Below are 72089 nucleotides of genomic sequence, written 5' to 3'. Positions count from 1 at the left end.
CAGATCTTTTCCATTTGGATCTGCCAAGCAGAAGCAGTACTATCAGATCTTCTCCATTTGGACCTGCCAAGCAGAACTGTAATTTCTTCTCAATATGGATCTGCCAGGTGGAAGCAATACTGTAATACCTTCTCCATTTGGATCTGCTGAGTGGAAGTGGTACTGTCCTTTCTTCTCCATTTGGATCTGCCAAGCAGAAGCAATACTGTCAGATCTTCTCCATTTGGATCTGTCAGGCAGAAGCAGTACTGTCAGATCCACTCCATTTGTATCTCCCTAGCGGAAACAATACTGTCAGATCTTCTCCATTTGGATCTGCCAAGCTGAAGCAATACTGTCAGATCTTCTCCATTTCGATCTGCCAAGTGGATGCAATGCTGTCATATCTTTTCCTTTTGGATCTGCCAAGCAGAAGCAATACTATCAGATCTTCTCTATTTGGAACCCCCTAGAAGAAGCAATACTCTCAGATCTTCTCCATTTGGATGGGCCAAGCAGAAGCAATGCTTTCAGAACTTCTCCATTTGGATCTGACAAGAGAAAGCAGTACTGTCAGATGCACTCCATTTAGATCTGCCAAGCGGAAGCAATACTGTCATATCTTCTCCATTTGGATCTGCCAAGTGGAAGAAGTACTGATAGATCTTCTCCATTTGGATCTGCAAAGTGGAAGCAATCCTGTCAGATCTTCTCCATTTGGATCTGCCAATTGGAAGCAATGCTGTCAGATCTTTTCCATTTGGCTCTGCCAAGCAGAAACAATACTATCAGATCTTCTCTATTTGGATCTCCCTACCAGAAGCAATACTGTCGGATCTTCTCCAATTGGATGGGCCAAGCAGAAGCAATACTTTCAGATCTTCTCCATTTGGATCTGCCAAGCAGTACTGTCATTTCTTCTCAATTTGGTTCTGCCAAGCGGAAGCAATACTTTTAGATCTACTCCATCTGGATCTGTCAAGCAGAAGTAATACTGTCATATCTTCTCCATTTGGATCTACCAGGCGGAAGCAATACTCTAAGATCTTCTCCATTTGGATTTTCTGAGTGGAAGCAGTACTGTTGTTTCTTCTCCATTTGGATCTGCCAAGCAGAAGAAGTACAGTCATATCTACTCCATCTGGGTCTGCCAAGCGGAAGCAATACTGTCAGATCTTCTCCATTTGGAACTCCCTAGCAGAAGCAATACTGTTAGATCTACTCCATTTGGCTCTGCCAAACACAAGCCAGACTGTCAGATCTTCTCCATTTGGGTCTGCCAAGTGGAAGCAATACTGTCAGATCTACTCCATTTGGATCTGCCAAGCGGAAGCAATACTGTCATATCTTCTCCATTTGGATCTGCCAGGCGGAAGCAGTACTGTCAGATCTTATCCAATTGGAACTCCCTATCAGAAGCAATACTGTCAGATCTACTCCATTTGGATCTGCCAAGCGGAACCAATACTGTTAGATTGTCACCATTTGGATCTGCCAAAAGAAAGCAGTACTGTCAGATGCACTCCATTTAGATCTGCCAAGCGGAAGCAATACAGTCATATCTTATCCATTTGGATCTGCCAAGTGGAAGAAGTACTGATAGATCTTCTCCACTTGGATCTGCAAAGTGGAAGCAATACTGTCAGATCTTCTCCATTTGGATCTGGAAAGCGGAAGCAATACTGTCATATCTTCTCCATTTGGATCTGCCAATTGGAAGCAATGCTGTCAGATCTTTTCCATTTGGATCTGCCAAGCAGAAGCAAAACAATCAGATCTTCTCTATCGGAACTCACTAGCAGAAGCAATACTGTTGGACCTTCTCCATTTGGATGGGCCAAGCAGAAGCAATACTTTCAGATCTTCTCCATTTGGATCTGCCAAGCAATACTGTCATCTCTTCTCAATTTGGTTCTGCCAAGCGGAAGCAATACTTTTAGATCTACACCATCTGGATCTGCCAAGCAGAAGCAATACTGTCATATCTTCTCCATTTGTATCTGCCAGGTGGAAGCAATACTGTAAGATCTTCTCCATTTGGATTTTCTGAGTGGAAGCAGTACTGTTGTTTCTTCTCCATTTGGATCTGCCAAGCAGAAGAAGTACAGTCATATCTACTCCATCTGAATCTGCCAAGCAGAAGCAATACTGTCAGATCTCCTCCATTTGGAATTCCCTAGCAGAAGCAATACTGTTAGATCTACTCTATTTGGCTCTGGCAAGCAGAAGCAAGACTGTCAGATCTTCTCCATTTGGGTCTGCCAAGCAGAAGCAATACTGTCAGATCTACTCCATTTGAATCTGCCAAGTGGAAGCAATACTGTCATATCTTCTCCATTTGGATCTTCCAGGCGGAAGCAATGGTTTCAGAACTTCTCCATTTGGATCTGCCAAGAGGAAGCAGTACTGTCAGATCTTATCCAATTGGAACATCCTAGCAGAAGCAATACTGTCAGATCTACTCCATTTGGAGCTGCCAAGCGGAAGCAATACTGTCATATCTTCTCCATTTGGATCTGCCAAGCAGAAGCAATACTGTCAGATCTTCTCCATTTGGATCTGTCAGGCAGAAGCAGTACTGTCAGATCCACTCCATTTGTATCTCCCTAGCAGAAACAATACTGTCAGATCTTCTCCATTTGGATCTGCCAAGCTGAAGCAATACTGTCAGATCTTCTCCATTTGGATCTGCCAAGTGGAAGCAATGCTGTCAGATCTTTTCCTTTTGGATCTGCCAAGGAGAAGCAATACTATCAGATCTTCTCTATTTGGAACTCCCTAGAAGAAGCAATACTTTCAGATCTTCTCCATTTGGATCTGCCAAGCAGAACTGTCATTTCTTCTCAATTTGGTTCTGCCAACTGGAAGCAATACTTTTAGATCTACTCCATCTGGATCTGCCAAGCAGAAGCAATACTGTCAGATCTTCTCCATTTGGATCTGCCAGGCGGAAGCAATACTGTCAGATCTACTCCATTTGGATCTGCAAGCGGAAGCAATACTGTCATATCTTCTACATTTGGATCTGCCAGGCGGAAGCAATGCTTTCAGAACTTCTCCATTTGGATCTGCCATTAGGAAGCAGTACTGTCAAATCTTATCCAATTAGAACTCCCTAGCAGAAGTAATACTGTCAGATCTACTCCATTTGGATCTGCCAAGCGGAAGCAAGACTGTCAGATTTTCTCCATTAGGATCTGTCAAGCGGAAGCAATACTGTCATATCTTCTCCATTTGGGTTTGTCCGACGGAAGCAATGCTTTCAGAACTTCTCCATTTGGATCTGCCAAGAGGAAGCAGTACTGTCAGATGCACTCCATTTAGATCTGCCAAGCGGAAGCAATACTGTCAGATCTTCTCCATTTGGATCTGCCAGGCGGAAGCAATGCTTTCAGAACTTCTCCACTTGGTTCTGCCAAAAGGAAGCAGTACTGTCAGATCTTATCCAATTGGAACTCCCTAGCAGAAGCAATACTGTCAAATCTACTCCATTTGGATCTGCCAAGCGGAAGCAATACTGTCAGATTGTCACCATTTGGATCTGCCAAGAGAAAGCCGTACTGTCAGATCCACTCCATTTAGATCTTCCAAGCTGAAGCAATACTGTCAGATCTTATCCATTTGGAACTCACTAGCAGAAGAATTACTGTCAGATCTTCTCCATTTGCATCTGCCAAGCGGAAGCAGTACTGTCAGATCTTCTCCATTTGGATCTGCCAAGCGGAAGCAATACTGTCAGTTCTTCTCCATTTGGATCTTCCAAGTGGAAGCAATGCTGTCAGATCTTTTCCATTTGGATCTGCCAAGCAGAAGCAGTACTATCAGATCTTCTCCATTTGGACCTGCCAAGCAGAACTGTAATTTCTTCTCAATATGGATCTGCCAGGTGGAAGCAATACTGTAATACCTTCTCCATTTGGATCTGCTGAGTGGAAGTGGTTCTGTCCTTTCTTCTCCATTTGGATCTGCCAGGCGGAAGCAATACTGTAAGATCTTCTCCATTTGGATTTTCTGAGTGGAAGCAGTACTGTTGTTTCTTCTCCATTTGGATCTGCCAAGCAGAAGAAGTACAGTCATATCTACTCCATCTGGATCTGCCAAGCGGAAGCAATACTGTCAGATCTTCTCCATTTGGAATTCCCTAGCAGAAGCAATACTGTTAGATCTACTCCATTTGGCTCCGCCAAACAGAAGCAAGACTGTCAGATCTTCTCCATTTGGGTCTGCCAAGTGGAAGCAATACTGTCAGATCTACTCCATTTGGATCTGCTAAGCGGAAGCAATACTGTCATATCTTCTCCATTTGGATCTGCCAGATGGGAGCAATGCTTTCAGAACTTCTCCATTTGGATCTGCCAAGCAGTACTGTCATTTCTTCTCAATTTGGTTCTGCCAACTGGAAGCAATACTTTTAGATCTACTCCATCTGGATCTGCCAGACGGAAGCAATGCTTTCAGAACTTCTCCATTTGGATCTGCCAAGAGGAAGCAGTACTGTCAGATCTTATCCAATTGGAACTCCCTATCAGAAGCAATACTGTCAGATCTACTCCATTTGGATCTGCCAAGCGGAGGTAATACTGTCAGATTGTCATTATTTGGATCTGCCAAGAGAAAGCCGTACTGTCAGATCCACTCGATTTAGATCTGCCAAGCAGAAACAATACTGTCAGATCTTATCCATTTGGAACTCCCTAGCAGAAGAATTACTGTCAGATCTTCTCCATTTGGATCTGCCAAGCGGAAGCAGTACTGTCAGATCTTATCCATTTGGATCTGCCAAGCGGAAGAAATACTGTCAGTTCTTCTCCATTTGGATCTGCCAAGTGGAAGCAATACTGTCAGATATTTTCCATTTGGATCTGCCAAGCAGAAGCAATACTATCAGATCTTCTCCATTTGGATCTGCCAAGCAGAACTGTCATTTCTTTTCAATTTGGATCTGCCACGTGGAAGCAATACTGTAAGATCTTCTCTATTTGGATCTGCTAAGCGGAAGCGGTACTATCGTTTCTTCTCCATTTGGATCTGCCAAGCACTAAAAGTACAGTCATATCTACTCCATTTGGAACTCCCTAGCAGAAACAATACTGTTAGATCTACTCCATTTTGATGTGCCTAGCGGAATTAATACTGTCATGTCTTCTCCATTTGGATCTTCCAAGCGGAAGCACTGCTGTCAGTTCCACTCCATTTAGATCTGCCAAGCAGAAGCAGTACTGTCAGATCCACTCCATTTGTATCTCCCTAACGGAAACAATACTGTCAGTTCTTCTCCATTTGAAACTCCCTGGCAGAAGCAATACTGTCAGACCTACTCCCTAGCGGAAACAATACTGTCAGATCTTCTCCATTTGAATCTGCCAAGCAGAAGCAATACTGTCAGATCTTCTCCATTTGGATCTGTCAAGCGGAATTAATACTGTCATATCTTCTCCATTTGGATCTGCCAAGCAGAAGCAATACTTTCACATCTTCGCCATTTGGATCAGCCAAGTAGTACTGTCATTTCTTCTCAATTTGGTTCTGCCAAGCGGAAGCAATACTTTTAGATCTACTCCATCTGGATCTGCCAAGCAGAAGCAATACTGTCATATCTTCTCCATTTGGATCTGCCAGGCGGAAGTAATACTGTAAGATCTTCTCCATTTGGATTCTCTGAGTGGAAGCAGTACTGTTGTTTCTTCTCCATTTGGATCTGCCAAGCAGAAGAAGTACAGTCATATCTACTCCATCTGGATCTGCCAAGCGGAAGCAATACTGTCAGATCTTCTCCATTTGGAACTCCCTAGCAGAAGCAATACTGTTAGATCTACTCCATTTGGCTCCGCCAACCAGAAGCAAGACTGTCAGATCTTCTCCATTTGGGTCTGCCAAGTGGAAGCAATACTGTCAGATCTACTCCATTTGGATCTGCCAAGCGGAAGCAATACTGTCATATCTTCTCCATTTGGATCTGCCAGGCGGAAGCAATGCTTTTAGAACTTCTCCATTTGGATCTGCCAAGAGGAAGCAGTACTGTCAGATCTTATCCAATTGGAACTCCCTATCAGAAGCAATACTATCAGATCTACTCCATTTGGATCTGCCAAACACAAGCAATACTGTCAGATTGTCACCATTTGGATCTGCCAAGAGAAAGCCGTACTCTCAGATCCACTCCATTTAGATCTGCCAAGCGGAAACAATACTGTCAGATCTTCTCCATTTGGATCTGCCAAGCGGAAGCAGTACTGTCAGATCTTTTCCATTTGGATCTGCCAAGCGGAAGCAATACTGTCAGATTGTCACCATTTGGATCTGCCAAGAGAAAGCCGTACTTTCAGATCCACTCCATTTAGATCTGCCAAGCTGAAGCAATACTGTCAGATCTTATCAATTTGGAACTCCCTAGCAGAAGAATTACTGTCAGATCTTCTCCATTTGGATCTGCCAAGCGGAAGCAGTACTGTCAGATCTTATCCATTTGGATCTGCCAAGCGGAAGCAATACTGTCAGTTCTTCTCCATTTGGATCTGCCAAGTGGAAGCAATGCTGTCAGATCTTTTCCATTTGGATCTGCCAAGCAGAAGCAATACTATCAGATCTTCTCCATTTGGATCTGCCAAGCAGAACTGTCATTTCTTCTCAATTTGGATCTGCCAGGTGGAAGCAATACTGTAAGATCTTCTCCATTTGGATCGGCTAAGCGGAAGCGGTACTATTGTTTCTTCTCCATTTGGATCTGCCAAGCAGTAAAAGTACAGCAGTATAAGTACAGAAGCAATACTGTTAGATCTACTCCATTTTGATGTGCCAAGCGGAATAAGTACTGTCATGTCTTCTCCATTTGGATCTGCCAAGCAGAAGCACTGCTGTCAGTTCCACTTCATTTAGATCTGCCAAGCGGAAGCAGTACTGTCAGATCCACTCCATTTGTATCTCCCTAACGGAAACAATACTGTCAGATCTTCTCCATTTGGAGCTCCCTAGCAGAAGCAATACTGTCAGACCTACTCCCTAGCAGAAACAATACTGTCAGATCTTCTCCATTTGAATCTGCCAAGCAGAAGCAATACTGTCAGATCTTCTCCATTTGGATCTGTCAAGCGGAATTAATACTGTCATATCTTCTCCATTTGGATCTGCCAAGCAGAAGCAATACTGTCAGATCTTCTCCATTTGGATCTGTCGGGCGGAAGCAGTACTGTCAGATCCACTCCATTTGTATCTCCCTTGCGGAAACAATACTGTCAGATCTTCTCCATTTGGATCTGCCAAGCGGAAGCTGTACTGTCAGATCTTCTCCATTTGCAACTCCCTAGCAGAAGCAATACTGTCAGATCAACTCCATTCGGATCTCCCTAGCGGAAAAAAATACTGTCAGATCTTCTTCATTTGTATCTGCCAAGCAGAAGCAGTTCTGTCAGATCTTCTCCATTTGGATCACCCTAGCAGAAGCAGTACTGTCAGATCATCTACATTTGGATCACCCTAGCAGAAGCAGTACTGTCAGATCTTCTCTATTTGGATCACCCTAGCAGAAGCAATACTGTCAGATCTTCTCCATTTGGATCTGCCAGGCGGAAACAATACTGTCAGATATTTTCCATTTGGCTTAAACTGGGTGCAGTTTTCATGGAGAAAAGTACATCTTCCTTGTATAAAATTTGCTTCATAGTCCATTGAAATTCACTCTTATTCTCTGTGCTTTCCTTTTGAACCAATACATTTAGCTTCCTTGCAGAATATAATTTGTAAAGCAGCTTTCCTTGTAGCAGTTACTTCTGCCCACAAGAATAGTGAGATTCAGGCAATATGCTGTAATCAATCAATCAGTTGATTTCTAAAGCGCTGCTTTTCATCTGGGAGGGTATGCAGGCCCTGACAGTCCAGTGGTCCACTCGAAGAGCCAGGTCTTCAATGATTTGCATATTTTCGGTTGGGTTCCTTTTTTGTGTAGTTGTTCATGTTTGCAGGGCTTCAGGTTTTCTGAAGATATTCAGGGTATTTAATAATCGTGTCAGATATGTTGACCAAGACGTTTCTTTATTGTATGTCAGGACCCGAGGCTCCGATTATTCTTCTCTTTTCTATACTACTTTTTAACAGCAGCCAATCACAATAAACTTTTGTAAAATACTACATTTCCCATGATACTATATTATCACATGACCAACCATAGACCCACTGCCCTATATAACCTCTCAACCACGTCATAGTATCCTCTTTCTTTGCTGCTTCGCAGCCAGTTAAGTGCATTTCTGATTTCTCTCTGTGGATACATCTGTATTACTGCTTATACTGCGTGTACCGTTGACGATAATTTTGCTATTGTTTGTGCCTACTGTTGCACGAGCTTTCCGCGATTATCAGTGTTGGTGCCGCGCGGCCTCACTGCGTTACTGGGTGCGGGAGCGTTTAGCCTCCCAGCAGGGTGCTTGCAGCCCTTGCCTGATTGTGCTTGTGGAGCGGGAGTTTTGGCAGCAAGGCCTCGCGTCTGCCTTGCACACGGTCCTCTTTCATTGTTTCTCACGCTTGGCAGCCCTGCGCATGCACAGCGGCCATCTTGACTGCTTCTGGTACTGAGAGGCTTGAACTGAACGCACGGAGATGCATATAAAGATTCTCCTGGTCCCTGCCCTCCTGTTGCTCCCTACGGATGCCCTGTGGCTGGATCTGGCTCAGGGTTGGAAAATTGTGCTGAGGTTTTGCCTAGAGTGGTGTAGGCAGGCACTCCCTCCACCTTCTAACAGTGATTTATGATCTTGTCTGCTTTGGGGTAGATTGCAGCTCCCCCTTATTGCTTTTATGTGGGGCTTGATTGATTCTCCTTAAATTGCTTAGTCTGTCCTCCCATCCTCCTGGGACCTTATTTCTCTGCTCTGCAGAACCTAACACAATGGCAGAATATTATGAGGAGGAATGTTACTACAATGACCCTGCTGGAAAGACCCGGGTGAGGCATTAGTTGTGGGGGTACACCACTTGGTTAACAAGGCTCTTGACAGAGCTATTGAGCCTCTAAAACACCATGTTTGTGGCTATGCAGAGCAACAAGTTTGGTTGCTGGCCCACAGGTGCGAGCTAAGTGCTGACTTTGCGAGACTGGCCGACTCGTTCAACTTGGATCATGCTTATATTGCTTCTGATGAGCTACCTTTATCAGATCCCTATCAGGAGGATGATGCAACCTCCTCATCTCGCCAAAGCTCTGACCAGGAGGATGCCCCTGGACTCAGCAAGTGAAGAGACAAAGCGTGCAACGCGGATCCCCGTCTTCAACCAAAACTGCTCACATTCGAGCCCACCAACATTGTCCACCCTAAGTTCACGGCTTGGCTCCCGCCACAGGAAGTCTACGTGCAGTCCCATTTACGCCAGGCCTTTGACAAAGAGGTGCATGCGAGACTCCGATTCGAATGTCCCAGGCCTGATTTACAGGGGAAAGTCGCAGAGCCCCCTGAAGTGGATCCTACCCTTGTCACATAACTTAAAAAGTTTTAGAAGAATCCCAAAAAGGGGATTGACAGGGCCTGGTGATCCTGCCAGGACAAATTATTGGATAGGTCAGGGCCTGTAACAAAAATTCTGGAGCCAGGATTCTGAGCTAACGAATCGGCCATGGCCATTCACCCTGACGGGCTGATAGGGTGGTCACAACGTGCTGTCTGCCAATTTGGTAATGTTAATTTTTCTATGTCCAGTGAGAGGCAGAGGTCTATTCTCTTGAAGCTGGACCCCAGACTTACTGAACTGGCATCTTCAGAGTCAGGCCCGATTGCGCAGGAGTTGCAGTTTGGCTAGCCATTCTTAAAAGAGCTCTCTAGATTTGTTGCTACCTTCAGCAACCTGGACAAAGCTCAGGGATCCATTCGCAAGTTCTTCAGACTGTTTTTTTTGGCAGGGCCGGACGATTTTGAGGGCGTCCATTTGGCTGTGGTTGCCAGCAAGGCCCTCGGAGGAGTTTCTACCAGCCACAGCTTGGGGGATATCAAGACCCTATTAACCCAACCTTCTACCCCTCATGACATTCCAATTTAAATAATTTCCGGAAGGGCTGCTATGGAGGACCCCAAGGAGCCGCTCAGGATTCAGGGACCTCAGGTGACACTTATTCTGTTTTCAGATGTGATTCTGGGGGCAGGATTCATTCTTTCCTGCACGTTTGGCAATCGATCATGCAAGATGCTTGGGTTCTAGAGATGGTGCTGGGCTGCAAACTAGAACTTTACAGCTCCCCAGGCAGTTCTCCCCTCCCCCCCATAATGTATTTTTCCCATCAAGAGCAAGATTCTATCTCCTCCGAGGTTCACACTCTTCTGCAGAAAGGGGCCTTGGTGATCACGGATCCTCACACTCCCGGGTTTCTCAGCAGTGTCTTCTCGGAGAAGAGAGGTGGCAGCTCCCGACTCGTACTAAATCTCAAAGACTTCAATGGCTGGGTTCTATACCTGACTGGGTTCAAGATGGAAGGCACCCATCTGTTGCGAGATCTTTTCCAAGAGAGAGATCAGATGGTCCGACTGGATCTGAAGGACGTATCTTTCCTTCCCGATTTTCCCACCCCACCCACACTTTCTGCAATTCCTTGTGGCAAGATGTCTCTTACGAGTACAAGGTTCTCCCCTTCAGCCTTTCCTTCGCTCCAGTGGTAGAGTCCTTGAGGGCTCGGGTGTTTGTCTGATTGTTTATCTGGATAACATCTTTCAATCAATCAATCAAGACATTTGTAAAGCGCGCTACTCACCCGTGAGGGTCTCAAGGCGCCGGGGGAGGGAGCGGGGGGGACGGTGCTGCTACTGCTTGAACAGCCAGGTCTTCCGTAGCCTCCTGAAGGTTAGTAGTTCTTCGGTCTGCTGTAGGAGGAGGAGGGTGTTCCAGGACTTGGCGGCGAGGTAGGAGAATGATCTGCCGCCGGTGGTCGTTCTCCTGATGCGGGGGACGGTGGCGAGGGCAAGGTCGGCGGAGCGAAGCTGGCGGTTCGGGGTGTAGAAGGTGAGCCGTTTGTTGAGGTATGCTGGACCGGTGTTGTGGAGGGCTTTGTGTGCGTGGGTGAGGAGCTTGAAGGTGATCCTCTTGTTGACGGGAAGCCAGTGCAGGTCTCTCAGGTGGGGTTTGATGTGGCTGTGGCGAGGGATGTCGAGGATCAGGCGGGCAGAGGCGTTCTGTGTGTGTTGCAGTCGTTTCAGCAGTTTGGCCGGGGCTCCCGCATAGAGGGCGTTTCCATAGTCCAGTCTGCTGCTGACAAGGGCCTGGGTGACCGTTCTTCTAGTGTCGGTGGGGATCCATTTGTAGATCTTTCGGAGCATGCGGAGGGTGTTGAAACAGGAGGATGAGATGGCGTTGACTTGCTTGGTTATGGAGAGTGTAGAGTCGAGGATGAATCCCAGGTTGCGTGCGTGGTTGGTGGGTGTTGGAGCTGCTCCCAGGGCGGTCGGCCACCAGGAGTCGTCCCAGGCCAAAGGCATAGGGCCGAGGATGAGGCCCTCCGTCTTGTCCGAGTTCAGCTTCAGACGGCTATTTTCCATCCATTCGGCGACGGCTTTCATACCTTCGTGGAGGTTGGTTTTGGCGGTGGTAGGGTCCTTAGTCAGTGAGAGGATCAGTTGTGTGTAGTCGGCATAGGAGATGATGTTGAGGTCGTGCAGTCTGGCGACGTGGGCGAGTGGGGCCATGTATATGTTGAACAGCGTCATGCTGAGGGAGGATCCTTGGTGTACGCCGCAGATGATCTTGGTGGCTTCAGATCGGAATGGAAGGAGGCGGACGCTCTTTGTTCTGCCGGAGAGAAAGGAGGTGGTCCAGTCCAGTGCTTTGCCTCAGATTCCTGCGTCATGGAGGCGGGTGCTTAGGGTGCGGTGGCAGACGGTGTCGAAGGCGGCTGACAGGTCCAGGAGGATGAGGGCCACGGTCTCGCCGTTGTCCAGCAGGGCCCTGATGTTATCGGTGGCAGCGATGAGGGCAGTTTCGGTGCTGTAGTTGCTGCGGAACCCGGACTGGGACGGGTCCAGGATGTTGTTCTCCTTGAGGTAGCGGGTCAGCTGTTTGTTGACAGTTTTCTCGATGACCTTCGCCGGGAAAGGGGGCAAGGAGATGGGCTGGAAGTTCTTGAGGTCCTTGGGGTCTGCTTTGGGCTTCTTGAGCAGGGCGTTGATCTCGGCGTGCTTTCAGATCTCCGGGAAGGTCGCGGTCTCGAAGTAGATGTTGATGGCTTTGCGGAGGTGGGGTGCGATGGTGGTGCTGGCTTTGTTGAAGATGTGGTTGGGGCACGGGTCTGACGGGGAGCCGTAGTTGATGGTGCTCATGATTTTGATGGTGTCGTCGTCATTGATAGTGGTCCAGGTGAGGAGTTCATCCAGGTCTCAGTCAGGAAAGCGATGTCTGGGGAGGATGTGTCGAGCAGGTCCCAGAGTTCGATGGCGTGTTTGCGTGCGGAGCGGGTGTTCAGGAGTATGCATCTGAGGTGGTTGCGTCCTGTCCTGGTGGGTGGATTGGCGGGTCTGTTGCTGGTGAAGCTGCAGTTCCGGCAGGAGAAAGGTCCTTGGGTGCGCTTCGGGGTCAGCCTGGAAGCAGGAGTGTGTTCGACCGATGTTGAGTGCGTGGAGGGTGCTGGCATCGTAGCGGAGTCGGGCAACGTGGTGTTCGTGGGGGCCAGGGGTTGAGGCGCTGGGAGCGGTCCAAGCACGGACGGGCGCAGACGGGCTTGCCTTAGCTGTGCCTTCGGTGTGCCAGTGGCGCTGCCGCACAGCGGCCGCCATAAGAAGTGGAAGTGGGTGGGAGGAGCAGCTGGGGTGCGGGCGAATCCGAGCGGGGGGCAGCGGTGGGACCGGTGAGGAACAGAAGGCAAAACAGGCACAACAATCAGGGGGAATGCAAGGAGGAGGAAAACAGGCACAAAAATTAAGAGTACAGAGCAGGCAACAACAGTAAAAACAACAGTGAAAACAGTCAAAAAGCAAACCTAAGGCCTACCTCTGGCCACCAGGGATGAGGCGCAGGTGGTAGCCTGCGGGTGGAGGTGGGCCTCGAACTTGCAGCAGCAGCTGGGCTCAAGGCACGGGCGCAGTCAGGTGGAGCTGTGCGGCGTGGGGAGCGACCTGCCTGGAAGCAGGGTCAAGGGTCGCTCATTATCATCGCTGGTCTCAGAAGGAACTCTCCCTGCACATCACTTGCTTGAGTTCCTGGCAGGTTCCTTTGTGATTCGCAGTCTCTCGCCGGTGAAGACAGATTGCTGCATATTGCTTCGCATGGACAATGTCTCAGTGGTTCGCTATGTGAACAAATTGGGTGGGAGGAAATATTGCATTCTGGCAGATTGCCAAGGATTTTTGCCACTTTTGCCTACAGCACTGAATCGCAGTGGTGGCAGAATATCTTCCGGGCCGGAGCAACATGGTAGCGTATTAGCAGTCCCGACATCTTTGGGATTTCAGCAACTGGAGGCTCCATCCCAGAGTTTTCCATGTGTTGAATCGTCTCTGGGGCCCTTGCATGATAGACCTGTTTGCATAGCGTCCCAGTCGTCAGATTCCAACCTTCTTCAGTTGGTGCCCGGATCCAGAAGCCCTGGCCACAGATGCTTTTCTTCAGGACTGGACTCCCAGTCTGTGTTATGCGTTTCCTCCATTCTTGATGAGTCCTAGGGTGCCGGCGCAATTGCGCTGTGAATGAGCGGAATTGTTGTTGGTGATGCCTTTTTTGTGAGCGCAGGCCTGGTTCCCTATTCTCCTGGAGTTGACTTGTGTTTGTCCGATCCTGCTTCCATTTAATTGGAATCTCCTTCTTGATACAGGGAGCTCCCCTCATCCGTTGAACTTGTCACGGCACCTCTCTCTAGTGGCTTGGAGGGTTACTTGGACAGATGGAGTGTTCCAGGGCTTTTCGCGAGAGGCTAACCATTTCATCAGTCAAGCTTGGTCTACCAGCACCCCCACAAGCGGTATTCTTCCACTTGGAAACGTTGGTGTTACTGGTGCTGTGAATGGGATGATGATCCTGTTAGAGCAGATTACTCTTTGGTGATTCATTTTCTGTCTTCCCTGGTGTCTGCAGGTATGGTATACAAGACAGTTAATAACTTTAGATTTGCCATTTCGGCAGGTCATGCTCCGGTTGATGGTAAACCGGTAGCGGAGCATCACATAATGTGCAAGCTTTTGTGGGGCATCAGTATGGTCCGTCTGCCTCTTCCTAAGTACTCGATGTTGTGGGATGTGTCAAGTTTTCAAAGGTTTTTAGATTTGTGTCCGTACAATAAGTATCTGTCGCGGAAGCAGCTGTCAGCCAAGCTTACTATACTGCTCTGCCTCGTTTCATGTAAAAGAGTGTCTGACATCCGTGCTTTTGATTTGGTGGGCTACACTTTCTCCCCTGAAGGGGTTACCTTCTCCATTGCTAGACGCACCAAATGCAATACGTCTTTAGTTTCTTAACCTGCCTTTCCGGATAATCCCAAACTGTGTGTGGTGCAGTGTTTGAAGGCGTTCAAGGTTAGTACTGCAGAGTTTTGTACTCACATGAGGGGGCAACTGTTGAGTGCCTTCCAGAAACAATTTCGCCCAGTGACCCCGGCCACACTTGCAAGATGGGTGTGTTGGCTTATGTGTGAAGCAGGCATTGGTGTGTCCATGTTTGGGGCCCATTCAGTGTGCGGCGCGATGGCTTCTAAATCATTTGCCTTAGGCGCTAGCCTCTCTGACATTCTGAAAGCTGTCAACTGGTCAGCAGAGTCTGTATTAAAGGCAATCTATTGTAAACCTATTGTTGATGTTGCTTCTGTTGTGGTGGCTAAGCTTTAAACAGGCATGATCGGAGCCTTTGGTCCTAACATAGAATTCAAAATTTGCAAACATTTGTGACAAGAATTTCCAATTCTATTAAGGACACGGAGGCGGGGATTATCCCACCCATGCTATATATATTGTACAGTTTATTTATGTAATGGATCTATTTCCTACTATTCCTTCCCAATTTTGAATGTCCCCACATTGTGACATGTGTGGTGGGGTCAGTTTTACGGCTTCCGTTTTGTTTTATATCAGGTTCTGATGGCAAATGATCTCTGGAGTGGCGGAAGTTCCTGGGCTCTTGGATCCCTGGTTTGGTGAGGAGTTGGTTCCCCATGGGGACGTTCAGATTACTCTCAGGATGTTTGTTGATTCCCACTGGACGGAGTTACGAGGCTGACCCAGGTTGAGTCTCAAGTTTGTTGTTCTTGAGAAGGGATTCCCGGTCGTTGCAGGATCCTGATTTTGAAAGTTTTTTAGCATTGTCTGGTTTTGAACTGCATTAACTGTTTCTTCTGAGATCTGTACAAAAAAAGAGGATACTATGACGTGGTTGAGAGGTTATATAGTGCAGGGGCTCTATGGTTGGTCATGTGATAATATAGTATCATTGGAAATTTATTTTACAAACTTTTATTGTGATTGGCTGCTGTTAAAAAGTAGTAAAGAAAAGAGAATCATAATCCTCGCCTCTGTGTCCTTAATAGAATTGAAAATTATTGTCAAGAATGTTTGCAAATTTTGAATTCATAACTAAGACCTTGCCAATTGTAGCACAGAATGCTTCCCTGTCCTTCACTTGGAAGCGTTTCATGACTAAGGTGAAGTTTTAATGTTAGTTCAAATTAGATACAGTTTATTGGGTGTTCAATGGATTCCAGGCTCATCTTAAACCCATAGAGGCGGTCTTTTACTTCGGGTACTTTCTTTATTGTGTTGGGTCTGTTCAAGCACTAGAGGTCGCCATAGTTTTGTAATATTGTAGTAGTGTTTGTTCTGTTGTGGGTGGAATATCCGATCATCTGCACCAAGCAGAAAGCTAATCTTTGTAGTTTTCAATAGTAATCGCAGCGTTGATGATTTATTAGAGCGAGTGGAAGGTTGTTCATTTATAGTTAAACTAAGTTGAGCAAAGGTAGCATCACCCCATCTCATCCTTTCTCACTCCGTCTCGCCCCTTCTCACCCCATCTCACACCATCTCACACCGTCTCATCCCTTCTTACCCGTCTCATCCCTTCTCACCCCTTCCACCCCGTTTCACCACTTTCCACTCCATCTCACCCGTCTCGCCCATCTCGCCCCTTCTCACTCTGTCTCACCTTCTACCCCGTCTCACCCCTTCTTACCTGTCTCACGCCATCTCACCCCGTCTCACCCCTTCTCACCCTGTCTCCCCATCTCACTCCTTCCCCCCTGTCCTCGCTCTGACTCACCCTATCTCACCACGTCTCACCCCATCTCACTCATTGTTGCTGTTAGGAGTCAAACTTTGAATTATTTCATTTGAAAGTAGATTGCTTGAATTATTAATCCTTACCCTGTACTGACCTTGAGTAATTTTAGTAACAGTACAGTACTCCAAACTCTGCCAAGTGCATCTTCCAAATGTTCAGTGCATGTACACATTTCCCTTTCTCTTCTCTGTAGGCGTATTTGTTCATGAGGCGTGTGATGTGTATTTGTGGTTTATTTATTCTTTGGTTGGCCAAGAAACCTAGTTGGCTCCTTTGATGTATGCTCGGAGGCCTCTGTTTAGGATTGCACAGAACGTTTTCCCGGACTGCTGCTGCCATAGATACGTCTGTAAACAGAAGAGTCGATGGGCCCCGCTTTTGTACAGGGTGTGAGATTGAGAAGCCATGCTTTGGGGAGCTGAAGGCCATGTGGAAGGTGTTGCAAGGGTGCCTGCTCCAGATGGATTCTTTGGTTCATCTGTTCAGTTGTTAATGTAGTTCTGATAATGTCCCCGGGGTACCTCAAGAGGCTAGTCTGGTGTGAGTTATTTTTAGACATGTTTGAGCAGTGATGTTTCAATATATTTCTATTGTTATAGCTGCCGCTTTTTCCAAGTAACGTGATCGCATTTTAGGGAACTCCAGGGATGTTACAATGTTTGGAGAGACACGCCATCACACCCCATCCCTTCTTTCCCCAACTTCCTATGACAGATTTGAGTTATCACACAGGTTACGTTCGTTGTCCCACGGGCTACACTCAGGTGGAGCACAAGTTCGTAGTTCAGACCCTTCTTCGGTCACACTGGGTTTTCTTTTTCTCGTCTGCCTTATAAAACATTGTGACTCACTTCGAGTGTCCTATGTATGATGTATGTTTCTTCAAGCCCTGCGCCAGTCTAGTGAAAGCATGAATACATGGGACAGTCCCTCAGAGTCCAACTCCGTGGACATGCGTGAGCTCTTTGGGTCACATCATGCACACACAAGGTACACAATACGCCCCAGATCTACCCTGGCATGCATGGCTGGCACATATGTTGGGTTCCTAAAATCTTCACTGAAACCCCCCTGTACCTTTGTTTCCCAGTTCCTAAATGCAAACGCGTTTTTAGGTCTTGGCTAGCGATGGCTGCGCCTGCGCAGTCTCGCTCGCGAGATTTAATGACATTGAGAAGAGGGGCTTGCACCCGCCCCTCTTCTCTCCTGTTCTCCATTGGCTGGCCTCTTAAATGCTGGCCAGCCACTGGAGAAGAGGTCCAGTCACTCCGATTATGCCCCGTCCTTTTCGGATCGGGGGGCGTGTTTTTTACAGAAAGTCTCATTGTCTCCTCCAGCCGATGGCTGGAGGAGAGAAAAGACAAACACGCCCCCGAATCCGAAAATGGCGCTGCCTTTCTCCGAGGCATTTCTTCTTGGCCTCGGAGAAAGGCGGTGGTGTCTTCCAGTGCCCTCTTTACTTGTTTTAAACAGGATGATAGATTTCTAATAAAACCTTCCTGGCTAGAAGCACACATTAAAATGAGTTGGTAAAAAAACATCGATTGCAGGATTTCACTTGTTCCCAGGCACTCACACTTAAACTAACTCCAGTTTACCACACGAATACCACTCCGGAAAACTCGGGAAAGAGGTCTTCTCACCAGGTGAAGAAAATTCGCTCTTTTCAAGAACAAACAAGGAAAGATATTGTGGAACTCTGTGTTCACTCTCTCGCCATGCTGAGACTTGGAACGCAGAGTTAAACCACTGTTAGAATCACACCAGCCTTCAAATACGGCTGTGATGTTTGGTAGACGACAAATAGAGCGTCCATCTTTAAAGTTCCGAAGTCTCGTGCTTAAATGCAATATCTATATCGTATATTAGAAAATAAAATTACATTATGCTTCAAAATTTAAAAAAAAACAAGTGTTTCTCGGAACCCATTTTATTGTATAAGTAAACAAATTAAGGGAATGAGGTAATGAAACCTACATTTCATCCCGTGTATGTAAATTATTAGTTGTTACTGTCGTTTAAATAACTAATAGTTCGGATCCGTTTTCGAGTAGCAAGAGTCTATAAAATCCATTGTTGACAAGGCTGTTTGTCATGCTTATTGTGCAGAAAGATAGTGGAAAATGAAAGCTGTTATCATGGAGTACATCATTGAGGCGTGATCTTTAGCCTGATCTTAATATGGCCAGCGCTGGGACAGTGCTCTGCCCATGCGCATTGTAGACTAGGAAATATTTCTGTGTGGCGCTTCCTCGAATACGACCATAGAGAACTGAGACAGTTCTGTTCCATCCCATCCCTTCCCTTCCCTCTATCGTTTCGAAGTTCTGACGTCACACAGTCAGGCAGAGCCGCGGTCTGTCCCAGCCCGGTAAGGTTTTCTTCCGAGTTGTGACGTCACGCAGGGACACCAATCTTAGGTGGTCAGCTCGCAGGAGGGAGAACATGGCGGAGGCGGCTGCAGCGGCTGGGGTGACGGTGTCTCAGCACCGCTTTTTCTGCCATTGTTGCAAGGGAGAGGTCAGCCCAAAGCTGCCGGTAAGATTGCATGGAAATGGGATACTTGTATGATATTCTTAGAATGCTCTACGTTTTGGGATACACACTCATCGGATTTAGAACCCTTCACCCTCAATCTATTCAGAGCATACGGTTTACCACATTAAGAGTTTCTAATACAGAACTCCATACTCTCATGGTCCTTCACCCCTATTTAGCAATTTACATGGTAAATCGTTAGGTGACAAAGCCTGCGTTGCACTATGATCTTATCCAAGAGGTATTTTGGCCACCTATCTACCTACTTCTGTCGATGGCATTCGTCCATTGTACTCCTTAATTGTTCTCCTTACTCTTTGCACAGTAGGTTGACCAACTGGCGTTGGTGCAAATTCAGGACGGTGAGTGTTAAAATTCAGGACAAAGGGTCAAAATTCAGGACACAAATTCAGGACAAGAGGTCAAAATTCAGGACAAAACTTCAGGACAATAGGTACGTTTTACAGACACATCAGAGGAGGTCACGCAATAGTATATAAGTAAGCCCAGCCATATCCAAACATATTCAAACATTTGCAAACCTATCCATCATGTATCCTTCCATCTATCATTTCACTCACCCATCCCTTTATCCATCCTTTCACTCATCCATCATCCATCCTTCCTTTCATCCTATCCATCTGTACACTCATCCATCCACTCTTCTACCCATCCATTCACTCATCCATCCAGCCATTTACCCTTTCACCCATCCTTTCACTTACTCATCCATCCACCCAGTCACTCATCCTTCCACCCATCCACCCTTTCAGTCATCCATCCTCCCTTTCTCTCTCCATCGACCCTTTCACTTAGCCATCCTTCCTTCCACCCACCCACCCATCCATCTACGTTTCTTTAAATGTTTTAAAAACAAAAACATAAACAAAAATAATGTCATGAGCAATGCCAATAGCTCTAACTTTACCAATGCCGAGACCATTGCATTGTAAATGCTTGTTGCTCTTGGAACTCTGCCAAATGAACCGTATTTTCATTTCACAGCTGCAGTACAACGCTCGTTGCTGAAGGTGGCGCCACAAGGAAGCTGCCTACCTTGCTTGTTGCAAGCGAACATGACTACTTTCCTCGCCATTTCCCTCCTCACACTGCCAGTGGTCGCTGATGATCTTTTAAAGCGCTTGTGGTGAAGGAGTGACGTGAGCAAGACTCACTGCGTCAGACGTGCCTGCGTGCGTGCGTGAGGGGGTTCTCCATGACAAGTTCGGAGACATTTGTCATTTATTGGCACTATTCGCATTGCTAACAACAGGGCACAAGTCCTAAAACAAGCATTAGAAATGCAATAGGTTTCGCGTTTGGTTGTTAGAGCTACTGGCTTTGTAATTGACTATGTCTTTTAACTATGTGTTATTGAGCGTATTTGAGAATTATGTGTCATGAAGTGTAAATATTTGGAGTAGTATTTTTTGTTGTGGAGTGGGCTTTTATTATGCGGTGTTCTGTTGCATGTTGTGGTATGAAGCTGAATTATGTGTTTTGAATTGGATATATGTAACGTGCAATGGAATTGTGTTGTGGAGTGGAATTATGTGGTCTGGTATTGAATTATGTGGTGTGGAATGGATTGGTGTGGGGTTGAACAGTGTGGCATGGAACAGTGTGGTGTTGAGTGAAACTATGTTGAGTGGAATTATATGGCATGGTGTGGAGTGTATTTATCTGGACTGTTATGAAGTTTATGTGGTATTGAGTAGCGTGTAATTAGGTGGAGTTGAATTATGTGGTTCTGAGTAGTATTATGTTGAGTGTAATTTTGTTGAGTGTTGTGGAATTGTGTGGCATTGTGTTGAATTATGTGGAGTTGAATGCTTGTTTTCCATGTACAGCAGTGCTGAGAGAGGAGACTTTATGGGAGGTGAACCAATGTTTTCTCTGTCCTCGTACCACCCTGAACTGTCATGAGTGGCATGGAGTGGAATGATGTGTTGTGGTATGGAATTTTGTGGCATGAGGTGGATGTTTGTGGTGTAGATTGGATGTATGTGGCGTGTAGTGGAATTATGAGTCGTGGAATTGTGTTTTGGTGTGGAATTATGTAGTGTGGAATGGAATTGTGTGGCTTTTGAATTGTGTGGCATGAATCTGTGTGATGTTGAGCGAAATTATGTTGAGTGGTGTTATGTGGCTTGGTGTGGTGTGTATTTATGTGGAGTGTTGATTCGTGACATGGAGTGGATTTATATGGAGTGTATTTATTTGGTATGGAGTAGAGTGTAATTATGTGGCCAAAAACTTTGATAATTGTTCCACCGAAGCACAAAATCCTAAACTAAATCCAGAGTACGCACTGCAAATAACGCCTTCTTAATACTTTTACAGCATGTTTAAAATCTGCAAATGACACAATATAAGCATGTTTTATTTTCATTTCGTCAATAAATGTTTACTTCTTAAAGAGGATCTGATTGGAAAACCCCAAAAACTGCAACTTTTCCCACACACTCTGGGGTACTGAAAGTAAAAAAATATTAGTATATAACGAATGTAAAATGTATGAGCATGTGTTTAAAGCTACTTTATTTTTTGTTTGGGGGTGCCTAGTTCAGTTTTCCAAAGATAGGAATGTAGATAATGAACAACGGGCTTCGGGCGTGGTAGCTTTTTTTTGCTTACGTAAATGATTTCCACAACCCCAACTCGATAGCATCTCTATGCATGTTGCAAGTCAGCCTTCATGAAGTAGCACCACAAATTAAATGATTGTGTTTCAAATTTTAATGATGATTGGCCCAAAGTTTAAAAGTCAGTATGCATGAAGTAAATAACGCATATCTAGAATGTAGAAAGCCACAGCCTTGATGCATAGGGACCTGGAGATATAGGGTTATAGTAAGAAAGGGGCATAGTGCTGAGGGCCAGCAGCCATAGAGAAGTATAGTTTACGATAATGGATACCAAAAAAATGCATAGAGGTCACTGAGAAACAGGCTAAACACAAACAGACTAGTGAACAGAAATATAAAGTGAATGGAGGGATGTGTAGTATAGATAGAGGATACATAGAGCGAGATGGGATAAAGAGTGCAAAAAAAAAATGGAAATATTATTGCTATTGGAAAGGTAAAGTGAAGAGAAAGAAACAAAGTATAAAGATAAGGAAAGAGAGAGAGAGCAGAGTAAGCAAGACAGTTAGAGATATTTGAAGATAGAATTGAGAGGCATAGAGAGAGAAAAAGGAAGAAAACAGTGAGGCTTTGAGACAAAGAGTGATAATGTGCACGAAAGAGATAAAGAAAGTGATGAGATAGAAAGATACTTGGAAAGATAAGGGAAAGGCAGAGTGAACATAGAGACATAAGTCACTGAGAGAAAAGAGAGCGATATAGAGCGAGAGTGAGATAGAGGTTGAGAGAGAGCGAGGCAAGAAGGAAGTGAAAGAACCTGTCCAGATCCCCTAACTGCTAGAAGTATTCAGTGTGTGTCCTTTATAGAAAAATATGCGTTGTAACACTGGGGACTGAAACCAGGAGGTTTAAGCCAGTAAAGCGGCATAGTGAACAGGGAGAGAGAAGGCATTCTAGTTGCTAATTACAGAAATAAGCAAGCTGTTTATATAAAGACGTAAGAAATACCAGCAGTGGGGAAACTCGATGCCTGAGGTGAAAGGTGTCTTGTGAAACGTAAATAAAGTATACCGGAGAACAGGTACAAAAAGCAACGACACATTCTGTGCCTTTCTAAACACTGTGGTGCCGATTACGATCCGGTAAAAACCGGGTACGAACCGTCGGTCGGAGCGTTTTCTCCGTCCGACTCGTACCCGGTCGTAAAACTTTACAAACATGGAATTACGATTCGCACGGAAACACCATTTCCGTACGAATCGTAAAAAACACCGACCGACGAAAATATACATACGAATGTGATCCGGGAATGCTGCGACGTGACGTCGGGACGCTTTCAGGCAGCGTTTCACGACCCAGGAAGTACGATTCAAACCGACAGCAGTCCGGACGGCAATATTTTCACAGCACCCAAAAAGTGCCGGAAAAGCGAAGTATGCCGCGAAACGACCAGAGTAGGTGGCCCGGTACGTGCCGTACCCCCACAGCCCCCGTATGTACACGCCGACACCCCCCAGCCCCCGTATGTACGCGCCGACCCCCCCAGCCCCCGTATGTACGCGCCGACCCCCCCAGCCCCCGTATGTACGCGCCGACCCCCCCCAGCCCCCGTATGTACGTGCCGACCCCCCCAGCCCCCGTATGTCCGCGCTGACCCCCCCAGCCCCCGTACGAACGTGTCGAACCCCCCGTGTATGTACACCCGTGTACGTTCGAGTCGTACCCCCCGTGTATGTACACCCGTGTACGTGTCGAACCCCCCGTGTATGTACACCCATGTACGTTCGAGTCGTACCCCCACCCGTGTATGTACGCACCGTACATACACAGGGGGGTTCGACACGTACACGGGTGTACATACACGGGGGTACGACTCGAACGTACACGGGTGTACATACACGGGGGTACGACACGTACACGGGTGTACATACACGGGGGTTACGACTCGAACGTACACGGGTGTACATACACGGGGGTACGACACGTACACGGGTGTACATACACGGGGGGTACGACTCGAACGTACACGGGTGTACATACACGGGGGGGTACGACATGTACACGGGTGTACATACACGGGGGGGTTACGACTCGAACGTACACGGGTGTACATACACAGGGGTACGACACGTACACGGGTGTACATACACGGGGGGTACGACTCGAACGTACACGGGTGTACATACACGGGGGTACGACTCGAATGTACACGGGTGTACATACACGGGGGGTACGACACTTACACAGGTGTACATACACGGGGGGTACGACTCGAACGTACATGGGTGTACATACATGGGGGGTACGACACGAACGTACACGGGTGTACATACACGGGGGGTACGACACGTACACGGGTGTACATACACGGGGGGGTATGACTCGAACGTACACGGGTGTACATACACGGGGGGTTCGACACGTACACAGGTGTACATACACGGGGGTACGACACGTACACGGGTGTACATACACGGGGGTACGACTCGAACGTACACGGGTGTACATACACGGGGGTACGACACGTACGTACATGGGTGTACATACACGGGGGGTACGACACGTACACGGGTGTACATACACGGGGGGTACGACTCGAACGTACACGGGTGTACATACACGGGGGTACGACACGTACACGGGTGTACATACACGGGGGGTACGACTCGAACGTACACGGGTGTACATACACGGGGGGTACGACACGTACACGGGTATACATACACGGGGGGTACGACTCGAACGTACACGGGTGTACATACACGGGGGGTTCGACACGTACACGGGTGTACATACACGGGGGGTACGACACGTACACGGGTGTACATACACGGGGGTACGACTCGAACGTACACGGGTGTACATACACGGGGGGTGCGACTCGAACGTACACGGGTGTACATACACGGGGGTACGACACGTACACGGGTGTACATACACGGGGGTATGACTCGAACGTACACGGGTGTACATACACGGGGGTACGACTCGAACGTACACGGGTGTACATACACGGGTGGTACGACTCGAACGTACACGGGTGTACATACACGGGGGGTACGACACGTACACGGGTGTACATACACGGGGGGGTACGACTCGAACGTACACGGGTGTACATACATGGGGGGTTCGACACGTACACGGGTGTACATACACGGGGGGTACGACACGTACACGGGTGTACATACACGGGGGTACGACTCGAACGTACATGGGTGTACATACACGGAGGGTACGACACGTACGTACGGGGGCTGGGGGGGGTCGGCGCGTACATACGGGGGCAGGGGGGGGTCGGCGCATATGCGGGCACATGTCTCCATGGTTGCTATGGGAGTTCGGTGCGGACGGTGTTTTTTCCATACGGTTGTAACATCGGACGCATGGGATGGATCGTAATTCCGCGGTTGGACTTCACTTTTCACATTTCTACGGAAAATCGTCCGTGGACGTGTCGGACACATTTTCCGACCCGAGGATGTGTGGGGAATAATTCCCAATGCGATTCGTATGGACTTTTTCCCATGCGAATCGTAATTGGCAGTTTGTACGGCACTTGTACGATTCGTACGGTAAAAAGACCGGATACGAGTCGTACGGGAAATTTTTTTACCGGATCGTAATCGGCACCTGTGTCCTTAGAGGCATGTTTCTGTAACCCGTAAACAGGGCACAAGTCCTAAAAAAAGAAGTGGAGGGACGTTGACGTCACGACAGGAAGTGACATCACGAAAGGTGGCTTGCACCATCAGACTCATTGCCTCCCCTCGCTCACCCCTTAGATGCGATTGCATCAGAGATGCCAGCGCATGAGCAGCGTTCTGAATGAGCTCTGATCTCGCCCCAGAGAGGCCAAAGTGTGAATGTGTGGCTCCATTTGCTCCAGTTATCGAGCTCCCGATAAAATAAGTGGGGAGACGCCGTCCACCCGCGTGGTACCCCGACTCGAGCCCTGCCCATAAACCTCACAAGATAAGTGTCCTGGTGCTGTCAATAGATAGGAGTTGGCCGAACGACTAGAGCGGGTGACCTCGGAGCTGGGGAACCAGGTTAGATTCTCAGCAGGGACACTGAACATCCTGTACTTCTGGGCAAATCACTTGATTTTTCAGTGCCTCACAAAATAAATGTGTCAATCTGTAGCTCAACTGGTGCCCATCGTGTAAAGCCTCTGATACCTTGAGGTCGAGTTTGCCCAATAAGAAAAAGGTTAAACTCCTACACCACGACCCATCAAACTAAATCTAAGCCAATAAATGTATGTTTCGTTATTCACTAATATAAAAGCGTGAATTCCCCTTTCTAATGTAATGTGCCCGACCCCTAAAACATCAACATTAGAAATATATTTTGTTTTCCAACGAACATAACCTGCAAGATAAGCACGTTCTTGTTGTAATTCACACACATAAGTGTGCCTTTTTTTAAAAACCGTAACTACTAATAGGAGCAGTGCTTTTTTTGTGTTGGAAAACTAACGAATTACAGCAGCGGTGAAACACGATCTATGGAGTCAAAGGTCGCTTACAAAACATCAATTTAGTATACCCGAGCAGAGACACACAAACAAACAGTGCCTTTCTCTCTCTGAACACTGTTTTGACTGATGCTGCAGACGCCCAGACGGGAGGAGAGGCATCACGCCCTCTAATGGGAGGAAAGGTAAACACAGTGTGATGGGAAACAAAAAGATTCACTAAGTGAAATCGCCTTCGAGGAAACCAAGCCCCAAAGGAGGCACAATAACAGGGAATGCCCCGATAGAATGGCAGTATTTCTGAATGGCACAACACATAACGAATGGCAAGGATGGGCTTGGCAAAAGCCTACAGAGGAAAGATACAAAAGTCTTGCAGACAGCGTATGCGCTGTCTAGGCTCGACCTAAAAAAGTGGGAGTACTAACCAAGTTAAGGCAGCATGCAAGTGACATCATCGAGAGTGGCCTCTCAGCGTGTGACATCACGCATCACAGGAAGTGACCACACAGGACATCACAACCCATCACCTCACAGGAAGTGACATCCGACCTTAACACCTCAAAGGTATGTTTAACGACTATCAGGAGTACGTTTGATCGCATTACAGGATTTAACAAATGAGATTTTGCGTTTGGGTTGTGCATAAATGTGACTAAAACCCAACGCAGAATCTGGGCCTCAATTTATACAGTTATGTTTTTAAAGCCCTGCAACAAAGAAATTTGCAACAAGGAGAAATGTGGCAGTAAATCTGTGCTGCTTAATTGGTTGCAAAGTCTGCATTTTAAAACTCGTCTATGGTTAAGGCAGCTGCTGCAGAGATCATTGTGTGCACAGTAAATCTCATGGGTTAATAATAATGGTAAAATGAATCTGGAGGCACACATTTGTGGGAGTGGTCACTGTTTTGTCTAGTCTCAGTTTTGAATCTAAGTAGTATAGAGGGTTAATGTGTCTCCTGCAAAGTACATCATGTGATATGCAGATGACAGATTTCTATTGTATGGAACTAAGTAAGTGGGTTACTGCTTTTAATACTGAGATCCGTTTGTTACTTGCAGTTTATAAACTGTAATCCTTCTAATATAGCACAATGAACTACAAAGGACGGTAAACAGTCAAAATATCGAAAAAAAAATATTGCGTTTTTAATATAGAATGGACAGAATATCGAATTGCCAAAATATAGTGGTGAAGAATATCGAAAATCAGGTAAGAAATATCGATTTACATAATATCGAAGTAAGTAATATCGACAGTCATAATATAGTTGTTAAAAATAGCGAATTTTTTTATAGTGTTTTAAGTGTTAGTATATGTGTTAAAAGTATATATTAATTTTGGAATGTATGTTTGAATATTTTTAAAGTAATGAATTTTATGTTATTTAATTTTTTTGTAATTTAATTCCGTAGCGGGTTGTGGGTTTATAGGGGATTAGGGTGGGAAGTAATTTAATTATAATACATTAAATAATAATTTTTAGGAATTAGTAATTATTTGTAATTTAATTTTGCGTTTTACTTCTGTAGCGGTTCTGTGGGTTTATAGGGGAAGAAGGTGGGAAGTAATTTAATTGTTATTACGTCATTATTAATTGGTATTGATAATTAATTTATTGTAATTAATTATTCATTGGTAATTAATTTGTAATAATTGGTAATTATTTTGTATTTATTGGTAATTAATTTGTATTAATTGGTTAATTGATAATTATATTAATTGTACTAATTAATTATTCGGAGCGGGTTGTGGGTTTATAGGGTAATAGGGTGGGAAGTAATTTAATTATAATTAAGTAATTATTGAAAATATTTTTGTGTATTGATAATTAATTTACTGTTAATTATTAATTGGTATTTTTTATTATTTATCAATTTTTGATATTGAAAATTAATTGGTTGTTGATTAATTATTAATTGGTAATTAATGTGTATTAATTGATAATTAATTTGTTTTAATTGTTTAATTGATAATTATGTTAATTGTATTAATTTATTATTTGTAGCGGGTTGTGGGTTTATAGGGGAATATGGTGGGAAGTAATTTAATTGTAAATATTTAATTTTTGAAAGTATTTTTGTATATTGATAATTAATTTATTATTAATTAATTATTAATTGGTATTATTTGTACTTAGTAATTTTTTGTATTGGAAATTAATTGGTTGTTAATTAATTATTAATAGGTAATTAATTAAAAAAATATTTATTGGTATTTATAAATAATTAATTATTAAAGATTGTGTGATTGCTAAATAATTTTAATACTTTTTTTTATTAGTATTACTAAATAATGTATTTTTAATAAAATATTAAATTATTATTTTTCCTACTATTGCACTCACTGGAGTGGGAATAGTAATTGTTACCCCTACGCTTCCCAACGCTTTCCCTACTATTGCACTCACTGGAGTGGGAATAGTAATTGTTACCCCTACGCTTCCCAACGCTTTCCCTACTATTGCACTCACTGGAGTGGGAATAGTAATTTTTACCCCTACGCTATCCAACGCTTTCCCTACTGTTGCACTCTTTGGAGTGGCAAGAGTAATTTTTACCCCTATGCTATCCAATGCTTTCCCTACTGTTGCACTCACTGGAGTGGGAATAGTAAATTTTACCCTCCCGCTATCCAATGCTTTCCCTACTGTTGCACTCTCTGGAGTGGGAATAGTAATTTTTACCCCTACGCAATCCAACGCTTTCCCTACTGTGGCACTCTTTGGGGTGGGAATAGTAATTTTTACCCCTACGCCATCTGATGTTTTCCCTACTGTTGCACTCACTGGAGTGGGAATAGTAAATGTTGCCCTCCCGCTATCCAACGCTTTCCCTACTGTTGCACTCTCTGGAGTGGGAATAGTAATTTTTACCCCTACGCTATCCAACGCTTTCCCTACTGTTTCACTCTTTGGAGTGGGAATAGTAATTTTTACCCCTTCGCTATCCAACACTTTCCCTACTGTTGCACTCTCTGGAGTGGGAGTAGTAATTTTTACCCCTACTCTATGCAACGCTTTCCCTACTGTTGCATTCTTTGGAGTGTGAATAGTAATTTTTACCCCTACGCTATCCAACGCTTTCCCTACTTTTGCACTCACTGGAGTGGGAATAGTAAATTTTACCCTCACGCTATCCAACGCTTTCCCTACTGTTGCACTCTGTGGAGTGGGAATAGTAATTTTTACCCCTACGCTATCCAATGTTTTCCCTACTGTTGCACTCTCTGGAGTGGGACTAGAAATTTTTACCCTCCCGCTATCCAGCGCTTTCCCTACTGTTGAACTCTCTGGAGTGGGAATAGTAATTTTTACCATCCGCTATCCAATGCTTTCCTACTGTTGGACTTACTGGAGTGGTAATAGTAAATTTTACCCGCCCGCTATCCTACGCTAAAAATATTGAATATTTTTTATTAATATTACGTTAATATATATAGGTATTACAATTGTTTTTTTTTTTTACTTACATTAATTATTTATTAATTGTAAAGTTATTTAAGTATGTTTTAGTTAATTATATTTATTATTTCATTAATTTTACATTACTTTTAAGACATTTAAAAAATTCGATATTTTGACCAACTTTTTTTTATACATCGATATTTTGGGTTCTATATTTTTGTACTTACCTGTTTGTAGATAGGGATTCGATATTTTGGCATTCTATATTTTTTCCTCGATATTTTGGCAAGTCGATATTCTCCTTCTCGATATTATGTCAGTGATCCACAAAGGACATGTGACTCCTACTCTTTGTAACCCTCTCTTTCTTATGTAAAACATCCTGTGCATTGATTTTCAGACATATATATGATGCATTGTCAATGTAGAATGTGTACATGTGAGTTAAAGTGCTTTGACACCCTGAATTGGGATGAGTAACGCTATAAAAGAGATAAAACAAGATGGGTGGTTTTAAATGTGATTTGTGTAAATACTGGAACAGACCAACCTGACATTCATACAGTGCAGACACATCTCGTATATATAGGGACCGAACTAATTCAAACCATGCCTCTCTTAAGTACTAGTGGTATAAGCTGTGTGTCTTTGTTTCGCTCCACTTCATTTCAATCCAGGTGCACAATGGCTCCCTGCAGCATTCTCGAACAAAAGCAGGCCTGATGGCACCTTAACTACATGCTCCTGTTTTTGATTTAGCTCGAATTTAAATAGCAAAGTCTCCTCCCTGCCTGCAGGCCGCTGCTCTGAAGGAAAGCAGACAACTTGCAGACTCTGCTGAATGTGTCCCGGTGTTGGAAAATTAAACCACAACGAGTTCGGCATATTTCAGTGGGGCCCAACTTCTTGGTAGGGTGGACGTCTGTCTACCCGCCTGTACCCTCGGGACTTGTGCCATGGCTTAAAGGTGTCGTTCATAAAGGCGGCCCGAGAAACATTCCAAATTTAAGTGGCTGAGAATCCCCGTAGAAACGGCATGGTGCAAAACAAGTGTCCCAGTGTCAGCCCACATAGGGTATGGAAACGTACAGATTCGGAGAGCAGTCAGGTTAAACCGATCCTGCTGGATAGGGCCTCAGACAGCAATTCAGTTTAACAGTTAAATATTAGATTTATAAATGTATATATATGTCAACCAACTTAAACCTTTATTGGAAATACCAACGTTTTGCTGTCATATACACGTTTTTCATATTGGGAACAAAAGCTCAGTATTCAGGACCCGCGTTGTAGCTGAGATGGGCACAGTCACTCCATAGATTTCCATTATCAGCCACGAGTTACTACTATTAGGCCAAGTCCAGCACAATTCCACATGTGGACACCATCATAGCATAGATGGTCAAATGCTGCCAAACATTGCCACCACTATCACAGAGCAGCACAGAAACTGAGATGGCACAGGTTTGCCATGGACGTCCACACTATGCCAAGAATGAAAATTATCATGCCAGGACTAGCAAAACACCAGGAGTGAGCACCATCATTCCATGCAACTTACAATATATAACTTTCCCCTTTCATAACAGGGCCATCATTACGACGGTGGGCACCATTGTGCCATGCATGCCCCAGAGTGCCAAATACTGCCCCACCCCCGATTTGTGCTTGGTTCACTCTGGTCCATTCCTTTGAGGCAGCGTCCACTCTAGAGCAGGACAAACCATGCTGGATCAGGGGCTGATTGAAGGCACTGCAAGGATGAAATGAAATAGATTTGTCAGAGCGTATGGTTACCGAAAGGCGGCAAGGCGCTAAAGACTTGTTCTCTCATAGGGGATTTCCATGTATAGTCATAAGCACTTGAATAGTCCTGCGCAAGTACGGGGACCCCGGAGTACTTCTTCAGATATATCTTCTTAAGTGGATTTCGCCTTTCTTCAGAAAGGCCTGCAGAGACACTTAAGAGATAGAAAGACAGTAATGCTGCCTAAATACATAGGCTACACTGGCCAAATCCTCATCAAGATTTGAAAAAAGGTAGCCAGTATTCTAAATTTGTGTAGTTTTTGTAGTATTAAACACACAGAATAATATCCTACACAAAATCCCTTTTAAGGAAAGGACAGATTAGCCCCATTGACTGCCATTATATGTCTTTGAAAATAAAAGCTGTGCCTTTAAGATCCTAGAGACCCCCAGTATCCCATCATGCACAGCTAGTGGCAGTTACTTCAGTTCATTTTTCTGGCTCCTGCTTTAAGGACCCTGGAACATTGAGCTCTACCAATTTGGTGCTTCTCTTCAAAAGTCACTTCTGAATTTAGAAAATAACTACTTCACTCGAGGTCTTTGGTCTTCCTCTTTGTGTTTCTGTCTTTTTCTTACAGAAATGTTGCAGTTTTTTACTCAAAAATGCCATTTCGTTTTGATAAGTGCCCAGACTGGGCAGAAGGCCAAGACAGATCCTCACAGAGTGTGCATAATTTGTCTTCCTACTTGCTTGTTCCGTCTGTAAAACCTTCTCTAAGCGTACTCTGTGTGACAGAGAGAAAATCTGGCTTCAGGGAGCAGGCGAGAGAAGAAAATAGCAGGGCAAGTCTTCAGGGCTCTATCTTCAGCCTCTGAAGGGCTCCCCAGCAGAAGAAGGGCTGAAATATGGCACCAGTCCCGGTTGCTGACGATGACATCGAGAGGAGGTACAGCGCCAACCTGTTCGCTATCAACCCAGGGCTCTGGGTTTCAAATGACGTTGACGTTCCACGTCGAGAAAAAGGTCATTGACGTCAATTTTGAAGCCGACGACGATACCACCTCGGTCGGCGTCAAGAAGTCCACTGCCGACGTTGACACCTCGTAGGTCACCGTCGAGAACCTTATCTCATCAGCAAAGTCGCTCGACGTCGAAGCGGCCCCGTCGATCGACTTCGAGTCATCACTGTTGATCATCGACACTCTCCCATCGTCTGTCGATGCCGAGAAGCCGGCACTTGACGTTGAAGCGAGATCCTCCTTCCAGGCGACGTCGAAAGTCGCCGTTGACGAGTAGATCGACATCGAGAGGGAGTCATAGAACCTCCTCAGGAACTTGGTCACCATCTTCAAGAGTTCAGGAGGCTTGTAAGAAGAGAAGACATATTTACACATCTGATTTGGAATAATCCTGAAACTATTTTCAATCTAGGCTTGTTCTTTTCCAGCATCTCATCAGCAGTCTCCACCACCTCTTCCAAATGTGGAACCCAGATCTCTGACTCCTCCTTCACTGCCTCCTCCTCCATCCCCTCCTCCACCTCTTACACCTCCTCCACCATCTTCGCCAAGATCTAGATCCCAAACGAGGCATCGTTCTCGTAATCATAGATCCTCCACTCATTCACATCATCGCCATCATAGACGGAGGTCTCATTCAAGACATACCAGAGACACTTCCTCATCAAGCACTGGCAGACATTCACCTACACTGACGGATTTGCCTCCCCCATGGATCTCATCAGTTGGTGACATTTCAACGTTTCAAGAGGTTTTAGTGAGGGCTGCTTCCCAACTGAACATTCCAGTCTCCACTCCTACACCTACACCTTCCATCATATTTGAGACTCTTCAACAAAAACAGGTGTCACGTCCTTTGGTTCCTCTGGTGCCAGGACTGTTAGAACCAGCAATGGAGCTTTTCTTGACATCCTCTACTGTTACCTCAGCTCCTTCCAGGCTGCAGAAAAAATACTGGCCTCCGGAACAGGATCCTACTTTCCTTAGGATGGACCCAACTCCGGATTCTGTTATTGTGGTGGCTGCGAAGAAGCAACATGCCACGGCTCCAACTTCGACAGTGCCACCAGATAAAGAGAGCCGCAAAATTGATTCGGTGTGGTGTAATGTTTGCAACACAGCAGTGACTGTCATGAAAGCTGCTAGTGCCACAGCCTTGTTAGAGAGATATGACAGGGCACTGTGGAAATCACTCCAGCAATTTGCGGACTACCCCCCTAGAGACAAGAGAGATGATTTAAAAAAAAATAATAATAATCAAAGTTTTATTGCTATGTAAATAGGTATCTCAAAAAATGCATCATTACATTTCTTTGTATAGTTTAACAACTACAACTTACAAAAACAACAATTGGGAGCCATAGTCACAGTGTTCCACATTACACTTCATCAGTTTTCCTCTTGCCTTTTCATGAACAGATACAAGCCACATTACTTTGCACATTTCGCAGCCGGCCTGGTGTTTAGCAGTGTCTCAAGTCACAGCCAATGAAGTAACCACCCACACAAACAGTTACGTGATCAAAGACTTTCTGTATGTGGCTGGGTATTTGTGTCTGCGTTGAGACTGTGGGCCTCATTAGTACTTGTCTCTTTGAGTCTCAGCCACACCTTGAATGGAGCCCAAATATCTTTAGGTCTGGAGGCCACAGGCATTAACTTCCAATATGTGGAGAACTGCTCCTGGCAGTGTGTAATACCCTTAATCCAGGAGCCCGTGCTTGGACTAATAGGTCTACCCCAGTGTATGGATATTTCTCGTTTAGCTAATAAAAGCAGCATCGCCGTTAGCCGTCGTGCACTCGGGGGTGGGGGGGGGGTGTCTCCTTGACGTACCCTAATAGGCCTAACAGAGGTGTGCGGCATATGTCCGTCTCTGTGATGGATTGTCTTCTGTTGAATACTTTGTCCCAGTACTCTGCTAACTTTGGGCAGCTCCAGGCTAGGTGGATAAACGTGGTGTGCCTTACATTTCCAGTATTGTCTATCTGGTCTAAGGCCCATTTTTGGAGTTGATAGGGGGGTCCTAAACAGCTGATGCAAGAACTTAAAATGCAGCAGCCGTAATCTGTAGTTGGGAGAAAGGCATACCAATTGACTGCAACAGAACTGCCATTGCGCCTCTATGAGTGGGTGCTCCATCTCTATCGCGCGTGGCTTTGCCACTGGGTGTTCCCGCTGCATAGATGTGTATAGTCAGATGATTAGTTTTCTCGGTGTTGCATTAGTTAATATGTGTTCTAGTGGAGCAAAGTGTAGGTGGGGAAGCCGGGAATGTACTGTGTTTCTCCTGGCAGACAACGCTCACGTGATGATATAGTATGGTGTCTAATAAGTTGAGAGGCTCGCCATCAGCTGTCTGAGGAGGGGCCACAAATTCGCCTCCCGGGTATAGTTCTGCTATCGTGTTGAGTCCAAGTTTACCTGCTCTTCTGGAAGTGCCCCTCCCCTGCATCATGGGAAAGTTAGGGTTCCCGGGCACTGGTATAGCAGGTGCGAACAGGTCCAGAATAGCTGCTCGTTTCCTCAGGCCATTACAGGCCCATCTTAAAGTCTCCATTACAAATTAATGGGGTAACCCAATAAACGTCACAAGACCTGGATACAATGCAGTAATGAAACAAGTGGTCCGTGACTGCTTTGGAGAAGAATAAAATATAATTTATCGTGTGTGTAGTTTAAATAAGTCAAACACTGGTAAAAAATACCAAAAATAAATGCAACAACATACCCTTCTGTCTAAGATAGCATTGTTCCAAACGTACAGTCAATGCAAAACACAAAAGCGCCAAAGAATTGTTTAAGTTCAGTACATTTAATTTCATATACTTGAAACAGATCAAAATTAATTTGACAAAAGGAAGGTTCAAAGGTTGCTCAAAGGAAGAGAGAAGAATGGGTGTGCTTGTGATGGGTAGGGAAAAGTGAATAGTCACAAATATTCAGAGTTTATACATTTTTACGGCTTTGGCAATGGACTGGTAAAGAGACCAGTACAGACAGGCCTGTCCCAAACAAATCATTTATAACATTTTTTATATACTTTTTGTAAATGCATAAATGCAACATCAAGCGAAGGGGATGGGATGTGATACAGGTCGTTAGTGGGTGGGGGGTCTCAGCTGTGTCTATTTCTTTGCTTGGGGGTATGGGGGTATATATTTCTGATAAATAAGTGTGTGGAGTGGAAGGGGGGAAGCCTTATCTGTCTCAATAGCTGCATGTGGCTCAAATGGGACTGGATTGAGCCAGTAGGGCAGGAACTGGGCCTGTGCGCAGGATGCGTAGTGTTTAAAATCCGGAGCTCCCAGCCCTCCCTGCTTCAGCGGCAGTGTCAAGATCTCCCAAGTTATTCTGGGCTGTTTACCCGCCCAGACTAGAGTGATCATGTTGGACCTAAGTCTCTTAAAAAAGGCTTTGTTTAGGGGTATTGGCACGTTTGCAAATAGGTAAAGCAGTCTGGACAGTATTATCATTTTTTTATTGCTATACGCCCTGCTAGTGATATGGGTAATTTCGTCCATACTGGTATCCTCTCCTCAAACCATGATATGGCTTGGCCATAGTTCATTTCCCATAGTTCTTTTATGTCCCTGCTTATCCACACCCCAAGTTATTTAACCGGTCGGTCCGCCCATTGCAGTGGGAAGTCAGGTATACATTTTTTGTGTACCCTCGGTTAGAGGCAGTATTACGGATTTTGACCAGTTCACGCGGACCCCGGAGTGGTGCCCAAAGCCTAGCAGCTCGTGCATCATGGGATTAGGGTTGCCTGGTGGGTCACACGCTTAGAGTGTGATGTCATCCGCGTATAGAGATACCACTGTTCCTCTTGTCTCGAACCCAGTTCCCTGGTGCGCGTGGTTCTGTCTTAGCCAAACGACAAGTGGTTCAGTTGCAATGGAGAATAATAAGGGCGACAGCGGGCACCCTTAACTGGTGCCTCGGGAGATCGCTTTTGGTCTAGTTTCCGCCCCATTTACTCTATTTGGGGGTTTGTGTAGAGCAGCTGAATGTGTTGTATGAATTGTGCACTTAGGTCAATTCAGGCTAAAAGGGCGAAAATGTAAGGCCATTCCAGGGTGTCAAACGCCTTAGTGGTGTCCAGTAGAGCCGCCACTGCAGGCACCTGTGGGTGTAAATAATGCAGGAGTGCGCAGATAGTGCGGAGATTCTGGGATGTGGAACCGCCTGGTATGAAACGGGATTGGTCTGGTGCACAATTTCTGGCATGAGTTGCTGTAGGTGTGAAGCCAGCATTTTGGCGTATATTTTATTGTCCACATTTATCAGTGACAGTGGGCGGTATGAATCACACTCATTCACTGGTTTGCCTGGCTTAGGGACTGTGATGATTAATGCCTCTTGCATGTATGGGGTAGGACACCAGTTTCCAGTTCCTCCTTGTACACTTCAAGCAGATGTGGTGCTATTATTGATTCATATGTTTTGTAGAATGTGGTTGTAAGGCCATCTGAGCCAGGGGCGTTAACCCCAGGCATGCTCTGAATTGTTTGTACAATGTCTTCCACTGTAAATGGGACATCAAAGTACTCTTTCCGTGCCTCATTGAGCCATACTAACTATATTGTGTCGCAGTACTCTTTTAGCGAGCTGGACTCCTGTGTGGGTTGAGCAGTGTACAATCCCTTGCATGACTGGGTGATGATCTCTGGAATAGCAATGTTAAATTGGAGTCTTTGTCTAGGAGTTCCGCTATGTAAGCAAATGAGTGAGGTGTCTTCAGTATGGTCGCTAGTGTTTTCCCAGGCCTGACTCCCTCTCCATATCTTGCTCCAGAGTGTACTGCCCCAGGAACTTAGCCTCCCCCTCTGCCTCTTTGTTGTAGACTGTGATCTTCTCTCTAATTGTGGCTAGCAGGGCAGGGTCCCTGGATTGGTAGTATGTGGTTTCAGCATCTCTAATTTCCGCCTTTAATGGATTTGAGGACTCCTGCTTGTTTAGCTATACATGCCCCCTTATTACTGCTTTGAAAGCTTCCCATATGAGTGCTGGGGATTTTACTGAGTTCTCATTTAGCTCCATGTATGTCACTATCTCTTGTCTGATTTCCTCACAAAACACTGCATCCAGTAACGCCTCAGATGGGAGCTTCCATGTAAATGCTTGTGGGATTGTGTGGAGGGGCAGTAGATTTAGAAGCACTGGAGCATGGTCAGAGAGGGAATGCAGCCTATGTTGAATGTCTGTCACCCAGGAGGCAGTATCCCTAGTCAGGAGCCAGAAGTCCAGTCTGGACCATGCCTTGTGGTGCGTTGTTAGGCATGTGCCCTCAAGTCTGTTGGGGTGCTTTCGTCTTCAGATATCAATTACATAGTCGTCCCTTATGATGGATTGTAGTTGGGTCGTTACCTTGGGATGTAAGCTGCGGGCTGCCCCCATGCAATATTTTGTGTCGTCTAGGCCTAAATTATAGTGCCCTCCTCGTATAACCGTGTTGTCCCCTGCTTTAAGTACTTCCAACCACACCTTGCAGTAGAATTCTGGGTTGTCAGTGTTCGGGCCATACACTGTCACCAGTGTGATTGTCTGTCCTCTAAGGTGGCCGGTTATTATGATGTATCTACCTTTGGGATCTGTTTGTGTGGCCGTGGTTATCCAACTAAGCTCTCTGCGGATGAGGATCGCCACTCCCCTAGAGTAATTGGAGTAGGTTGCTGAACATATGTGTTCCCATCTCTTTGAACTGAGTTTTGCTAGTGTTGCAGGTGTAAGGTGCATCTCTTTTAGGAAACACACGTCTATATTATTCCTGATTGTGTTAGTCGTGTTTTCCTTTGGTTGTTTAACCCATGAATTTTCAAGGTGAGAAATGATATGGGGGTCATGTCTCTTGTTTTAGTGCTGCTATATTTGCGGTTGTGTTCAGAGGCTGTTTTGGGGCTGGCTCAATTTTGGCTATCTCCCGGTCTACGGAAGTTCTGTCTGAGACCTATGTTGTACATGTGCTATGGCTGGGTTCTATTTCGGTGTAATTTCTATTTGACAGTTTCTGGTTCCTCTCGATTGTAACAGTGTCAACTATTCCCCCACTCCCCCTGCCCACAACAACCCCCCAAATAAGTTGTGATCTTTCTCCCTCCCCCCCAGCTTACCAATATTTTGGTACATTACATACGGGAATTCACCCATGAGGAGCTGGGTCTCGCCCACGAACACCCTCACCAGCAACAATGAGGTGGCCATTCGGTTTGGTGCTCTGTGGGTTCTCCCACTGCCATCTTTCCACAATAGAAATAGCTTGAAATGCTGAAATTCTGAACAGTTTTTAAAGAGTATAACAGGGCCAGAGTGGGCTGCACCAGTATCTCCACGTAGGCAGGTCTAGGGACTAAGGCCTGTGCAGCAGTAAATTTCCTTACACTGTGATCAGTCATTGTCACTCGCAGTGCTTCCTTCACTCCCTGTAGGTGGAGATGCGTTTGCTTGTTTCAGATGTGCATGGTGCTTGACAAACTGCAGCGCCGACTTCGCGTCTGTGAAGAAATTTGGTTTCCGTCTGTGTGTTACACACAGTTTCGCCGGGTAGAGCAATGCATAAGGAATTTCTTCCTTTTGCAACAGTCGCTTCACCGGATGAAACACTCGCCGTGCCACTTGGACCTGCCGGGTGAAGTCAGGGTAGAAAGCAAGTGCATTTTCTTGATGTTGGATAGCCCCCTGCTCTCTTGCCAGCCAAAGAATCTTGTCGCAATCTCTGCAATAAAGGCTCTGGGCTATTATAGGCCTGGGAATGGACCCAACCGGAGGTCTCGCCCCAGTGATCGGTGGGCTTGCTCCACTATGAACATAGGAGAGAGGTCTTCACCAAACAGGTCTTTCAGTAGGGTTTCCACATATGTTTCCAGTGCTGCCTTGGCCGTTGTTTCGGGCACCCCCACGATATGCAGATTGTTACGGTGGGAGCACACCTTAAGGTCTTCCTTTTTGGCCTGTATAATCAAGAGAACTTTCTGTCTGTTTCTTACTGTCCACCTGAAATTCGTGGGCGTCCACCGCTCTATTTTTCAGCACATCTATGCGAGTCTCATGTTTGTCAACTCTCTGTTTTACTTGGTGTAGGCGGGCCGTCGACACATCGAGCTTCGCCTCGATAGTTCTGAGAATAGATTGCACGTCTAGAAGTATAGTGCGGATGTCCATGTCAGCTGGGCCTGCGTCTTCATTAGGTGTGTTATCTGGATCCTGTTGCGTTAGACTACAAGAGAGGGGGTTTTAGTGTACCTGATATGTATTTATATTACCTATGTGCTAAAGCGCAGTACACACATTATTGGCATAACACTCACGACTTCCTCCCACATGTAGCGGTTGAAGACGGTGATGCCCACCCTGTTCCACTACGATCAATAACGGATGCACATCAAAAGGGGCACGTCCAAAAATTAAATAAATTCAATAGACACAACGATAGCAGCATGGCAGCCGCTAGGCAATATGACTGCGAAACTACCACTATATGCACCCCTGTTACCAACTGCGCATCACATGGATCTGTTAGTGACACAGAAAACGGGAGTCATGCGTACACTGACATTGGCTGGGATTGACAAAATGCAAGATTTATACCTCAATGTTTGTTTTGTTACGGAAGATGACTTAAGTTATGTACAGAACAGAACATTGCTATTTATTTTGATCTTCCATAGACTAAAAAAGGCAATACAGCCACACTGCAACACTTTCCCCGACGAACCACCGGTGTCACAGACTCTTCAGACCCTACTGGTCATCCCAACAAGACATAAACTAGTCACTAAATTATATCGCTCAGCTAGAGAGGAGAAAAACACAATCCGAAATAAGAGTTTAGACCAGTGGAACCCGAGACTGAATCCACAGATCACACAGAAAGAGTGGGAACATTGCTGTCAGCTCACAAGCGCCCTCACGTCAAATGGAAGTCTGCAAATAATCCACTTCAAATACCTTCACCAGGTTTATCACACACCACATAAACTGTTCAAGTATGGTCTCCGAGATAATGATGCATGTAAAAGGTGAGGGATGGTGGGTGCAGATTTCTGGCATCTGGCCTGGGAGTGCAGACGGGTGGCGGAATTCCGAATTGAGGTGACACGCAGGCTAAACGCTATGACCAACATCACAATAGAGTGTACGCCACATACATGTCTGCTGTATCTCACACCGATCTTGAAGGGAGGAATGGGTAAATTTGTAAGAATCGCCTTGCTGCTAGCCAAGAGGAGGGTAGCGATAAACTGGGAATGCACAGCTGCCCCGACCCCTGAACATTGGTTGAAGGATTTAATATATTGCAGGGAAAACCTTGTATTATATGCCGAAGAGTTACCTGCCCTAGCAAGGCCCAAAGATATCTGGGAACCGCTATTACAATACTTACGATCCACCGCACAAGACACGTCACCCGACGATGAGGAACAGTAATGCTGTAAATGTAAACTAGATGTGCGACGTCTGCACCATTGAAACAGTGACTTCTGATGACAACTAAACTCATGCAAAATGTAGCCTCGTGTTGTTTTTGTTTCTGTTTATTTTACTGTCATACTGTTTATTGCAATATATGCAACTATTATATCTGTAACATTAATATGCCTAAAACTTAATAAAAAAAATAAAAATAAAAAAAAACTGTGATGTTATGACAATTGCCTAGTTGGCAAATGATTTTTGTGATTGTGGTCTATGTTTTATATACAATATGGTGTGCGTGTGTTGCGCAAATGCTTTACACATAGGCAACGCCTGACTGCTCTGCCAAACTGCCAAGGGTTAAGCAGGGGTTATCTTTGGTGTGTAACTCCCTTACCCTGACTAGAGTGGTGGGTTGTGCCTGGCTTAGGTACATACCCTAGCCAACCAGAAACCCCATTTCTAACATTTATCATATGGTTTTATAATTGTACGCTGTATATTTTTTTCCTTTTGCACTTTATAAAGGTTTTAATTAACCTTACAGTAACATTTACTATGACAAATGGCTTCGCTACAGTGGTCAATGGCCTCATGCATATTCCTGGTCCCCAATGCTAGACTGCACTTGAGGCTACTCCAACAGTGTCTGGAGAATCAATGGAACCAATACACAGACCATTGGAACAACAGACTCACCTTGTCACAAGCAGCAAAGAGTCCGTTACCCAGGTGGTCTCAACGGAAAGATCTACTCATCGGTGTCCCTTTTTAGCAGGAAACTCTGAAGCAAATGCGCATAACAGATACGTTTCTCCAGGGCTGGGGGGCTTTCATGTGTACCCCACAGACACAGGGCCTGTGGCCTACAAAGGGGCAATTGTACTATATCAACATGCTGGGGCTGTGGGCTGTTCATCTGTCTCTCAAGTCCTTTTATGCCTCCATCTAAACCAATGCACTCCTGGTCCAAACAGACAACACGACCACCAAGCACTATCTAAACAAGCAAGGGGGCACTCACTCTCACCTCCTATCCCTGGGAGCACAGGCCTTCTGAAACTGGCTCATAGCGAGGAAGCTGATGATCTCGGTTATTCACTTGCCAGGAGTCTACAACACACAAGCGGACTCTCTCAGCCGAAACGCATGACTTGATTCTGCACGAAGACGTTGTGCAGACATTTTTCGAGAATGGGGTCATCCTCAGATCGACCTGTTTGCAGATGAAAGCAACAAAAAATGCCCAGAATTCACATCCAGGTTCTACTGACCAGGAACAAAGTGGAGTGCCCTTTTGATTGACTGGTCCGGTACATTTCTGTACGCGTTTCCTCCGATGCCCCTTATACTGACAGTAATTAATAAGCTGTACTGAGTCAGGACCAGAATGATCCAAATAGCTCCAGAATTCCCTCGCCATTGGTGGTACCTGGATCTCCTCCACCTGTCAGAAAGACCAAATAGGGAGCTGCCATGCAGACCACATCTCCTCTACAAGCTCGGAGGGGAGATTTTCCACCCAACCATCCCTCGCTGAGCTCGACAGCATGGTTCCTGAATTCCTGCAGTATGGACACTTGGACCTTTTGCAGGAGTGTATGGACATCCTTCGGGAGTCCCGGCGGTCCTCAACCAGATGCTCTTACACTTTCAAGGCGAAGATATTTTACATGAGGTGTGTTCAAAATGATTTCCATCCAATTCCAGGGATGGGGGATATAATATTATCTTACCTTCTCCATGTAGCTACATTTGACCTGTAATTCTCATCCATTAAGGTACTTCTTGCAGCCATAACTTTTTAGAGAAAGTCCCCTACACAAAGCTCATTCTTCCAGATTCCTGTAGTGAAAGATTTCTTAGAGGGATTGAAAAAGGTGTTCCCATCAGTATGCTCTCCTTCTCCCCCTTGGGAACTGAATGTGGTTCTTTCAAAGCTCATGAGGCCCCCGTTCCAACCCATTCAGAAGGCAACCTTACAACATCTTACCTGGAAAGCTGTTTTTCTGGTAGCTATCTCAGGGTCAGCAAGATTCTGTCTCTGTGCACCAAATAGCCTTATACAGTGTACCCTGTTAACAGGGTGATGATGAGGACCCATCCGAGTTTCCTCCCCAAAGTAGTGTCTGATTTCCACATTAACCAAACGATTTCTCTCCCTACGTTCTTTCCAAACTCTTCCACTGCAGCGGAAAGAGCGTTACACTCTTTAGATCTCAAAAGAGTTTTGAAATTCTATTTGGACAAGACCCAAACCATCAGACAGTCTGACCATCTGTTTGTTTATTATGGTGCTATGAGGACAGGCCTTGCATCCTCTAAACAGTCCAAATTTAGATGGATGGTTTCTTGTATCCTGCTAACTTATCAGTTAGCCAACAAAAATATACCTGTCAGACCCAAAGCCCACTCTACAAGGGGCAAAGCGGCAACAACAGCCCTACTAAGGAATGTCCCCATCTTCGAAATATTCAAAGCTGCTACTTGGAGATAGGTGCATACTATCACAAGGCATTACTGTCTACATTCCGACACTAAGGCAGACACCCAACTAAGGCAGGCGTGTAGGAAAGTTGGATCTTTCTGGCACTGTTATCACCACTGTTTTCCTGGTGTCAGTGTGTTTTTGACTGTAGTGCACTGGGATCCTGCTAATCAGGACCCCAATGTCAGTGCTCTCTCTTCTCAATTCATTGGTAAGTACTCTGTACACCCCACAATTGGTATACTGGTGTACCCCTGTAAGTCCATAGTATATGGTGCTAAGGTACCTAGGGCATTGACAAACCATGGGCTGCAATATGTATTGTGCCAAACTCTGTCTGCAGGTCTGCCATTGCATCCAGCATGAAATGGTGCGATCACCTCTCACTTCAGATATAAGGTTTCCCCTATATCCAGGTCACTGCACTTAAAACCTATAGTTCACCCCTACGGTAGGCCTTGCATCCCACAGGCAGGGTGCATGGTTCTATGTGTGAGAGTGCCCCTGCACGAGCAGAGACACCCCTACATACCCTGGAATCCATTCTCTGGCTTTGTAAGTGCAGGGAAGCCACTTTAAGGTATATAGCGGACACTGGCCAATTTGAGATGTCCAGCTAAATAATGGTTAAACCAAACCTGGTCATGATTGGTATTAAACATGTTGGAATCGAATCATGCAACGACACCGATTCCAGTGTTAGTTGCATGATATGATGTACTGGGGGGCTCCTGAGTTGACCCCCCCATGTTTACCTATGCAGCCTTGCAGGGTCTGCGTGCAAGCCAATACTGCTGCCAAACCCGGACACTGTTCTGCCCTCCTGCTGCTGAGCTTAACTCGGGCAGGGGAAGGCAGAACAAAGAATTTCCTGAAGACGAGAGGTGTAGCCACTTTTCCTTTAGAAAAAGGTGTCTTAGTCTAGGTTGGGGGTGCTTCCAAGCACCTCCAGACTTCTTTGAAGGGCACATTTGGCGCCCTCCTTGCATAAACCAGTTTGCCCAAGTCCAGGAGCCTTTGACTCCAGCTCTGGCGCGAAACTACTCAAAGGACAGGGGAGTTACCACCCCCATGTCCAGCTCCTCCCCTGGAAAGTGCCCAGAGCTCTACCAGGTAGCCACTTGATTCTTAAATGGGCATAGGCTCCTGGGAGTTTCTAACTAGTTAGTCCACCAGAGAAGGATCCCTGGCCCCTCTGATAGGTGGGTCACCGCAGATGTGGTCCTATCCCATTTCTTGGGTACGTAAGTGCTCCCCTGCGAGTGAATCCTTAGATTCATTCAGATTTCGTCTTCATAAACTAACTGGCTTTGGCTAAAGATTTGTCTGAATACTCTTCTGCTGTTGGACACTGAACTCTGCTGCTGGACCGAGTCAGGAACGAAGACAAAGACTGCTTCTGGTAGGAAGGCTCCTACTGCAACTTCGTCTCTGTGCTCTTCCAAGTTCTGCAACGTCCTTGACTGTGCATCCTGATGAGTCCCCTACAACTCTGCAAGCATGAAGCTATCAAGAAGGACTCTCCCTTAGAGTGAAGGAGTCACTCCCCTGCATACACTGGCACCTCGAAGACGATGACCGACTTGTGGATCCTGCTGACCCATGGACACCTCCCGGCTCTACAACACAGGTGGTAGTTTGTTGGCATTCCGCAGACCTGACCAGTCTTCCCTGCAACTTGAGTCTGTAATCCCTCATCAGCAGACAGGAACCGCATCCCTGTGCACCGCATCTGTTTGCCGTTGCCAAGGCTTGTTGTTTCTCCTGACCGAAGCTCTGTGAGCTACAAGAAGCCACAGCCTCCAGCATCACACAGCTCAAAGAATGACGTCCTCCCTGCTTCTCCAGGGACGTGGGCATCCATCTTCTGTGTGCTGTTAAGGCCTCCCTGAGACTCCCTATGCCTGCTGTCTGAGGGTTCTTCTGGGGACCCCACCGATTCCTGCGGGCTCTCCTGCTTGCTGACTTACCCTTGCTGGGTGAGTACCACACACCTTGCTGATCTGCAACTAAGCATTTCCTGTGCAACACGTCTGTTACGTTTGCCAAGGCTTGTTGGTGGTCCTGCCGGTCACTGACCTTCCTGCATCTCCTCAGTCGACATGGGACAGCTCATGGAAATCTCATGTGCCTCTGCATTGTCGCCTAAGCCCCACAGCTACATCTTCAAGATCTCCGTGCTACAGCAAAGTAGCTCTGACAAGGGCTGGCATTGTGTTTCTGCTCCTCCTGGACACCTCCAGGTGGTTTGGACTCTGTCCCCACTTTTTGCAGGTACCCCTCATCCGGAATCCATGTCTGCATTCCACTGACCGGGCCCACGAGACTCTGTAGAAGCTGGACATCCGAGGTTCCCCATTGACTTTAACAAGCAGTTCTGACACCACTTCTCATCTATGCACCTGGGCTCCCTGGTGTAAGTATCCTGGTTATGTATCCACAGCTGGGGGTGTCCCCTAATGTCCCTGGTTCCAAAGGGTTTCCTCTGGGTTCTCTGGGAAGGGTCCTGAAACAGTAAAACTCCAACCGCGACTTCCCCAATTTATTCTATGTACACTGACTTTGGGTATCACCTCTGCACATGGGCGCCTAGCAACAGTTAGTTATTTACCTGTGGTGGTTCAGTTCTCCAACTAGTTCCTAGTTCCTTGGGTGTTAGTCTTGGTTAGGTACTCACCTATATTCCATTTTCGTACTGTATGGTTTGGCCTCTCCATAGATGTCCATGTGTTTTATGTGCTTTAGTTACCTGTATGGCAGTATATTTTATTGTGTATTGATATCTCTGGATAGGAGATATACCACAGTAGTTTTTGTGTTGGTGTATAATAAGTACAAGGTATTTTTCTAGCACTGATATGGTTCTTTCTTGTGTGTAAGCTTCACTGACTGAATGTCTGGTAATGTACCCACTGTACACCCTCCTGCTCTCCTCAGCTACCCCTTGCAGGGGTCTGGTGGCTCAGTGGACTAATGCATCCACTGCAGGGACCTGTGTTTGACCTCCTGGTCACAGGTTCAAATCCCGGCGGGTCCACTCAGCCTTTCATCTATCTGAGGTTGATAAAATGAGTACCATTGAGTTGGGTAACAATAAACATCTGTTATTCAGTGCCAAGAGACCTTTGGGTGAACATGTGCTTTACAAATACACATGTTATGTTAAGAGTGTTGGTTATCAGGGACCACTTCCACTAACACTAAGGGTTGCCTGAACTCAGTGCTGTGTGCCTCATCCATTGGTGTACACCATAAAAATGAGCCAGCCTCCTACAAGGCCCCCTTAAAAAAGTATGTTTCAGTGACTATTCTAACTTGTCCGCAGGTGTGTGGGATGGGCTTGCTACTCCATTCTAATGCTTCTGACTATTGAAGAGAATCCATGGAAGAGGAGGATAAGTTACTAACCTGTAATCCTAGTTCTCTTCCAGGGGAATCCTCATCACAGTCATAAGCGGCCCAACTACCTTTGCGGGCGAGTCTTCAATACAGCAGTTCATACATGCCTGTGTTCTGTTTATTCATGTCACTGTAAAAAATAGAACTGACCTAACTGTCACCTTTAGAGCATGATGGGATACAGGAGGCCCTGGAGGTCTTAAATTATAATAATACTTTGATTTGCATAGTGCTGCCAATCACCCGTGAGAGTATATAGGCACTGTCCATAGGCACGGGGAGATTAGGTGATTTTCCCAGAATTACAGGATGTTGTGCTGACGCCGAGACTTGAACGTGGATCCCCAGCTCCAAAGTCAGCAGCTCTGGTCGTTACGCCACACCCTCTCCCACCCAATGGCACACGGTGCCAGTAGTTTGCTTTTACTGCAGCCTATTGACTAATAATGCCTTTGCATCCCTTTGCAATGTTCTCTTCAGTAAGGGCTGTGGTTTTGAACCTTATGCTCTCTGTTTTTTTATTTACGGAAATGCTTGAATCTGGTATGAGGTTCATTAAAGTAAGATTCAATGTATATGGGTCATTTTTAGTCCTTAACATAGGCTGCATAGTTATATGAAAATGATTTAATATATGTCTGTTAAAGTACATGTTTCATGCTATATATACATATATGTGTCCAGGGTCCCCGCATGTAGGTGGGAATATTCTAATGCTTATGACTTTGATGAGGATTCCCTTGGAAGAGAACTAGGATTGCAGGTATGAAACTTATCCTTACAGGTGTTAACTCTTTGGTAGATCGAGGGAAGTTGTAGCTGGCAAGCATTGGCCTCCATGCATTTTAAGGACCGGCCATGGATTCCAGCCCATATTCTTTATACACTCCTCCCCTCTAGTCTCGCTGCAAGTGCAAAGGGTCCCCACTGCACCTAACCCTATACTACGATGAGGATGAACCTGCCTCTGACAGGTTCACATACTGCGCAGCAGCTGATGCAGAGGTTTGGGGGGGGGAATGCTTACTAACCTCTCTGCTGTGACATACTCCTGGGGGCACTACCCTCCTCGGCAGCTGGTGACTCATTGGCTCTTTTAACAAAGATATGCAGAAATGTGGCTCCACCAGCTGTAGCATCTGAGAATGGCTGCCATCTTTGTAACCGTTGGACCACCGCATCCACTTCAGTTCTTACCAGGGCATGCTCGTCCAGTGGTGGTATCACTGACTTTTGAGGGATAACTCGAATATTAAAGATTGGTTAACAAGTATTCCTCCTGTAACTGATTTCCAAAATACATTATATATATATATATATATATATATAGAATGGTATCGAGCTACACATTACTCACTTTTCAATAGAAAATACTTGGTCAGTTTACTATGCACGTTCTGAGAATTCTCTCTAATTAGATAAACGGGCCTTTGTTGTCCACCCACCAAACACATACTCCACCCCTTTTCTGTACACACTGTTTTCACTATAACTTTGCACTCATGCTCAAACTATGCATCCCACTCGGCGAGCCGCAGGTGCACTTACGTACGTTTGCCATTCACATTTGTTGAGTCGCTCTACTCTACTGCACTGGAAAGCTAAAAATATATATACATGCAACGGGGCATATTTACAATAACTCGCGCATCCCTACAATGCGGTGCACCATGGGGCAAAAACGGCACAGATGCGTGACGCATCTGTGCCGTAAAAGTGGAGCGTTGCTGGAGTTGCGTCGCAAGCGCGACGCAGCTCCAGCAATGCTCTGGGGTGCCATATCTTGTTAATGCTGCGTCAATCCTTACGCCTGCTTAAGGCAGGCGCAGGGTTTTGACGCAGCATGGGCCTAAAAGTGACTGAGTGAAATCTTGTAGATTTCACTCAGCCACTTTTAGGAGGCGTTCCTGTGCCGCAACACCCCCCCAGCGCAGGAACGCCTACATGTGGCGCAGGGCTTTACAACGTGACGCATCTCCAAGATGCGTCACGTTGTAAGTACCCCGCACCATGGCGCAGGATTTGCGCCGCCACTGCGTCACAAAAGTGACGCAGCGGCAGCATTCTCGTGGTGTTTGAGAGGGCTGTGGTTGGATTATGATCGTTGATGTAACACATTCGGTGTACAGTAGTTCACCTCCTGTGCACTGGCCGAAGCCTCTCAGTCTGCCACGGAGCATCCCCCTTCTTGTAGTTAAAGCGCTCTTGACGTGAATACGAATATGTGTTCATTCTATGGGGCAGATTTACAAGCCCCTTGCGCCTCACTTACGCTGCCGCTGCGTCACTATTGTGACGCAGCGGCGGCGCAAATCCTGTGCCATGGTGCGGGGTACTTACAACGTGACGCATCTGGGAGATGCGTCACGTTGTAAAGCCCTGCGCCACATGTAGGCGTTCCTGCGCAGGGGGGGTGTTCCGGCACAGGAACGCCTCCTAAAAGTGGATGAGTGAAATCTACAAGATTTCATTCAGTCGCAACTCCAGCAACGCGCCACTTTTACGGCACAGATGCGTCACGCATCTATGCCGTTTTTGCCCCATGGAGCACCGCATTGTAAATGCGGCGCATCCATGGTGGCGGAGCTGTGGCGGAGCTGTGGCGCACAATAACTGGCGCATCCCTGCTGATATGCAGGGATGCGCCAGTTATTGTATATATGCCCCTGAGTCTCTGCTGTATGAGGGAGCGCTGCTTCCAGGCCTTGCTTGTCTGTGTGCACAGAGATCAGCTTTAACAGTACACTGAAGCCACTAATGTCCCTGAGATAAGCTCCCAAGATTCCTAATGGGGCCAGAAGAAACGTACTGTCTCCAGGGGGAATAGCGACTTCAGCAGGAACACTGCGGACCTCTCATGTTCATGCAGAGATTTCGGCTCCTGGCGCAGGTGTCGTTTGCGGGTTTCATTCCAGCGGAAATCAGGATTCTTTCAGATCTGGATGTATCGACTCCTCCCGCGTTATTCCATCTTTTCAATGGGATTCTCAGGAGTAAACCTGGAATCTCCGTTAATTCCACACGAGTGGAGAGTTATTGGGAGGGACTCCAGATATCATTAACTTCATGGGGAGGACTGACCCCTCCATGTCAGGACAGTCGCAGCGAGACCCTTAGTGGCGTGTCCTGAAAGTCCACTGGTCTGCTCAAAGGCGTCTTAACGACTGGCGTCCCACATACAACAGGGACTTCTGCATGTCTCTTTTACTCTACCCCACTGTTATTACAACTGTCAAGACCACAGTGAAATGGAGAGTTCACCTCAGCTAAGATACCTTTTAAGAAACAGTCACATTCTTAGGCCTAAAATGTAAGTGAGAAAAAGACCGTTTTTTAGAAAATATTATTGTGTCATTAAAACCAGGCAGGATGCCTGGACTCCTTAATGGTCATCTTCATTATTCCGGTTCTCTAGTCCTCTTCCCAGTACTTACAGTATGAGGTCTACCTCCTGCTCTTCCCCCTTTCCCACAATTCCTCAAGCTGCTTTTAATTCCCAGGCCAACACACACCTTAAACCAATTCATATCAGTCCCCTCCCCCTCCTAATTGCTTCCTGAGCTCTCCCAAAGCACAAACGACCTTTGTGTCAAGAAGGGTCAGAGGAAGGGAAGGATGGTGGAATGTAGAACTGGGACGCCACAGAGGGGATCGGAGTATTGAGAAGCTGCTAGAACACACTAGACCCAAATGTAACTTCATTTGTCTGTGCTTAGTTAAGCCTTCAATGGGCAATGAACATGGACGGAGAAGCCCATGTTGCAGCAGCAAAAATGTAAAAAATAGAAAGCCCGGCACACTCAGCCCAAGAAGCAGCCATGCCTCTAATGGAAGAAGCTAGAACAGAGTCTGGAAAATCCCTACCTGTCTCTTGATAGGCTAAAACAATCTAACCTTCAATCCACCCTGGCCTAGAGGCCTCAGAGGACTCAACTCCTCTTCTTGCAGGACCAAGATCAACAAAGAAGTTATCCAATTGCCTGAAATCAGCTGTCCCTTTCAGATCAATAAACAGAGCTCTTACCACATCAAGACTGGCCACTATGGAATCCGAGGAAGAAACACCAGACAACGAGGGCAGAATGACCTGTGGATAAAGGAATTACCTTTAGGTAGGAAATTTGGACCCAAGGACAAAACTTGCCCTATCTTTAGAAATCTTCAATTAAGAATAAGGGATCCTAGTTCACCCAGTTTCCTAGCAGAGGCGATGGCAATGAGAAAAAATACATTTAGGGGCCGATTCCGATCCGGGTCGCAAGGGCACCAAACGCGATCCGCCCGGAAAAACTACGAGCCATACGTGTTTTTTCCACCTGACTCGTACAGCTCTACGAGCGAGCAAGTACGATGCGAGCTACATGAAATCCATTGATCGAGTCGTTTCTGGGTCCGAACCGCTCCGTACGTCTCGGTCGTAAGCTATCTGTGGCGTGCAATGGATGCGATTTACGACCGAGCCAGTACGATGCACGCGTCGGACGGCTGGTGCGACCCGGAGTGTCCGGCTCGCAAAACGTCAGGGTGGTTGCCTTTGGGGGTCCGCATCGGACCCTCTGTCACCCGCAGCCCTACGACTCGGACACAGGGGGAGACCCAAGGGTCCCCCCAACACAGGCATGTACAGTGCGGATGGCACCGACGCGTACCCACTGTAGGGGGAGCCCTTGTCCGAGACGTACCCATTCAGTCAATGGGAGCCCATGTACGCGTTATACGACCGGCTCCCATTGACTTCTATGGGAGTCCGACCGAACCGAGCAGCATACGGCCGCATCGTACTCGCTCGGTCGGACTGCAGAACTCCGGCTCGGTCGGAAAACACTCCGAATCCAGCTCGGTCGGAGTGCTTTCTGACCTGGATCGGAATCGGCACCTAAGAGTAAAAAAAACATCTGGTGTCTTATTCAGAGGTTCAAAGAGTGGACCATGTACATTAGCAAAGGAAGATCTGAAGAAGGACACAATTTCTTAACCATAGGTCTTATCACAACAAATCCCCTGAAGAGTCTAGAAACATGAGAGCGCCCTTTGACCCCATGTAAAGCCTCATCTCCAGGAGAAAGAGGAGAGAGAAGATGGCTCTTCTGTGAATGCTTGCCCATCTCAATACTAGAAGCACATGAATACAGAAAGGAAGGACTCTAAAAAGCCTTTATCGTCACCCTCCAGGTACTTAGTATAATAAGGCACAAATAATGCCTGACCAATATAAGAATGATACATTGAAATAACACCACAAAGAACAAAAACATTATAACATATACCAATATGCACACAACTTAATGCAAAATGTGTGCAAACATAAAAAAACTCAGGAAATAAAATAGCCACCGTAATGATAATAAACTTGAACCCCTCCCACTCTTTTTTTCCTCCCCCCACAAAGCTGCTCACGCTTTATTTGTTACCAAGTGAAGGTAAGCTATGCTGAAAATAATAACGGCCACAGTACCATATAACGGGGAATAAGGGGAACTTACTTTCCACTTAAACTGCGATGGAAAAATATAAAATAAGATAATTTTAATGTACCCAGGAGTGCCCAAGCAACTCCCAGAGCCCAAGGAAATGAGAAAAGGGCTTCGCACAAAGAAAAAAACAGGAATTGATCAGGGCAATAGGGTATTTCTCCTCGTCGCGTCTCTTCTCCGGCCGTAACACAGAACAGGAAGCACCAAGGCTGAGGCTCCCATAAACCAATCGCAACACTGCAATTTAGCATTGTGATTGGTCTGAGCACTGTGGTTTTGAGCTCAGACGGGGTCTAGGGGCCTGGGCATGTTCTCCACCCAGGCTAGAACATGCTAAGTGCACCTGAATGTTTGGCCGCCTCGGGACGGCAAAACATTCATGCGCACCTAGGGAGTGAAAACCACTCCTCTCCTCCCCTGCTCTGTCAGCAGAGCAGCCCTACCCAGTCTGGCAAAGCTGCTGCGCCTGCGACAGGAAAAAATAAACTGATAATAACTTTCAGTGATTATCATTTTATTTTTCCTTACACTGCTGAAAAGGAGTGTGACAACGCTCCTCCACCTTAGCGGAGGAGCCGCCACTTCAAAGTACTAAATGTTTTAGCAGTTTTTGTATACCAGGGATTAGAGCAAGGCATTATGTCAAGCTAAGGTAACGAACAACCTTCCTCATCAGACTGAAGTCACTCCTGACTAGACGAGTAACCAACTATTTTCAAAGTGTACAAATACCGCATGCAGAGGAAGACTGTACATTGAAAGATACACACCCCACAACACTGATCTGGAGGAAGGACAGGTACATAAACTGGGGGCCCGAGGAGGCCACATCCTCTAGATTCCTTTATAATATTTTGAAAAAGTGGTTGTAGCAGGCGATTCTAATGCAGCATGGAAAGACTTGAAGTAGCACGAAGAAGCAGCCACCAGGAGCCGGGCAGCATCAAAGTCTACTTTTTTGTTTTAGAAATAAATGTGTGTTTTGCATTATTCACCCATTTGTGCCCATTTCAAAAGAGATGGTAAAACATACATTAGGATTTACAATGCATTGCTTTTGAAAAGGTATTTTATAGGTGCTTTTGGTTTTAAAATTATATATTTGAGTGAAAATACGTTTCTGAGACAGGCTGTGCACTGTCACCAGAACCTACACTACTGAAGACTGTCAATTCATTCAAATCAGACTCACAACTGATTCACAATGGGCCCGATTCACAAAGGTAAAGTTAGACGAAAGAAAAAATTAATTACAAGAAGCACTTGGTTTCTCAGCTCACACTTTAAGCACTTTTGTCCCCCTGTCTAAGGCCTGCTCTCCCCTCAGCAGCTCCGCGGTGCCCTTCCTCGCCGCTGACTCCTGTGACTCCTCTCCTGCCTGGGGTTCGAGACCACTGCTCCTCTCCTCGCTCTCCTTGCCACAGTTGCAGGTAATTGTGCCACCTGCAGTGTGCCACTTATTGTTCATCGCTGCTGTCTCTCTTTTTGTGGATTTTTACTGTCTGTTACTGGTTAGTGGTTAGTGTTTGGCTAACTGCTGCCTCTATCTCTGCCTGGCTCTTCTCCCTGCCGCTGCTGCCCCCTCCTGCATACGCCTGTTTTCCCGCCTCCCAGCTAATCGTCCCTCCCCACTCCCCTACTTAATGGCGGCCACTGCGTGGTCGCGCCGCTGGCGCGCCAAATGCAAGCCCGTCTGCGCCCGTCTGCGACTCGACCGCGGCCAACACCAGGAACCCTGGATCTATGACCCCCCCGGCTACAATTCCACTGCTCTCCTCGCACTCAATCCCATAGAAAACAACAACTGCCAGAGGTCGATGCCGAACACCACCCACGGCCAGTTCTCCTGCTGACAATCCTTCACCATCGACATCACCCCCACGACAGCCGGACACCTGTACGTGCATCCGTCTCAACGTGCTCTCCTTACACAAACACGCCGTAGAGATCTGGGAGCTGCTCGACAAACTCTCGCCAGAAGTCGCCTTCTTCACAGAAACATGGACCAACACCACCTCTCCCCCGACATCGCCACCGCCATCCCCGACAGCTACAAGATCCAAAGAAAGGTTCGCCCCCTCCGACTCTCCACCTCCAGCACGAGCAACCCCCTCTCCAGCACAGAGCACCTCCACTTCCAGATCCAAACCAGCCCCAAAACCCTGCTGCGCAGGACCGACATCTACAGATCGCCCGGACCTCGCTCCTCTTCCGCCACCACCATTGCCTACCTCATCGCACCCCACGCCATCACCTCCACTGACTACATCCTCATCGGAGACCTCAACTTCCACCTCGACAACCGCAGCGTTCCCGACTCCGCCAACCTCCTTGACAACCTCGCCAAACTCTGACTGAAGCAGCTCATCACCACCCCCACCCACAGAGCCGGACACATCCTCGACCCCATCTTCGCAGGAGGGACAAACATCGACTTCAGCCACACCACGCAGCCCCTCTGGACAGACCACCACTGTGTACACTTCACCTTCAACGCCACCACCCCACCCAAACTCGACCCGCACCCGCCTCAAAGGAACTGGATTAAGATCACAGAGGAACACCTCAACACCACCCTACTCCACGACCCCCCCTCCGCCACGACCAACGCCTACTCTGCTGCCAAAGAACTACACTGCTTGATCTCCAGCTGTGCAGACAAGCTCGCACCCCTCCGCCACCCCATCAAACAACGCCCCCCAGAAGGCTACCTGGTTCACCACTGACCTCCAAGAAGCCAGGCGCTCCTGCAGACGCCTCGAGAAACTCTGGAGAAACAGGAAAACCACCAAAGACAGGAAAACCTACAGGAAAGCCATGACTGAATATCACCAGCACATAAGAACCACCAAGCGGACCTTCATCAGGAACAAAATCCACACCAAGCCAGTAACACAAAAGAACTCTTCAACGTCATACAACAGTTCACTAAACCCCCCAGCGAAGCCACGGATGTCACACCATCGCAGGACCTCGGCAAAAAGCTCAGCTCCTATTTCCACCTGAAAATCAAAGCCCTCTACAACAACTTAAGCGAACAGACTCCAGAACTCCCCCCTTCACTCCACCATGAACAACCAGCCCACCATCACCGACTGGACACCCACTCAGGAGACCCCACAAACCCCTACCCGCCGCACATCTACCACAGAGCCGTCGCCGCCATAGCACCCGAACTAGGCCGGACCATTAACACCTCCTTCGAATCCGGTATCTTCCACCGACAACTGGAAGCAGGCAGAGGTCAAACCCCTCAAGAAACCCTCAGCCGATCCGACAGACCTGAAAAACTACCGGCCCATCTCTCTTCTTCCCTTCGCAGCCAAAGTCACCGAATGATTCGTAAATGCCAAGCTGACCACCTTCATCGAAGATAACACCATCCTCGAACCCTCCCAATCCGGATCTCGCAGCGACCACAGTACCGAGACCGCCTTCCTCGCCGCCACCGATGACATCTACATCGACATGCTTCTCGACCAGAGCCACACTGCAGCCCTCATCCTACTAGACCTCTCCGCTGCCTTCGACACTATCTCACACCGAACTCTCGCAGCCAGACTCTATGACACCGGGATACGAGGAACCGCCCTCGACTGGATCCGCTCCTTCTTCTGTGGTAGAAACCAAAGGATCAGACTCCCACCCTTCCTCTCTGAGCCCACAGAGATCAACTGCGGAGTACCTCAAGGATTCTCTCTCAGCCCCACGCTCTTCAACATCTATATGGCCTCCCTCACCGCCATCACCAGACAGCATGGGCTCAGCATAGTATTCTACGCCGACGACGCCCAGCTCATCCTTTCCCTCACAAATAACCCCAAGACACCAGACTCTGCTTCCAGGAAGGAATGAAGGACGTCACAGCCTGGATGAACAACAGCTGCTTGAACTTGGAGAAGACAGAGGTCCTCGTCCTTGGACCCTCCTCCTCTGCCTGGGACAACACCTGGTGGCCTTCCGCCCTCGGAAACCCACCCACTCCATCAGACCACCAAATCTCAGCATCATCCTAGACTCCTCCCTGACCATGACCCGCCAGATCAACTCCGTTGCCTCTACCTGCTTCAACACCCTCCGCATCCTCCGCAAGACCTTCAAGTGGATCACCCCTGATTGCAGAAAGACCATCACCCACGCAGTCATAACCAGAAGAATAGACTACGGCAATGCCCTCTACGCCAGAATCAACAGAACCCTGCTACACAAGCTCCAAACCATCCAGAACACCGCAGCCAGACTCGTCCTTGGAACCCCACGACACAAGCACATGACCCAGCACCTACGCGACCTCAACTGGCTCCCTGTCGAGAAGAGAGTAACCTTCAAGTTACTCACTCACGCCTACAAATCCCTTCACAAAATTGGACCAAAATATCTCAACAAGAGAGTCTCCTTCCACGTACCCAAAAGGAACCTCCGCTCTGCCGACCTCGTCCTGGCAGAGACACCTCGCATCCGCTGAACCAGAGCAGGCGGAAGAGTCTTCTCCTATGTCGCAGCATAGGCCTGGAACGAGCTCCCAGTCAACATCAGACACTCCCCTACTCTGCACACCTTCAGAAAAAGCCTCAAGACCTGGCTTTTCGACTGAACCGGAGTGGCACCCCCTCCCCCCAATGCCTCGAGACCCTCACGGGTGAGTAGCGTGCTTTATAATACTCCTGATTGATTGATTGATTAATTAGTCACGTTGATTTTCTGAAGTCTCTATACCACCCTTTCTCAAAGCAGCCTTCTCCAGGCCTTGATGGGGCAGCTAATATCACAGGAGAGCTCATCCACCCTGAAACGTCCAACTCCCACTTGTGGAAGCATTCCTGCAGCCTCCACTGATGTCATTCCCTTAGTCACTCTCCTGGAGTCAGCTTCGTATGCCCTGAAGCCTCTGGCATTTGTCCTTTCTTTCCTGGCTCGAGTCCTAGTTTCAAAGTGCACGATGTGTGTGTCATTGGTGGACATAAAGTGCCACGCCCAGCAGAGACGCTGACGAGCTGTGGTGTATCTGGCTACAGATCCTGCTGGCCCAGCTTGCACATTAACAACATGGAGAAAACTCCCCCACGTCTAGTGTAAACAACACTCCCACCACTCCCATTCAGAGCCAAGTACCTTCCCATGATTGGATGTAATTAACTTCTAGAGCGTGAGCAGCTACCCAAGGAAATCCTGAGGCTAAATCCTTTTGTGATAACCCCCCTGAGTTGAGTAGTCCATGATATGCGCTCCTCTCAGTGTTGACTGTAGTGTGACACTACAGTCAACACTGAGGGGAGCGCAAATCATGGACTGCATGTACCATGATGCAAAGGACCAAACATGACCTCCCCTACCATTTATCGTACGTTCCTAATGTTCCTTTTTGTGAAAAATTGTATTCTGGCCAATTGATTGCACTTCATCTGGCCCGAGCCGAAGAGTACAGCTGAAACCGGAGAGTATGGCTAGAGTCGGAGTGTGCGGCCCGGGTGCATAAATTCCGACCCGCCTGCGGACGTAAAGATACAACTGTGAATACCAAAAGTCATGAAGTTCAACTTTTGTCTCAGATTGCCTTTGTGAATCGGGCCCTTGGAATCCTTTGAGAGGATGGGGACCGTCTAATTCCTCTCCTACATGTTCTGTACAATATAACAAAAATGTGCTTTGCTAGAAAGTGGTCAGCTTGATTCTCACGAAGCCCAGGAGTTTACTTTAACTGATTTGCTAAAGCGAATCCGAAATCGCATAGAGGTCCTGCCTGACCTCATAGGCTTATGCTCCAATAACACTACAGATGAGCCCAGCCCATACATCCCTGCTGAAGAATTGTTATTCATACTAAGCAATGTTGTCCTGGGTTTTGTGTGGTTCATTATGTCACACCACCTGACCAAGCTTTGAAGGATTGCCAGATGGCCTAAGCCGCAGTGAATGTGGCCAATGAGCTGAGTCACCACCTCTAGAACCAAAAGGCCAGGCTTCTATTCTTGGCATTGGCACCTTGCCAAACATTGTGTAATTCTGGGTAAATCCTTTTTCTGTGCCTTAGTGTAAATATTTTGTAATTAAATCTAAATACAGTGTGCTGTCTTCTAATTTCCCAGGTACATGATTTCTTCTTGTCTTATCAATGCTGTGTGTCTTGTGTGTAGTATATGTCGTGTTGCAGTGCTGGTTATACTTAAGCATCTGTAGGTTCTTGTAAATTGTCAGTTTTTCATACAACAAAATCTACATGCGGAAGAGGGTATGGCTTCTTGTGTGGTTACATACTGAAACATATATAGCCAGAACCCAGCTTTAAAGCAATGGATCACTGTACATAGTAATAAGTCTGTAAAGATCAAAGAGTTTTTACAATGAGATGTCATCAGTGATGCCACTGACCATGTCATGAGTAATGTAGAATGTGAGGTCGTAAGCAGTGCATTGTGGGGGCGTAAGTTATAGTCAGCTCAGGTAACTATAACTGCTGAACTTCACTGGTGAAATCTGAGCCTAACTATAACATCCCTGTACCCTTTGGTTTTTTCAGTGAATTTCAAAGTTTTTTTAATTCAATTTCCTATGTAACAAAAACATTTTAAAAATTAACAAAGTACAAAAACATGTAAAATATTGTCAATTTCATATACATAAAAAGTTAACAATAAACAAAAATCTGTTTTACTAAAATATCTTAAAAATTACATACATTTATATATATAAAAAATTAAATGCACAAACCCATAATATATATTTAAACAATTTTAACAAAACTATTAAATTCTAGGAATAATTAATAAATGATTTCCACTCCAATCCATACAACAGAAGGGAAAGCACTGGACTCGGGGAGGATAAAATGTACTATTCCCACTTCAGTAGGTACAACAGGAGGGGAAGCGTTGGACTCTGGTGGGAAAAAATTACTATTCCCAATCCACTCTGTGCAACAGTAGGGAAAGCATTGAACACCGGAAGGGTAAAATTCACTATTCCCACTTTCAGTCTATGCAACAGTAGGGAAAGCGTTGAACACCGAAGGGGTAAAATTTACTATTTCCACTCAGGTCTCTACAACAGTAGGGAAAGCATTGGACTCAGGAGGGGTAAAATGTACTATTCCCACTCCAATAGGTACAACAGTAGGGAAAGCGTTGTACTCTGGAGGGGAAAATCTACTATTCCCACTCCACTCTGTGCAACAGTAGGGAAAGCTTTGGACACTGGAAGGGTAATATTTACTCTTCCCACTCCAGTCTATGCAACAGTACGGTAAGCGTTGGAGGCCGGGGCGGTGTGCCCGGGCGTCGGTGGCGACAATGGGTGGTGAGCTGCCGCAACAACCGAGCTCTGCATAGCTGGGCTGCAGCTCCTAGACCGCTGCCGAGAGTGCCGGATACCTGGTGCAGCCTCTACCGGCAGCAACTGTACACTCTCAAGCATAGCATTAGTGTGAGGGTGTAGAATGGATGTGGGGCCTGGTGTTGGGCGCCTCCCACTGGGGGCCCTATGATTCAGGAGGTACAACCTTCCACACAGGGTGCTGCTGAGAGCACACTCCTGCGACGAGCTCCTGGGTTGGGCCTCCCGGCCGGGGTGTGCGGACATCGGAGGCCCTGTTGCCCAGCCAATGGACAGTGTGTTGCTGCACAGGGGCTTCCACCGTGATGCATTAGTGCCCTTTACGAGGGCTTGACACAGACACCTGACCCAGGGGCTCACTCCGAGTGTGGAGGGTATTAGCTGGTGAGACGCCTGCTGGCAGGGGTGCCCATCCGCCATAGAAGGAATCACCGGTCCCCTAGCCACTCTGAGCGAAGACAAGGGACAGAATTCTAGTGTTACTATCTCCTCAAACTATCAGTGGTGGAAATACTGGGGGAACCACATTAGCCGCAGAAACGTCCATTATCGTCGAGAAAACACTGGGCTGGACGTGTCTCATCTTGAAGAAATGGGGGTGGGGGTCTGTCTCCTCTCCTAAGCCGGAAGAGTCATATATTATAAAGAACCACATACCAAAAGAGATCTGGTCCAAAATGGACGTGGGGCAAAACAACACTGGGGAGACCGGAATATCACAAGAGCCCCTGTTCTGACACTACACCAGGCAGAGGTCTGCTGTCTAGGGCAGCTCTGCTCCCTCCGCTACTGGGCAATGGCAAAAGACAAGGAATCCAAACAGCCTAAACAGGGGAAAATGGATCACTACACCAAAGTGGTGCTTGCAAGCCGAGACGAGAGGTGACTTCCCCAGCATCCCGGACAATGCGATGCTTCTCCAAGCTGTCACATGGACGATAGGGACATTGTAACATCGCTAAGTTAGCATGAGCCCAGCAGCCATGTTGCTGCTTTTGCGCACGTTGCTGCTTGTCTATATTTTTGCAAGACTCTGTTTATGACTTTCACATGTGAACCATCTGCCTTGTTCGTTCTCTGCCTGTTCGTGGAGTTTAGTCTGAACACTGTGAGCAAGGTCGATAAACAATGACCCTTGTTGTTCTGTTCTGGTCAGTGCCTAGCACCTAGACAAAACATGCTAACGTAGCCGCTGTTGGAAGTTTGTGCTTTGATATGATGGGGATGCATGTTTAGGTAACACACACTTGGAGAGGGATCTTTCCAGGAAGAAGAGCAATGCGGTTCCTATGATGTAGATATACCATCTAGGAACTAAGGTATGGGGTCTGCTGAAAAAGCCCAGAGATCTTCTGTTATATAATAAAGCTTCTTCTTACCAAGGGGAGGGTGGTTAGGCCTTATAGTCCCTTATCCACTGTTTTTATAAAATGACCTCTCCCTTTATGATATATGGCCTTGCTACAATGCTAACGTTAGGTTTGTGCATTTTTCTGCTGGTTGTGGCTCGTATACTGCGTTTTAGAGCATGATAGTTAAAATAAACATTTTAAACTATATTCGTATTTCGGTCAATTCTCATTGTGGACATGTACGAGTGAGAGAGCGAAAAGATGTGTCTTGTTAAGGCGATTCCTGTATATATATATATATATATATATTCACTGAAAAAACCATAGGTTTCACACATGTTATAGTTAGCGGAAATTTTACTGATAAAAAAACAATGAAATTCCCCCGTTATAGTTAGTGCATGCAACTATAACTCACGCGACCGCAATCCTCTGCTGATGCTAATACTGTATTTAGACACTTATTTGCCCATGTCTTCTTCCATACATTTTTAGCTATACATATATTACAAATATTTTTTTTTCATAAAGACACATATGTCATCAGCAGAAGATTGCGGTCGCGTGAGTTATAGTTGCATGCACTAACTATAACGGGGGAATTTCATTGTTTTTTTATCAGTAAAATTTCCGCTAACTATAACATGTGTGAAACCTATGGTTTTTTCAGTGAATTTGCAAGGTTTTTTAAATGCTAATTCCTAACTATAACGTGTGTGAAACCTATGGTTTTTTCAGTGAATTTGTACGTTTTTTTAAATGCTAAGTTACTTTACGCCATTCGTGGCGTGCGCGCCCACTTAACGCAGTTCGTTCCGTGCGCGCACGGTGCGGTTCGCGCACCGTGCGCGCACAGTGAGCACGCGGTGCGCTTCGCGCACCGCGCGCCCACTTTACGCAGTTAGTGCCGTGCACGCACGGTGTGCACGCGGTGTGATGACAAAGCAAGAAAGCACGTCAACAAATCTGTTTCTGCTTTCCTCCGTGACTATGGTATGGGTGCCATTTACCACAACAACTTGCGTTATGACATGCAAGACATTTATAGAGGAGATGGTGTGCACTTCAATGATGAAGGGAACAGAGTCTTCCTCTTGAACCTTAGACTCTGCATCGGTACTTAATTGTAGGTACCACTAAAAAATCATTTCATAAACACAACGGCTCTTTTTAGAGCCCCCTAATATCTAAACACTTAAATCTGATTTTCATTTTTTTTTTTTTTTTTTCTACCGTACGCTTACCGTAAGCTTACCGTACGCGTACCCCGTGATTTTTTTTAAAATCAATAAATGTTTTTTTTGTACTTTTCTGTCCTTCTTTGACCCCCTTACAAATGTTAGGGGGTCTGTAACTCTCCTCATTGCCCCCTTTCCTTGTTTTCACTCTTTTTTTTCAGAGTGAAATACACAAAATGGCGGCCGCCGCTTCCTGGTTTCGGCCGATTCGAATGTTTACTAAGATCTAAGAGCCAATCAGAATCGCGCTCGCGCACGCCACCGTACGCTTACCGTAAGCGTACCGTAAGCGTACCGTAAGCGGGCTCAGATATATATATTGATTTAAAGGCTATTTTCTCAGAATCTACTGAACAGATTTACACCAAACCTACAAAAGGCACTTCCTTGACCTAGGGACTACCTCTCTGCCAAATTTTGAGTCATTCTGTTCAGCCGTTCGGGCTGTAGCTCGTTCTAAAGGTCCTATGGAAAAATGCATGGGAAAAACGCGTTTTGGGACCCCCCTTTTATCTCAGCCCCCGCTTGACGGATCCCCCCGAGACTTTCAGGGTAGGAGCGGAGCGTAGCGCCCCACCTATTTTGAGAAATTCGCGAGGATTCGTGGACCGGCGCCAAAGTTATTCAAAATAGAATGTTGAGGTTTTCCTATGGAAACGTGGTCCTAACTATAACTACCTACTGGCGACCGCCAGTAGGTAATATATATATATATATATATATATATATATATATATATATTCACTGACAAAACCATGGGTTTCACATACGTTATAGTTAGGAATTAGCATTTAAAAAACCTTGCAAATTCAATTAAAAAACCATAGGTTTCAGGGGTGTTATAGTTAGCTGGACATTTCACTCATAAAAAACCAATGAAATTCCCCCGTTATAGTTAGTTAAGCTAACTATAACTCGCGCACCCGCAATCCACTGCTGATGACGTCACATATAACATCACTCATGACATGGTCACTGACATCACTCATGACATCACTGATGACATCTCAAATGACATCACTGATGACATCATCCAGTAAATGTGTGTTTTTCTGAAAATTAAATATGTTTTATATATGTATATCTCAAGGTCGATGGAAGAATAAATGTGTATATAAGTGTCTAAATGGATGATTTTTTTTGAAATTTTTTTTTGAAAATGACTGATAAAGTGTATCAAAGTGAATACATGGCTTAGTGAGTAATGTTTTAATATGTAAATATCTGTATCAGTCTCTCACTTTGTGTATAAGTGGCTGCATGGGTTGGTGAGTAGCTACATGGGTGTCTATTTAGGTTATTAGTTGGTTTTTTCAGTATCAGTCTGAGTGTCTGCATGGTTTGGTGGGGGGATTACGTAGTGCATAGGTACATGAATGTTTGACTTACTGTATGTGTTGAAGACAGCATGTGTGCAGGACTGTATGGGTGGATGAGTGTGTACATGGGTGTGTTAGTGAGTGAATGACTGTCTCAATAGTGTCTTTATGAGTAACTACTTATGTTTTAAACTAGTATATGTGACTATTGGTGTATATAAGTGAGTATATGTGATAGTGAGAGATTGGAAGAGTTCCTGTATCAATAAGTATGTGTTTCTATAAGTGATTGTTTAAAAGACTAAGTATGTGTAAGTTTCCGTAGAAGTAAGTGTGGTGGTGTGTATATAACTGTATATGAAGGTAAATGGATGTTTGATTCTTTATTAGCATGAGTGACTATGTGTGTGAGTAACTCTATGGATGAGTGGCATTATGTAACAGGATGTGCAGGTGTATGAGTACATATGAGTGAGTACATGTATGAGTGACTGTATAGGACTGTTGGTGAATGAGTAGATGTGTATGTGGATCTAAGAATTACAGAAGAGATTGTTGAAACTGGTATTGGAATTTCCAATATTTTTTTATTTTTTAGTCTCTATTTTTGAATGTGTGTATCAAAGGTTATATTAGGGTGAGCGGAGGTCTGCCACTCTATCACAAGGATGATGTCATCAGTGATGTCATCAGTGATGTCATTTGAGATGTCATCAGTGATGTCATGAGTGATGTCAGTGACCATGTCATGAGTGATGTTATATGTGACGTCATCAGCAGTGGATTGCGGGTGCGCGAGTTATAGTTAGCTTAACTAACTATAACGGGGAAATTTCATTGGTTTTTTACGAGTGAAATGTCCAGCTAACTATAACACCCCTGAAACCTATGGTTTTTTAATTGAATTTGCAAGGTTTTTTAAATGCTAATTCCTAACTATAACGTGTGTGAAACCCATGGTTTTTTCAGTGAATTTGTATGGTTTTTTAAATGCTAATTCTTATATTTAACGTGTGTGACACATTTCTTTTTTTTTTATCTTTGCAGTTTTTCACATCTTTTTTTTAAACTTTTTTTTCCCTTTAAACACTATGGTAAAATTTAATGCATTCTGCAATATATAAATTTTCACCTTTTTTTAAAAAAAAGGTAAGATATAGTTGTATAACATAGTGAATCTTTTTTACAAATGTTTTTTTTTTAATAAATTATTTTTTACCGCGCGCGTACGGTAAGCTTACCGTAAACGCACGTTTCGCTTTATGTACGTAATATTTCTACTCTGTTTGCGTATGGTTACGCAATTTGCTTAGACGTCCGTACTTCCTACGCGACGCGTAAGCGCATACTTTACACGCGTACGCGCGCGCGCACGTTACGCGGAAGTGTTCGAGCGTGCCTGTTATGCGCATGCGTGCGTGCGCGTGTCTTTCGTACGCGCATGCGTACTTTTACCGTAAGCGCTCCGTAAGCGTAACGTACGCGCACGGTTGGTCATGTGATCAGTTGCAAGAGACATCTGCATGGATACTTCCAAAAAGAACCAGAGAGACACGAAATACATCTCTGACAGCAATTCCTCTGTGCTCACATACTCATGCTGTGATTTTACACAGAAAATGAAATTTGCTTGCCAATTTCAAACCACACTTACTACTGTTTTCTGTGATTTTAGGCAGAAAATGAAATTTGCTTGCCAATTTCAAAGCACACTTACTACTGTTTTTTCCTCCAAGTGTTAAGTACTCTAACAGTCACATACATTTTCATTACAGTTTTCAGACACAGAAAACAGCATATGTGCAAACAGCTTTTTGAGACCATGAACATGTGTGACCTTGGTGACTGACTACACCCCAGCAAAACAAATCAGCCTTAGTGATGTTGAATGTATTAGCGTTACTCACTGCTACCTGAAACACCAGTCACTTGTGAATACTCAGCATGATTCTACAGGCTAAACTGCTGGGTGTGTGCTAACAGTCTGCTTATGCAGTCTGTGTATTTTCAGTTGCAAGAGACATATGCATGTTTACTTCCCAAAAGAACCAGAGAGACACAAAATACATCTCTGACAGCAATTCCTCTGTGCTCACAGACTCATGCTGTGATTTTACGCAGAAAATGAAATTTGCTTGCCAATTTCTAAGCACACTTACTACTGTTTTTTCCTGCAAGCGTTAATTACTCTAACATTCGCATACATTTTCATTACAGTTTTCAGATACAGAAAACAGCACATGTGCAAACAGCTTTTTGAGACCATGAACATGTGTGACCTTGGTGACTGACTACACCCCAGCAAAACAAATCAGCCTTAGTGATGTTGAATGTATTAGCGTTACTCACTGCTACCTGAAACACCAGTCACTTGTGAATACTCAGCATGATTCTACAGGCTAAACTGCTGGGTGTGTGCTAACAGTCTGCTTATGCAGTCTGTGTATTTTCAGTTGCAAGAGACATATGCATGTTTACTTCCCAAAAGAACCAGAGAGACACGAAATACATCTCTGACAGCAATTCCTCTGTGCTCACAGACTCATGCTGTGATTTTACGCAGAAAATGAAATTTGCTTGCCAATTTCTAAGCACACTTACTACTGTTTTCTCCTGCAAGCGTTAATTACTCTAACATTCGCATACATTTTCATTACAGTTTTCAGACACAGAAAACAGCACATGTGCAAACAGCTTTTTGAGACCATGAACATGTGTGACCTTGGTGACTGACTACACGCCAGCAAAAGAAATCAGCCTTAGTGATGTTGAATGTATTAGCGTTACTCACTGCTTCCATAAAACACCACTCACTAGTGAATACTCAGCATGATTCTACAGGATAAACTACTGGGTGTGTGCTAACAGTCTGCTTATGCAGACTGTGTATTTTCAGTTGCAAGAGACATATGCATGGATACTTCCCAAAACAACCAGAGAGACACGAAATTCATCTCTGACAGCAATTCCTCTGTGCTCACAGACTCATGCAAAAATCACCACATACATCCCCTCTCAAACTCATAACTCACCTTTAAAATTAGTTAGTTGAGAAAGAAATGTGGCACTCAAACATCAGACTATCAGAGTCAGAATATCAGAGCTGTACACCTCTCTCCTCTGAGCAGAACCAATTAATGGCAATGTTTCCCTCTCTTTTTTCACACATATACATGTTAATTACAAATCTCAGTGCTTCCCACTTTTTTTCAAATGAAATCATACATTTCTATTGGTTGAAAACTTCAACCCTTTTCCAAATGTTCCCTTCCCCCAACTTGACTTTTGCCTGCTACCATAGCAACAGCTCTTTGAACACTGCTGTGAGGAGAGAGGTCAGAAGTTCACCACACAATGTTTCAAATCGAAAGACCAAGAGTGCTTCACCTGTCCCACCTTACAGCAAATCCAAACTATTCTTCTGTGGGAACACAATTTTCTGAACCAATACAAAACATGCTTCTAAAAATGTACACATACAGCCTAGTTTTTAGTGTAGAATGTTGTGAAAAAGCCAATGAGTTCTTTTTATTTTAAAAAAATATGTATGCCTCCATTTTCAAACTGTCTTTCATTTAATTTTGCCATTCTACTGAAAGACACCTTGAGAGTGCATCCAGATCTCCTTGAAAGATGTTCACAGTGTGGATTGTAGGTCACAGCTATGTCTTCTGGAGTGAAAAATTTGCAGAAAAAAGAGGTATGGTGAGAGACCTTGCTTTGCCAAATGTAGACATTAAATGGATTGGTCAGAGAGGGTTAAAGTGGCACCAATTAATGCCTTTGGTGAAAACCTTTCTACATCTCCCACAGCCTAACCTTATTATTGTGCACTGTGGTGGAAATGACCTAGGCACTTTAACTGGTGTAGGTCTGGAAATGCTTATAAAGGACACCTTTGTGCAATTGATGTTGCTTTTTCCTCATTCTGCCTTTGTATATTCTAACATATGCCAAAGGCAAAAGTGGAACTGGTCCAACCAATTTTGTCCGCAGATTGACAAAGCAAGAAAGCACGTCAACAAATCTGTTTCTGCTTTCCTCAGAGACTATGGTATGGGTTCTATATACCACAACAACTTGCGTTTGAACATGCAAGACATTTATAGAGGAGACGGTGTACATTTCAATGATGAAGGTAACAGAGTCTTCCTCTTGAACTTTAGACTCTGCATCGGTACTTACTTGTAGGTACCAAAAAACACTCAATGAACACAACGGCTCTTTTTAGAGCCCCCTAATATCTTAACACTTAAATTTGTTTTTTTCTTCTTTTTTTTTTTATTTTCTACCGTACGCGTACGGTAAGCTTAAATAAATAAATTTATTTTTCATACTTTTATGGCCTTCTTGGACCCCCTGACAAACGCTAGGGGGTCTGCAACTCTCTTCGTTGCCCCCTTTCCACGTTCTCCTCCTTTTTTTTATCACTGTGAGACACACAAAATGGAGGCCGACACTTCCTGATTTCGACCGATTCGAATGTTTACAGTCATGTAACCACCAATCAGAATTGAGCTCGCGCATGGCACCGTGCGCGTACGGTAAGCCTACCGTAAGCGCTCGGAGCGCGCCTATAGATATATATATTGATTTAAATGCTATTTTCTCAGCAAATACTGAACACATTTACACCAGACCTACAAAAGGCACATCCCTGACCTGAGGACTACCGCTTTGCCAAATTTCAAGTAGTTCTGTTCAGCCGTTCGGGCTGTAGCTTGGACTAAAGGTCCTATGGAAAAATGCATGGGGAAAACGCGTTTTGAGACCCCCCCTTTTTCTCGGCCCCCGCTTGACGAATCCCCCCGAGACTTTCAGGGTAGGAGCAGAGCGGAGCGCCCCACCTATTTTGAAACTTTTGCCAGGATTCGTCAATCTGCGCCAAAGTTATTCAAAATAGAATGTTGCGGATTTCCTATGGAGACACGGTCCTAACTATAACTACATATATATATATATATATATATATATATATATATATATATATATATATATATATATATATATATATATATATATATATATATATATATATATATATATATATATATATATATATATAAATATATATACATATATATATATAATAAATATATATACATATATATATATATATATATATATATATATATATATATATATATATATCTACATAATCCACGAGTTGCCTCAAATGAAGGAGCCCACACATGCGTAAATAAAGCTCTTCAGATTTAATCAGGGCTGCAGTGCAAGAATAATGAAAGCGCACAGCATATCAGTCCAGCCGATGTGTTTCGGACCCGTTGCCCTCTGTCATAGGTAGGGGTGGGTGGACTCCTACGTTCCACCCACGGAATGTGCGGAGATTTGCCCCTTCCGCGTTCCGCGATGTAGGCGGAGAAACAGGCAAATCTCCGCACACTCGGGTGGAGCGGAGTTGGCCTCCCGCCCGCCTCCCGACCCCAGTACTACAACTTTAAAAAACATTATAAATAACAATTTAAATCACCTCACCTTATCGGCGGCGTCCCCGGGCTTCCCTCCGTCTCCATCGCGTCTTCTTCTGGAAAACTGTAGATTATGTGCGTATATATATACATATATATATATATACATAATCCACAAGAGTTGCCTCAAATGAAGGAGCCCACACACGCGTAAATAACCTCTTCAGATTTAAGCGCTCAGCATATCAGTCCAGCCGATGCGTTTCGGACCCCCTTGCCCTTTGTCATAGGTAGGGGTGGGCGGACACATTCATTCCGCCCACGTAATGTGCGGAGATTTGTCCATTCCGCGTTCCGCGATGTAGGCGGAGAAACAGGCAAATCTCCGCACACTCAGGCGGTGCGGAGTTGGTCTCCCGCCCGCATCCAGTCCGCCTCCCGCCCGCAGTAATAAAACTATAAAAAACATTATAAATAACAATTTAAATCACCTTACTTTATTGGCGGTGTCCCCGGTCTTCCCTCCATCTCCATCGCGTCTTCTTCTGGAAAACTGGGCGGGCGCCCGCGCATGCGCAGTTTTCCAGAAGAAGACGCAATGGAGACGGAGGGAAGCCTGAGGACGCCACCGATAAGGTAAGGTGATTTAAATTATTTGTGTTTTTTAAAGTTTTAATACTGCGAGCAAGAGGCGGGCGGGCGGCGCGTAGCAGAGCTATGCGGAGTGTGCGGAGATTGGTTCCGTCTCCATGGCACTCCGCGTCCCTCTACGCAAATTACACCCACCCCTAGTCAAAGGCTCAATAACACTGGTGTGCGAGATCGATGGTATATTTCTATTTAAATGAGTTCCCTATATATATATTAATGCATCTTTAACCAAAAAGCTAAGGACTAGTCCTGTGAAACATACTTCAATATATATACTATGCATATATAAACACACATATATGCAGCCTAAACACCAAATTAGGCTAAAAATATGCCAATATTGCATTGTATTTTTTCATTTAAAATAAAGCATATATTGCAACATTTCCATGACATAGAGAAATGCACTCTTAAGTTTGAACACAGTCTTTATTTTCAAGGAAAATGGCAAAGTAATAGCAGGCAGATTAGCCCAGAAGGCTGCATATAGAAAGCACATAAAACAAGCATTGGCATAGCCAATAGGTCTCGCCTCTGGGACCTTATAAGTGTTTAGTTATGCAGCACAATATCCTTGGTGCAACAACATCAACTGTTGCATGGCTCAACACTTATGGGGTCCCAAAGGCGAGACCTATTGGCTATGCCAATGCTTGTTTTCATTAATTATGGACACAGTCCGCTTTCTTCCCGCCAGGGGATGGAGTGAAAAGTGCATCTGACCGCTGAGTTTACAGGAAGGACAAACACATGCACGCTGAAGTCGTCTGACCGGCTGAGTCTTGCAACCAGGTGAGTAACACATTTTAATATTTAAAGCCAAATATATCTAGGACAGCTCATGCATTTGTTGTTGTCTAGGAGGAGCAATGCTTCGGCTCAAATGCCAATATACTGTTTGATGCAACTGTGTGCTCCTGGGTAGAGCGTGCAGGCACTGTACCGCGAAAGTGAAGACGAATGTGGCCCATTTTAACTTGTTAGTTGAAAAAAGTCTCCTAACGATTGCACATTTGGTAGCAGAGTGCAAAGGAGAAATTTGATGTTGCCAGAATCCCGTTTCGCTTCCTTTAGAATTCACTGCTTACTGTCTTGCAGATTTCACGTTACAATCACTTTACAGAAGGAAGAATGGGCCTCTAACCATAAGGCTTTTTAATGAGTTTTTATCCACCTACGTGGCTTAACCCCACGTCTATTTAAATATATTTTCTGCGCATGAAAGCAGAACATGGCAGGAGCCATTCACACTGATCCGCAGAGCGTAATGGCAAATTCTAGGTCAGTATAGCGCCCTGAGCGCTTTTATTATTTATTGATCTATTATTCAGACTTGTGTAGCGTTCCTGCATCACTAAGTATTAGGGCCACTTACATGCAATTCATATTCATAACGCTGCATTAAATGTATAGCAAAACATCAAACTACATGAACGAGTCTAGAATAGAGCGCAGGATTCAATGAGCTTCAGAGGAGCCTCGCAGAATGGCGAGACTTATTGAAAGGGCTCCAAAAAGTGCTGCCAGGCCAGCCTAGAGCTACAGTGCATGTGCGCGGGCGCGCGCGCCGCGCTTTACCGCGATTACTTTCACTTTCGCGGCCGCTTTGTTGTTTGATCGCGATTGCGGCCGCTTTGCATAGCCAATAGGTCTCGCTTTTGGAACCTTATAAGTATTTAGTTATGCAACTGTTGCATAGCTAAACACTTATAAGGTCCCAAAGGCGAGACCTATTGGCTATGCCAATGGTTGTTTTTGTATGTTCTGTGGAGTAGGTTTCATGTGTAAGTTTTGCTAAATAAGTGCTACATGTTGATGGAATAATATGGCAGTCAATAGATATATGAGAGTAATACATCTATTGAGGATACTAGGCAGAATTAAAAAAGAATGTGTTTGAAAATGTTTTAAATAAAATATCTTTTCTACAAAGCATGTATATTGTGTAGCGCTTCTCCGGATCAGAACACATATTTAGACACAATCGAAAAATTCAGGTCAGGTGGTATTTTTGTCTTGCTTAATTGTTTTTACCCCTTAGTCCAGACCTAGAATTAAGATTTATAGGGGGTACCGTCTGTGTTTGGGTGGATATGGTTCAATATTGCCATCTCCTCGTGTTTTAAAAGCATCCCTTCAAGAAGCCGTTTCTATGTAAGCATGAGATGGTTTTGAAAACCTGTTTGATAAGGCTGTCCTAGCTTGTTGAGCTCTGGTGTTAAAAGTCGAAAGAAACAACGGCATAACGGTCCGGTCAAAAAGCAGAAGGTGTTTTTTCACACCAAGTGCCCTACGATCAGAGGTTTTCTGCTTTGCTGCTGGGACGGATGTACTTCTCGTGTACAGTACTGAATAGCCATTTGTAGGATCGGAGGTATGCTGCTTTATTAAATATGGATGAAACGTCATTCTGTTTGCGAATCCAATTGAGGCGGCTGTGAATAAGGGAATAGAGGCGTGTAAGGGACTGAAGACTTTCATCACTACATTCGTATTACGCCAGAATACCTACTTTGATTCCAGACCATCTCCCTTACAGGGGCGGGGCTTATGCACTGGTAAACAGGCGAGATAAACGAGGCAGGCGGGTGTAGTCGGGTGCCAATGCGGACAAGATCGACGGCCTGCGGTAATTTTGCATATAAAATCTGTCACCACGCGCACTGCATGGACCGTCGGGCACACGCATCCAGGAGCTAGTGCAGCCACTCTAGGACCTGCCTCAAGTCAGAGCAGCGTGGAAGATGTCAACATGAAAGGGCGAGGAAACAAGCGCTAGTAATGTTGCCAGTTGTGGGTGTGCCGGCAGAGGAGGCTGGGTCTGCGCGAAATTGAAAGTGATCGCGATCGCGATCAAAGCGGCCGCGAAAGTGAAAGTAAGCGCGGCGCGCGCGCCCGCGCACATGCACTGTAGCTTTAGGCCACGGCAGCACTTTCAAAGCCCAGATATAAAATGTCTCTTCGAGCCTTTGGCTCGCGAGACCTAAAAACTGGCGCTG

The sequence above is a fragment of the Triturus cristatus genome, chromosome 4_1, assembly GCF_964204655.1.
Source record: "Triturus cristatus chromosome 4_1, aTriCri1.1, whole genome shotgun sequence".
NCBI classification, from domain to species: Eukaryota; Metazoa; Chordata; class Amphibia; order Caudata; family Salamandridae; genus Triturus; species Triturus cristatus.
Note: the sequence above shows the minus strand (reverse complement) of the source record.